Source organism: Semicossyphus pulcher, unplaced genomic scaffold (assembly GCF_022749685.1).
Source record: "Semicossyphus pulcher isolate SPU_LCO1_2020_fin unplaced genomic scaffold, fSemPul1.0.p SCAF_3, whole genome shotgun sequence".
NCBI lineage: Eukaryota > Metazoa > Chordata > Actinopteri > Labriformes > Labridae > Semicossyphus > Semicossyphus pulcher.
In genome coordinates this window covers 24309975-24375367 of record NW_027211704.1, presented here as the reverse complement: position 1 = coordinate 24375367, position 65393 = coordinate 24309975, and the positions used below count along the sequence as shown (strand labels likewise).

The 65393-nt window shown below is 42.5% G+C and overlaps 6 protein-coding genes, 1 long non-coding RNA gene and 1 other non-coding gene across 11 annotated transcripts; 3 read left to right on the top strand and 5 right to left on the bottom strand.

The window, feature by feature from the left end:
* Positions 1-7479: 7479 nt before the first annotated feature.
* uqcrc1 (ubiquinol-cytochrome c reductase core protein 1) lies at positions 7480-14878 on the bottom strand. Its single transcript, XM_069678017.1, has 13 exons — positions 14790-14878; positions 13250-13390; positions 13013-13099; positions 11896-12025; positions 11498-11696; positions 11179-11258; positions 10957-11072; positions 9379-9522; positions 8658-8818; positions 8471-8556; positions 8299-8387; positions 8105-8180; positions 7480-8012 (listed from the first exon to the last, which is right to left on the bottom strand). The coding sequence occupies exons 1-13, from the start codon at positions 14850-14852 to the stop codon at positions 7948-7950; spliced, it is 1437 nt and encodes a 478-aa protein (XP_069534118.1). The 5' UTR covers positions 14853-14878; the 3' UTR covers positions 7480-7947.
* Positions 14879-15696: 818 nt separating this feature from the next.
* On the bottom strand, positions 15697-20382 carry LOC138606333 (tubulin monoglycylase TTLL3-like). Its single transcript, XM_069678799.1, has 13 exons — positions 20370-20382; positions 20210-20313; positions 19937-20105; positions 19792-19844; positions 19522-19650; positions 19311-19425; positions 19081-19179; positions 18803-18995; positions 18554-18702; positions 17741-17984; positions 16691-16950; positions 16333-16508; positions 15697-16229 (listed from the first exon to the last, which is right to left on the bottom strand). Exons 1-13 carry the CDS (start codon positions 20380-20382, stop codon positions 15768-15770), a joined length of 2166 nt encoding a protein of 721 aa, XP_069534900.1. The 3' UTR covers positions 15697-15767.
* A 76-nt stretch (positions 20383-20458) lies between these two features.
* Positions 20459-21735, bottom strand: LOC138605389 (uncharacterized). The gene is made up of 3 exons (XR_011309321.1): positions 21651-21735; positions 20908-21063; positions 20459-20545 (listed from the first exon to the last, which is right to left on the bottom strand). It is a non-coding gene; the product is annotated as an uncharacterized lncRNA (long non-coding RNA).
* A 610-nt stretch (positions 21736-22345) lies between these two features.
* hmces (5-hydroxymethylcytosine binding, ES cell specific) lies at positions 22346-26782 on the top strand. The gene is made up of 7 exons (XM_069678645.1): positions 22346-22444; positions 22557-22769; positions 25163-25306; positions 25416-25586; positions 25918-26072; positions 26161-26353; positions 26459-26782. Exons 2-7 carry the CDS (start codon positions 22581-22583, stop codon positions 26630-26632), a joined length of 1026 nt encoding a protein of 341 aa, XP_069534746.1. The 5' UTR covers positions 22346-22444; positions 22557-22580; the 3' UTR covers positions 26633-26782.
* Positions 26783-26825: 43 nt separating this feature from the next.
* On the bottom strand, positions 26826-31908 carry LOC138605951 (ras-related protein rab7). Its single transcript, XM_069678411.1, has 6 exons — positions 31566-31908; positions 29815-29877; positions 29482-29608; positions 28909-29127; positions 28568-28696; positions 26826-28442 (listed from the first exon to the last, which is right to left on the bottom strand). The coding sequence occupies exons 2-6, from the start codon at positions 29865-29867 to the stop codon at positions 28347-28349; spliced, it is 624 nt and encodes a 207-aa protein (XP_069534512.1). The 5' UTR covers positions 29868-29877; positions 31566-31908; the 3' UTR covers positions 26826-28346.
* A 4729-nt stretch (positions 31909-36637) lies between these two features.
* Positions 36638-36710, bottom strand: trnaf-gaa (transfer RNA phenylalanine (anticodon GAA)). The gene has a single exon. It is a non-coding gene; the product is annotated as a tRNA-Phe (tRNA).
* A 322-nt stretch (positions 36711-37032) lies between these two features.
* rpn1 (ribophorin I) lies at positions 37033-42622 on the top strand. The gene is made up of 10 exons (XM_069679100.1): positions 37033-37360; positions 38031-38095; positions 38504-38810; positions 38898-39107; positions 39194-39386; positions 39622-39721; positions 39812-39950; positions 41078-41197; positions 41318-41563; positions 41657-42622. Exons 1-10 carry the CDS (start codon positions 37121-37123, stop codon positions 41837-41839), a joined length of 1803 nt encoding a protein of 600 aa, XP_069535201.1. The 5' UTR covers positions 37033-37120; the 3' UTR covers positions 41840-42622.
* Positions 42623-51220: 8598 nt separating this feature from the next.
* gata2a (GATA binding protein 2a) lies at positions 51221-64096 on the top strand. 4 transcript variants are annotated; one of them, XM_069678042.1, is made up of 6 exons: positions 51221-51492; positions 55589-56000; positions 56740-57300; positions 59797-59954; positions 62111-62236; positions 62914-64096. In XM_069678042.1, exons 2-6 carry the CDS (start codon positions 55772-55774, stop codon positions 63211-63213), a joined length of 1374 nt encoding a protein of 457 aa, XP_069534143.1. In that variant the 5' UTR covers positions 51221-51492; positions 55589-55771; the 3' UTR covers positions 63214-64096. The 4 variants fall into 4 exon arrangements, with proteins under 4 accessions (XP_069534143.1, XP_069534144.1, XP_069534142.1 ...); XM_069678043.1 differs by lacking the exon at positions 51221-51492 and adding an exon at positions 55274-55357 and having other exon boundaries at positions 59809-59954; XM_069678041.1 differs by lacking the exon at positions 51221-51492 and adding an exon at positions 55274-55357.
* Positions 64097-65393: the final 1297 nt, after the last annotated feature.

The following is a 65393-nucleotide window of genomic DNA, read 5'->3' as shown; positions in this document are numbered from 1 at the left end:
TCTGTCAAAGGTTGGGGACAATATCTGACTGTGTCGCTAGGCCTGCTGCTGGAAAGTAAGAATCTTGAGAATTCCCCCGAATTTGTTCATCGTTCAGTGTTCACCACGTTATCTTACACATTGGTCTGTCAGCTAGTGCAGAAATGGAGTGTCCACACCTCCCTGTGTTATCACATCACTTTACACAACTACAGCTGCAGGTTGATGAGGTCACCTCACACAAGCAGAAAAAGTTAAAACCCATACAGTGATAAAAGCAAAGATGTGTTTTCCTTCATGGTTCATGATCAAATTTAACTGATAATGTTCCTAAAACTGTTTGAAAAGGTAAGATATCTGAATGTTTGTCTCAATGCTTAAAAGCAAAAATAACTTATAATAGGCTATTAGAAGTGGGCCCTGTGCAACATGCCATGACGTTCAGAGATAAATTGCTGCAAGTAAACTTAAGTTCATGTGAAAGGCCAGAGAGGACAGACTCTAGCCACACTTTCATTCTCTTACACAACTGACTATTTATTGCCAGAGGCTGTTTTTCTCACTGTCTGAGAGTCTGAAAGTTTAAACACAGCTGAGCATCACATCAAGCACACTTAGCAGACTGCACAACTGTGATACTGAAATGAAAATACATTGGTCCAGTCAGTGCTAAATGATGGCAAAGAATATTGTTTACCTGCAGGACAGGCTGTGCTATCATCCTCTATTAATCTTTAATGTCACAATGCTAAAATGGAAGACAAAGACTTTATGTGAAGTGGAAAAATGTGGAGAAGTCAGTATGTGGGATTTTCAGAGCAGGATTGGGGTTCTGGTGTGGTTTCTGGTTACTTTCACCATAAATAAAGAAAATACCAACATAGCGTAATGCTGACAGAGACGCACCGGTTTCTCAGGAATGTGTGCAACACATTGTTTAATATAATTTAAAACAACTTAAAACCCCATAAAAGTACAAAGTGAGACAAATGTGAACAGTTCCACAGTAAAACATACAGACTTACTTTCCCCTCTGTGTTGCTGCTGTAAAGTGCCTCCACATGGGCGCGCGCTGATTAACAACACCTGGATTAGATTAATTAACGATCAACAGTCTGCGCCATTTTAGCTCATTCCCTGCCTTTGTTTGAATGCTAGCTCACGATAATGTAAACCACAGGCTACCCTGTCAGTAACTGGATATAACGATTCATATTTTTTGACGTATTTCGCCAACTACAAGCTAAAAATACAGAGTCTGTGTGTGAAGGAGAAACAACGAGGACATCGTGTGGACAATCGACTGAACAGCTTTAGTGTGGACTGAAGCAGGTAGGATTGGAATCACGTTTCAGTGTGTCGGACAGTTGCGGACATCCTTTACTTGAGCGGAAGTAGAAATACCACAATATAAAACAGCCTTCAGGAAAAGTAAACATTTAAAATGTTACTCAATGAAAGAAAATAGGGCTCCTAGCAACAAAATGTGAGTAGGCCTATATTCTAAATTAAAGAATGTTTCCCATTATTTCAGAAAGTGATTCTGTTAGCAGGAATACATTTTTGATCAGATTTTAATTGGTAGCTTGTAACTATCCTTATCTGTTAGATACATGTAGTGGGCAATTTCCCTCTTGACATGTATGTCCCAATGTAGAGTAAATGATATAACAGATTATTCAGACAAATTAATATGATTGGACAGGAGGCATTTCATGAGTTCTGATACAGAGTACAACAGCACTGGGGCTTTTAACTAAACTTGGCACAAAAAGTAAGGACATTTGTGCTTGGTAGATTATTTCTTTGTTCTAACAATGCTTCTTGGCAATAAATCTCACACCGTTGGAAAGCCTGTTTATTTCCCTTTTTAAATGATGCCACATTTGTGAGGAACATGAATTTGTGGGATGAGCAGCAGAGCTCAGTATGTGGGTTGCGCCCATGAGAAATTTGCCAAATCTTCTCTGCCAATGCCAAACAGCTTATTCTGCCATTGACTCTTGTTTCTTCAAACTTCAATCATCCAATCCCCCAAACACCAAACAAGACATATTGGCAATTTAACAATTCATCCATTTAACGAACAGGAGCCTAAGTAGCGTGTGGAAGAACCATACACAGCCACAACAGCCTGGCAGCTCCTCATCATGCTGGTCACCATCCTGGTCACACACTGCTGTGGGATGGTATCCCATTCTTCAACCAGTATTTGTCGCAAGTCAGCCAACGTGGTTGTGTTGGTCACTCTGGCATGAACAGCACACCCAAGCTGATCCCACAAGTGTCAGGACTGCTGACAGGCCATTCCATCCTTTCCACTCCACTCCCGAGCGTTGTCATCTTGGAGGATAGAGTTCGGTCCCAGACTGTGGAGATATGGGATTGCCACTGGTTGCAGAATCTCATCTCGATATCTCTCTGCATTGAGATTGCCTCCAATGATGACAAGCCTTGTTTTTCCAGTGAGGGAGATGCCGCCCCACACCATCACACTGCCTCCACCAAAAGATGTTACTCTATCAGGGCAGCAATCAGCATTGCGTTCTCTGCGTCTTCTCCACACTTTGACCCTATGATCCAACTGCTGTAGGCAGAATCTGGACTCATCGCTGAACATAACGTTCCTCCACATGTTCAGGTTCCAGCGCACGTGTTGCCGACACCAGCACAAACGGGCCTGACGGTGAAGGGCAGTCATGGCAGGCCTCCTGGCAGCCCTATGAGACCGGAGATTGGCAGCGTGCAGTCTGTTCTGGATTGTCTGGGCTGGGCTGCCAATCAGGCACCTGATTGGCAGCACCTGGGGTACAAGAAGCTCAGAACAAGAGTCAATGGCAGAATAAGCTATTTGGCATTGGCAAAGAAGATTTGACAAATTTTTCATGGGCGCAACCCACATACTCAGCTCTGCTGCTCATCCCACAAATGCATGTTCCTTACAAATTTGGCTACATTTAAAAGGGAAATAAACAGGCTTTCCAACAGTATGAGGTTTATTGCCAAGAAGCATTGTTAGAACTAAGAAATAATCTACCAAACACAAATTTCCTTACTTTTTGTGTTAAGTTTATATTTATCACTCTGCTTCAAGTGTTCTGTCAATGGACTCTTCACTGGTTGCATGATGAATGGAAACAGATAAATGTTTCTAATACATTACAATTACAAATAGGACTAAGGATAAAATAAGGATGAAATAAAGAAAAAAAAAAATCTGTTGTGGCTTATACTTTTAACTCCTACATGCTTCCTAGAACTGTTGTATTAAAGCAATATCAGCACACTGTAATTTTATCACAGAGTCACAGCCGTGCTGATATTCAGTACAACAGCACTTCCTGTGGTGTAAAACTACTTAAATAAAATGGAAGTATTCAAGTAATTAATACCTCAGAGTTTTGCTTATGCAACAACTTTGAGGTATAAAACTTGACAGTGGCATTGGGAACAGCTTAGGTCCAAATCTGTTTTCTGTACTTTTAGCAAATGTAGCAGAAACATACTTGTCAAGGCTAATCTGTGAAGCAAATTTAAACTCAAACTCAGGAGGCTAAATAACCCCACTCATTACATAAAACAGAGTGGCCTCCAGTTAAATGTTTGTGATATCTGCCTCATGAAGATGATGAGTGGAGTCTTATTTAAACAAATACAGTCATCCCTCTTCCCTCCTCTACACTTCCACAGACTCTGTTGTTACAATATTCTCATGGCAATATAAATATCTATGTGCAACTTATGACTGAATAATTGCTTTAAAATCTATATTTGGAAGTATAGGAGTGTTTTTGTAAAGCCCAGTAGTGATTTCATAACTGTTTTATTCCTTTCAGTGTTGCTACATCACATTAAGACATGTGCAAGAAATACTTCCAGGTCACGTCCAATGTAAAAAAAGAACAAACTCAAATGTAATTCAGATGAGCAGTTTATTTCACTCTGTTGCTTCACATTTCATGCTCACTGCAGGAGCACAGATGAATCATCCACAGATATGAGACTAATGAAGAGCTGATAATGCATCAGACTCAAAATAGCTGCAACTTGTTTGCCAAATTTATCAAGTATTAGTGAACAAAGGTCTATAGAAAGGGCCTGTTCTTCTCTCAGAGGTCAATATCCTGCCCACGTCTTTGTCCCGTTATCACACATCAAGCTGTGCTGTGGGTGACGCATGCTTATGTGGCTCAGACCCATTCATTTGTGCTTTATGGGTTGCTGATGCTTGTAATTATACTGAGCGTGCCTGATATCAGTGCTGAATGAAATGAATTAGACTTGAGAAAAAAAAAAAGATAACCATATTGGATTTAATTGCACAACCTTTTCTTTGAACACATGCAAACACAAGAAAGAGATTTCAGAACCTGATCACGGTTTCTGAGCCATGGGTGATTATTTTTGGAGACAACAGACCAGCTTCATAATACGTTGTTTTGCTTTGTTTGCATTGTCTTTATGATTTACATCCTTCTTTGTAGTTACTCTACTTAAAGAGTCGGTCCATGGACTGAGAACGAGGTAATTAAGTATAAAAGTTAAGCAGATCTAAGCTCTAAAGGACAGATACTGACTGCAATGACTGTTTTCACCTGTACTAACATTGTTTCTAACCAGGTGTCAGTCTCACAATGTAAGAAGTCGACTCCTCTGTGAGTTGAGATTTTGTCCATTGAGCCCCTGACCGCTCCCAGGCCCCCTCATCTTATTTCCTTTTGCCTATTCGTGCCATAAGTTCTGCATTGGCGGCTGCCTTGGTCCTCATGTCCTGGTTCTTGGCCAGGTCTATGAGGACACTGAGGATGCTCGTGGGAACATCGAGGGACAGGGCAAAGCGGGACCCCTGCTGGGCTCTCTTTGGCACCTGGGACGGTGGGCGCGGTGCTCGTACTCGCCGGAGCATGGCGTATCGCTCAGAGCGGAGCAATGAGTTCAACACACCACTGCGGTCTAGGATGTCGACAGCCAGCACATCCCTCTGTGTATCTTCATCAAGTTTGGCAAGAGCAGGAGCGCTCCTCACACACCAAGGCAGCAGCAGAGCCAGACAGAAACACACACGCACACTTCTCATGGTCAGGACTGTCTGTGGGGAGAGAAAGAAAAACTAATCAGACAGTGGCTCAAAATTACACAACAGTGACGCTGCAAGGATTCTCTCTGTGAAGGCATGCATCAGGAATCTCTGCAATATTGAGACTTAAAAAATCCATCTGAACTTTGTCTTACTGATTACTGATTTCATATGAAAATCCCACATCACTTATAAAGGGATGCTAGTGATGAAAAAAATTATGCTTTAAAGAAGGGTTTCTGCAGAGTATAATATTTCATTAGTCTCACAAAAGCACAGACAAAGATAAAGCATCTATCCACTACAGAGGAGATTATTATAGTTTCTAAAAAACAAAGGAAATGTATCATTCAATAACATAAAAATATGCCCATTGCCAAAAATGTAAAAGCATATTTGTGTATTTTTAGAGTCTTAAAGAAGACAGAGAAAACAATTTGTAAATAGGCAAAAGCTTGTTTGAAAAAAGAGAGAAAAGCATGAACATGTTTCCTGCAGAGAATAATGCATTTTGTCTATTGTCTAAAAATCCAGCAGTTCGTCCAACTTTCTTATTAAATGTCCAAATCCCAGTAACTACTTACTTGGTGTCACCACTGTGAGGAGTTGGTAGCTTGAAAAAAGGCTCTTCTTCTTCCTCTACAGCAGGAAGGTCTACAAGTGCACAACAGGGTCTCTTTGCTTCAGTCCTCAGATATCCTGTGATAGTGTGTCCTCTGTCTCCCTGCTTCTTCTTCTTCTTCTTCTCTAGCTCGTAAAGGATCGACCTGTGTGGCACGCAGTGGGATGTTCAACTGGACTCCTGGCTGCTCGTCCACGTTGGTCTTCGGCATGACGCGGCCCCTACCCCTCTGTGTTTTATCTTTTACGTCTCAACACCCCATCACCCTCCCCTCATTTCATCTCATTTCCTCTACACTCATTGCAGTCTTTCTTTTTCTAAAAATAACACGATGGTAATCACAATAGTTTGTCTTTAATGACTTGGATGGCTGCTCCAGCCTGCAATAAAAGAACAAGCATCTCCAGACAAAAGTTGAGTACAAACATACTGCAAAAAGGAAAACTAGATGATTCGGTGCTTCTTATCACTGGAGAATCTTGATAGGTTTGACTGAAGATCCAATTATCTGTATCAGTTCTTTTAACTTATGTTGTCCGCTTTGTACGTCAAATTTTGTGTCATAACATTCATCATTGATATGTGCATGTGTCTTTCTATGGTGTCTTAAAATGTTTTCCAAAATACTGGATAGAGCATTGTTGGCACTTAGAGGAACATAATGTATGAGTACACAAATCTTTCTATTTACAGAACACAGAGGAGCAGCGGTGGGGTGCTGGGAGGTTAGACAGAGGAGGAGAAAGCCCTCTGGAGAACAAGAGGAAGAGACTGTCAGGTCCAGGAAGGAGGATGAATAAGACAAAGCCTACCTCGTATCCTGACTCACTCCCAGGCCAGCCCATCAAGAGACTTATCCTCATCTGACTAATGATAGATGAATATTACAATTACTGCTTTAGTACAATAGTTGGCCCCCCAGGGGCCCTCTGGATTAAGAGTTACCCTAAAAATAAACAAACCCGGGTCACACAAAGGTCCAGCAGATCATACAGATATCTTGTCTTAGGTCATAATCGAGTGTGAATGTTATTGTCACTGATGCAGCGTGACGCAGGACTGCACATGCCTCTCAGATGATGTCATTGCTATGATTCAAGACGCAGCATAATGTTTATGTCAGAGCAGGTTGTGTTATTTTTCCAGCAGCCTTATGACGTAGGTCTTGGATATGATAAACCAAATACACGAGGGAGCATCTCATCACAATTATTTTGATTGTTCTGCACAGTGAAGTTGGAAATATAATATTAATTGTAAAGATGTAAACAAAATAATTATATCATAGCAATTGGTAGTAAGTAGAGTTTAAAGAAGGACAATAGGAAAGGCTGAAGAGACAATCACTTGGTAATATGGGAGTAGGTTACCCACAATTTTTTTGACAACTCCAACCACAAATCACTGATTAACCTGATGTATAAGACAGTTGTATAAGTTGTAGTGATACAGCTGAATCAATGTCATCTCTGGTCCTTCTTTCCATGAAACTGAAGACTAGAAAAGGTTATTAGATTCATGGCTTTCAGACCAGGCAATTACATGAAAGTCAGGGTCATAAAAATATGCCATGTCATATGATTCAGGGGCCAACAGAGACAGCACTTCTTCATAGCTTTCTAAAATTGCTTGACTTATTGTGCATCACAATACAAAGGAAGTCAACATAAGCAGGAGGATTTCCATTGTGCTTACATACATCATTACATTGTTTATTAAAAAAACTACAACTCTGTAAATGGTGAGTTAAACATTTTTAATATAAAAAGTGTTGTGTAAATGAGACCACACTGAGCCAATGTTTTACAGTACTTTTATTTTGTCGGAATGAGAGCTTCTGTTATGTACAATAGAGGACAGAAACAAATGTTACAGAAATTATAAATATACTCTTGCTCCAAACTTGTTGTATTTAGGACTGGACTGATGTGTCCTGTAGGTAATTTATAATTCAAGTCTGCCATCTCTCCTCCCGGAGTCAGTACCAGGTAGAGGACCTGTGTAGTACAATCAGAGTGTAACGGATCTGTAATTGCAATACTCATTATGTGCACTGGCTGCCTCTCTCATGGCTAACTAAGAGTGATCAGTGGGCAGGATAAGAGAGTGAGGCAGGGAGAAGAGAGAGGATGGAGGCTGTCTGTGCAGTCCAGCTGAGGTGTGGATGATCATCAGTGGTTTACTCTCGTAGTGATTACGGGAGGAAAGCGGGGTGAGGTTGCGAGGAAGATGAAGAGCAAACTTGGGACACGCGGAGCAAAACATTATCTTAAAACCTCAGCCAGTACATGGCACTGCGCATTCTGTTGTAGTCAGGTAGCTGCTCACAAGGGCCTGTTGGAGAGAGGCAGAGGACAGAGGATTATAAACTTAATTAGCGATGGCCTGACCTTGCAGCAAACAGACTAAAACCACAATGAACTCACCGACAGCTGCCACGGCAGGACACTTATCATAAATGTATTTGGAGCAGACGTCACGCACCATCCTGGGGGTCACAGCCTGGAAGGAGAAAAGTAGAGTTGTAAGAAGTCTTATCTAGGACACAGGCTAGAAGATTAAACATTTTAGTTGACTTTGAAAACAGTCCAGGGCAGAACTGTGGTGAGTGAAAACTCACATCGATGCGAGCGTCCCACTCTGCCAGAGGAATACGGCGCCCGTAGTTCAGGATGTGTCTGCCGATGTCATCACAAATTGGGGTTGTTCCTAAAAGACAAACAGGAATGTTGACCTGGGATTTAGAGGAGTTTGTGTGTTTTGTGTAATTGCATAAGGGGTACTTTATGTACCATTGAGCTGTCCAACCAGGCTGGCCTTCAGGGCGTTCTTGCCTCTGGCTACATCACTCTCTGTCACTGTGGTACACAGGTTCATCCTGGGTGAAGCAGAACGTGGAGAAAATAAGAACTAAATTCTTAACACAACATTATACAGTTTGGGTGTTTTGTGTGCGTCTGTCCAAGAGTCAGTACTGACCAGGCGTTCTGGGACCAGTGCATCATGTCCTCGATGTAGTGCTTATCAGCCACAAAGTGAATGCCCAGCAGGCCGGTGTCGCTGTAGGAGGAGTGGAAGGCCTGGAAGCTGTGACACAGTTTCTCCTCCACTGCCAGGCGAGCCAGACGGCTGCTCAGATGCTACAGAGAAGGGAGGATGTGGACATTGATTAACTAATGTTCATAAAGTGATATTACAATCACACCAGTGTCTGGTGTGATAGGTTTAAATATTTGCAGTGTTAATTTGACTTCATCAGAGTACACAATAGTTGCACAGCAGTACACTATTATAGTAGAACAGCAGAGTTAGCTAAAAAGGTTTCCTCTCTTCGCTCTTTTCCATTAGACGTATTTACTTGTTTAATTGTAAGTTAATTAAACCATTTAGGTTAATCAAGTTAAACAAATGTGATGGTCTATCCACAGATAGATTAAACGCTTCTTTGTAATTGAGCTGTTGTTCCTCCCGACATGGTCTTGAGGCAGAGGTGAAACCCCTGACCCAGGTTTTTAGAGAGGATTATAGTCTACCCCTTAATAATGGCCACCAAAGACATAAAAAACCTCAAGTGGGCAAAGCTGAAAGGGGACATAAGATAAGACAATATGATGAAGTCATTTCAGGAGGTATTAGTTACTGCTGCCACTTTCATCACTGTTGACTTTCCTTAACTGCATAAACAAAACATATTTCCAACCTTTCCACCACCATAGGTGAGGTCAAAGCTGCCAATGATGGAGTTGGCCACCATGAGTGGCACGATGTCTGGGCTGGCAGCGCCGGCCCCCTCAACAGCGATGGCAACGTGTGCCAGAGGCAAAGCATCATCACGCATACGGATCTGACGGGGGACAGGAAAGAACCAGATTAAAAAAAACTGTCGAGTATTATAGTGAAAAAAATCTATATCTTTGCCCAGAAGCACATCTAAGGGATCAAACTCGTCACAAATAAAGGTTAACCAACTTTAAAGTCGTCTTTTACAGTGGAATGACTCTATTATACACTGCTCAAAAAAAATAAAGGAAACACTTAAACAACACATCCTAGATCTCGATGAATGAAATATTCCAGTTGAAAATCTTTATTCATTACATAGTGGAATGCGATGAGAACAAAATAACATAAGAATGATCAATGGAAATCAAAATCATAACCCATGGAGGTCTGGACTCAGAATCAGACTCAAAATAAAAGTGGAAAAATCAGATCACAGGCTGATCCAACTACTGTGGAAATTCCTCAAGACAATTCAAAATAAGGCTCAGTAGTGTTGTGTGGCCTCCACGTGCCTGCATGCACTCCCTACAACGTCTGGGCATGCTCCTGATGAGACGACGGATGTTCTCCTGAGGGATCTCCTCCCAGACCTGGATCAAGGCATCAGTCAACTCCTGGACAGTCTGTGGTGCGACGTGGCGTCGGTAGATGGAACGAGACATGATGTCCCAGAGGTGCTCGATTGGATTCAGGTCTGGGGAACGGGCAGGCCAGTCCATAGCATCAATGCCCTCGTCATGCAGGAACTGCTTACACACTCCAGCCACATGAGGCCAAGCATTGTCATGCATCAGAAGGATACCACACTCATGGAGTCTGACAGTTTGAGCAGAAACATGCACATTAGTGGCCTGCTGGAGGTCATTTTGTAAGGCTCTGGCAGTGCTCCTCCTGTTCCTCCTTGCTCAAAGGAGCAGATAGCGGTCCTGCTGCTGGGTTGTTGCCCTCCTACGGCCCCTTCCACGTCTCCTGGTGTACTGGCCTGTCTCCTGGTATCTCCTCCATGCTCTTGACACTGTGCTGGGAGACACAGCAAACCTTCTTGCCACAGCGCGCATTGATGTGCCATCCTGGATGAGTTGCACTACCTGAGCAACTTCTGTGGGTTGCAGACACCGCCTCATGCTACCTCTAGTGGTGAGGGCACTGGCAAAATGCAAAAGTGACCCCAAAAATCAGCCAGAAAGGATGAGGACAGGGAAATGGTCTGTGGCCACCACCTGCAGAACCATTCCTTCTTAAGGGTTGTCTTGCTAACTGCCTCTCATGTCCACTTGTTGTATGTTCCATTTGCACAGCAGGTGAAATTGATTCACAATCAGTGTTGCTTCCTAACTGGACAGGTTGATATCCCAGAAGTGTGATTGTCTTGGAGTTACATTGTAATGTTTATGTTCCCTTTATTTTTTTGAGCAGTGTAGATACAAGATACAACATGTGGTGATTACAGTTTACGAAATTACAATTTTAAAAATACTCTAACAAAACATCTTACCTCACTGCCTGTGAACCTGCAGGGTGACAGCACAGGGACGGCATCTCCCTCATACTCAAACGACACTCCACTGAAGTGAGTTTTGGCCAACCCAACCAGCTCATCATGGCTCACACCTGAGAAGGAAATACGACAGATCAACGCCAAGTCCCTCTAGGAAAAGAAGAAAGTAACAAGCTACCGGCGTGCCTCCTCACAGTATGTCAAGAGCAGAGGACTCACCTCCAGCAGCAGCCAGCACCATGCGAGGGGCTTTAAAGTGGCTGTTGACATAATCCACTAGGTCCTGGCGGGTCAGGGTCCTGGGACAATAGAAAACTATTATTGCTGGAAACTTACACAATAGTGTTGTACTGATCATTTTTAGTGCTTAAGTTACAAAAGGCTTATGAAGAGTGTTGTGTGATTGATGTCTTACTACTTCTGAATGATTATCATCATTACAACACTGCCCTCTTTTGACAATAGTGAGCCTTGGATGAACATAATTCCAAAACTGTGACTAATAGTTTAATGTGTGTGAGCGAGCAGGTCCTCTTGCCTGGCATTGTTTGAGGGTCCCAGCACACTTTGTCCCAGAGGAGTGCCCTGGAAGGCCGTGGCATGCAGCAGGTCCAGACAAACATCCTGCAGGTTACTCTCGACTTCCTCTAGCTCACGCAGTACAACGCCTCTCTGCTGCTCAATTTCGGCCTCGCTCAGAGAGCAGCTCTGCACCACCTCAGACAGCAGCTCCACGGCTGAGAAAACATGGAGGAAACATTGTTCACAACTAAGAGGTGATATGCTCACACTTAGAGATACAGTGAAAAAATAAGCTGCTGAACATTAGATTACAAGAATTGTGATTTTATTTTTATTTAAAAATGTCAAATCAGGTCATTTTAAAAACGAGGGGATAATCAACTTATTTCACTGCTTGAACGCAGGTAACCGCACCTTTGGGCAGGTCTTTGGCCAGGGTCTTCATGTAGTATGCGGTGTGTTCCCTGGAGGTGTAGGCACTCAGGTGAGCTCCCATAGACTCCACCTGCTGCTCCAGCGCTGTCTGAGGGTGCTTCTTGGTTCCCTAGGGGAAGAGCAGAAAGGTTAATGGAAGGAAAAGTGTAATGGCAAAGTTAGGATAACAGGTATATATAAATGCAAGCTTAAGTGCTTCCAGCATTAACAGGTATAAAGTTTAGTTCTTTTGTGCTCTAGAAGCACTCTGGGGCAGTTTGTTTCATTTGCTTTTTGTTCTTTGCGTCATGATCAGGCATGTAGGTGCACATGCACATCGTTCGGTGACGCAATAGGGTGACGTCCAAATGGACAATGTTACAGTGTCCCTAGAAAAACATTGCCATGGATAATATCGTAGATTGGGGTTTGTGTGAGTCTGAAAATGAACAAAAATCCCACAAATACAAATTGGTCATTACTGTCAGTAAGATCAGCTTAATTGCTTTTAACCAGACGGTGGGACGTTGTCTTACAACCTTCTCTCAATTGGAATTGTATACCTGAATATAAGCATTTGTCTTTTAACAACACAGATGACAACGGATGACATTGAAATGAGTCACAGGTAAAACATAAGACACTGTAATTTACACTGATACAGGAGTGGAGCTGAACTGGATAAAAAACAGGAACAGTCGGGCTTGTTTAAGGGAAAGGTTGTACATAATGAAGGACATCATGATGTAACTATGGCAGAAAGCTCCTTGATCAATGACTGCCCTTAGCAATGGGTATTGGCAAGGCAGTGAGCCTAACCATATTGCCAATGGTGTCACTGTGTCACTTTTCAACTGATTGACATGTGTCCTATCAAAGGCAGGAATAACAAGCTTTCTATTAAGTAAACCTGGATGTTTACAGTGCAGCTTTAAAATTAACTTTATAAATGGAAAGAAGATGCATACAATACGTTTGTTAGACCTTAAGGATACACAGTGTGTTGTAGTGCTTGACACTGCATCTGAACATAACTATTATTTTCATTTACCTTTCATTTACCGTTCATTTAACTTAACAGGGTACTCAACAGGTCATGAGGTCTACTTATTCATACCTTAAAAGCCATGTGCTCCAAGAAGAAGCCTGCTCCGTTGTTCCTCTCATTCTCATAGCGACTGCCAGCACTGATCCACAGTCCAACCTATGATAGGAAACGCACATGTGTAGAATGAGCAAAATGTTATTCTAACACCCTAATGTATCATATCATTTAATGACAGTGAAATGGGATTATGGGCTATAACAACTTCCTACATTGTTGTAAATAGACCCCTTTTTACTGCCGTCTTACAGTGCATGTGGCATGTCCAGTCTCCTCAGAGGCGACCCTTAAACCATTGTCCAGGGCAGTGAGGCGAGTTTCTGGGGCTCCCAAAAGACTCTGGGCATAGCTGACTGAGGCCTGTCCACGCCTCAGAGACAGCAGGATGGGCTAGAGACACCAAGAAACAGGAAGACTTATTTTAAAATCTTGTACATATAAGAACCACTTTCATATATTCTCATATTGAATTGAATATTGTGAGAGCTTAAGAGATGTTAATAAGAAATATTTTGCACATTACTAATAACTTTCATTGTGAATGTTCTTTTTAGTAACTATAACTTATGGGCTGGTACAACTGTGTATCAGTACTTTTACTATTTGCAAAGGATGCTATGATTCAAGTCCATGTTTCTGTTATCAAACTATAGATGCATGTGCAAAGAACTGCAGACCCTGGATCAAAGAACTGTGCTTTCTATTTTTTTATCATCAAGACCAAAGGAAAGTATTCAAGGTGAACTAAATGCAAGAACTGGGTATCAGGGGGCAATGCAAGGGAGTCTGTCTGTATGAGTGGGTCAGACTGAACTGCATACGTGTTTTCAGACAAGCAGTACAAGAGTAGAAATGTTTGGCATGGGACGACACTTCAACTTAAGGCTGGCATGTGATATTGACACCAAAGCCACCTTCTACTATTCGCCGATGGAGTGGCTAAAAATAGAAGACTTTATAAGTAAATACGAGTTATTTTCACGTGTCAAAAGATGTCAAATTTTCTATTTGTTTAATATATATTATCTTATTGCGCTTTAATGTAATGGGTTTGCATTCTGGATATATTCTTATTTAATTCCCAGATGATGTTTAACATATCGCCTATGACATTGGGAGGTATACATACATGTGTGCAATTATTCGGCATTTTCTCTGTTTCTAAATATGGAAACTCATTAGCCAAAGCTAATGTTAAAGTAAACGTTGCTCAAGCCTGTGTAATCTAACATCGGCGTCACTGACAATGCAGTTCCCACGTTATTTAACAACATGGGGTTCACGCACGCATACAAAAATCTAACATTTTGACGGTCATAAGAGGAGAACTGACACTGTCAAAATCTGTGTTTCCAAAGTCACAATGCTAACTAAGCTAGCCAGGAAGCTTAGCTGCGGTGTGAGGGTAAGTGAGGACAAGTGACAAACACTACAGCCGCTGACCTTGTGAATGTCCAAAGACGACTGAAACGACGAAAAGCTAATCTGAATAACACGTATACAAGGTGAACGTCACACATGATACAGTTTTTACAGAGGTAATGCCTCATTTGACAGTTGACCTTGCATTCCCTGCTGGCTAACTAATGCTAACCGGTTAGCTAAGCCCTTTCCGTTTCTCTACTGTGGACAGATAAGCTAACGTTAGGTAGTTAGCCTGCTAATTTAGCAAGCAACCAAACCTCTTAGAATATTTTCAGCGTTGTGCTCAAACAAGAACAGTAACTAATACTATACGTGTTTTAGGTAAAACATATTATCTTACACAATGCTTTCAATATATACTCACACTGCGGGTTTTAGCGAGGGTTCGACCCACGGTGCTCCCGACTCGGCACACGGACGCCGCCATTTCTAAGTACTGTTACAGAACAGCTCGGCTGTTTTCGTGTAACGTTTCTTCTTCGCCGTCATTTGAAAATGTCACTGTGTATTCAACTGAGAATTATCGCCACCAAGTGTTCAGTTCAGGTTAAGGGTGTGGATAAGAGTCTGTTTACACTGTTCAAGTTTTAAGTTAAAGGAACATTTTAATAACAAATCAGAGAAAAATCACGGTTTTTCTAACTTGATGGAATACTTCATTGTTATTTTCTGAATGTAAATACTTTGCTTTTACTTGCAATTCCTACATTTATAAACTACCCTCCCAATTTCTCCCTGTGCATTACACTCCCTACAAACCACGTTGACTTCTCCACTGACTATCACATAAACAGGTTTGGTTTTACTCATGTCTGTTTATGTCTATTTCCTCTCTTCTTGTATCGCCAGAGTATTATTTATTATTTGGCGTTTTCACTGTTTTGAATTTGACCTATATAGTATGTCTTGCTACATTTCTGTTTCTAAATTGAGATTATTCAATCCCCTCATTTCCAAAAAAGGCCAAAAAACCTGATATTAACTTGTTGATTGAGCCTATGGTCTATGAAAAAATACGTATTTCGGCCTAAATACTGAAAGCTGCTTTCTATTAAGCTATTATCAAATCTTACTATTTAAATGCAGTTAGTAAACACAGTCCCGATACAAATTGTTGACAATTTGTTCTGTGGATTATCCAAAATTTCAGTCCAGATCCATTGTTTTACATCAAATAATCCATCAGTCTGAAAATGTGTAAAAGAAAGCAGTGTGTTAAAAACAAGACAAGGGAATGCATTGATTATGATTTTATTATGAGGTAGGTAAAAATCAAAGTGAAAGTTCAAATTGAAGGAGCATGTGAGTGATTCTGTTAACAAGCCTTCTTTTGAAAGTGCTTTCAGTAACTAAAGCTGCTGCTGGCTGCTTGTCTGGGCTGTTTAAGAGCTGTAATCTTGTGAGGCAAAGAAGGACTTTGGTGCTGCTCTATAGAGTTTGGTTTTACTTTCTCCGAGCAGGCTTTGGATAACTCTGGTCTCCTCTTCAACTGAAAAACAGAGTGAGCCTGAGCACAAATGGGCAGGTGAAGCGTTTCAACAGGGACAGGCACAGTTGGCTGTGTAAAGAGAGGAGGTGGCAGAAGAACCCGACTGCTGCTGGTTTTGAGCTCTGCACCCTTCAGTGACTTCCTAGGCAGAGGCTTTACTTTGTCTTCTGCGGGTTCCTTCTCTTTGACAGGGCCCCGGTGTTTAGGTGCTGAATGGTTGAAAGACCTCAGTGGAGGAAGTGAGCAGGGGCATTTGATCTTGAAGCCTTCAACAAGTAAGTTGACTCCTACATACTGCGGCACTTCTACAGCTGCCTAGAGAAGAAAAGTGAGATCTAAAGCAGTGTACATTGTCTTCATAACCTGGGACACTTAGATTGACACTGTAACATAAAGAGTAGGGGGAACTCTTCCTCACCTGCCTATATATGAGCTGAAAGTCTCCAGTGTTTGCAGTGCGGTCTGCTCTCCGGTCCAGGACAACTCTCAGTGTGTCTTCTTGCACAGCAGTACAAAGTCGGGCTGTCACAGGGGTGGAGGGGGCCATGGTGGGACTGACATTGATTTCTATCAGCCATGGATGGAGGTCACGACCTGAGAAACAAAACATAAAATGTATTAAAGACACTTTATATTAAAAATAATGCTGCTATTTAACCAATATAATTTTACATATCCAGTTAAAGCAGGTTTAAAATACAAGTTTAAGCATGTTAAAACCAACAGTATAACACACACTGTAGTATAGCACGTCATTTACTGTGATCTCATCCTACCCAACATGAAGTCAGCACCATAAAGCTCAAATGTGTTTTTGCGTGAGTCCATCAAATCCTGTGTTGTTTGTAAAGCGTGGATCACAGCCTTCTTCATCCCTGGAACTACCACAGCCTGCCACTGGGCTTCCTGGCCCTGGCTGGAAAGAAAGGTCCTGAACTGGTCGTCCGACCACATGTTGTCTGCTGGGATGCCTCGATGCCGTTGCTCGGAGGGCCTCAGGTGCTTCTGGATGGAGTTGTTGCACAGGTGAACAGAGCTGAAAGGAAAGAAAAGACAAGACTGGTTAGTTAGAGTAACATGATGAGAGAAATGACACAGGCCTGTCTACATCGACCCTGAAGTTTCTCCTCAAACTAGTTCTAAACAACTTCTCTTTGTCTTTGGTCATATTTACTTCATTAAAAGGTATTAAAACACTAAAAATCTGATTAGGTATTTCAAAATAAGACACGGAAGTTATGAAGCATGCATCGTTTCGAAAATTCTACCATGTTACAAAAACTGAACTGAGCAGGTCAAGTGCTTTTAGAGTAGATGAAGTGTTGCAGCTTCACAGAGTTAGAGGCCCTCATATGCATATACAGTAAGTAAGCAGGTGTTTAAGTGAAAGTTTGCAGTCTTTGAGATTTAAATGTTGCTCATGGCACGGACAGCAAATGCACGGAGATTTGAATATACCCAGAGGATAAAAGATATTTTCATGCATCAACATGTAATCAGATCTCCCGCCAAAAAAGACACAGATTAAAATACCCTATGAGGCCGTTATATTGCTATAGATCTTCCTCCCACTTCCCCTCTTCAAATGAGTGTTCATCTGGTTTCACATCTGCTTTCACATACCTATATGAGTATCTCAAGGTGATACAATGTGTGTGAACAATCATATTCTTTTGAACAGCTCATGACTCAAAGCACAAGTAGCCTTCTGCTTAGGCGACACAACCCCTCAGCCTAACTGTGAACTTGCCCCAAGAGAAAAAGAATGATAAAAAAGATCAGAGCCATAAGATCAGCCTAGTATAAGATGAGTATCACCGTCTTACCTGTCAAGTTTATCTAGTGAATAAGGCTGTGTAGAAAAGCGCAAGTAGCACTTTTTATAAAACCATATGGTCAATGGGTTCCAGTCTGTGACCAGGAACCACTGCCGGACGTCAAATTTGGTGCCATGGACTAGAAAGGGGCGCTCCAGGTACTTCTGCACCACCCACTTGCTTTCCCTGATCAGGGTTGGATCACCATCTACCAGCTTGAGGATCTGATCCAAACGTTTGGAGCATTTGATGCCTAGAAGGAAGGTGTAACACATAAGCCAGGGCTTTTAGATCTTATGGACTGTCTCACATACCCCTTTCCCACCAAAATTAGCGTGTTGACGCTGGATCTGCTGATAAATGCAGATTGTCTCTTTTCCCAATGCCAGTGGAGTATACTCCTTTCGGTCTCTTTTCCGCTGCGTCAGGTTTGCAGTGTCTCTAACTGTGGCAGAAACCTGTCGCCTTATTTCTTCTTCACCGAGGAAGAAGCTCTCTCACCTCGCTGTCTTGCCAGTGTTGCTGCATCTTGCACGAAACAAAGAACAAATTGTATTTTTTTTTTTTTTACACAACAGTGGCCGGAACTACAATGCGCATCACAGCATCGTGCAAGAAAGGGGGCGAGATTAGCGCGTCGACCCAGGTTTTATGTTCCCATCATTGCCGATCGGAGCTGAGGCGATAATTACCCAGGTCTACTGCAGAGTCATTTGACGCAGGTCTGAATGCCAATTGTAATCTTTCCCACTAAGCAAAAAAGCCGGGTGTAAGCAGGTTTTTTGACCAGTGGGAAAGTAGCTATAGAGTCTGAATTCTCACCTCTGCCCCTTGACTTGGCCCCCGGTTTGATGATCCAGATGTTGTGTATACCCTCTATGTCAAGCTGTGGACTGACCTCCGCCAGCCTCTGCAGCATGGCTTTGCAACTGGTCACATACTGATCACTGATCTCGACCTCTGCTCTGCCACTGAGCAAAGGAACAGACAGAGGGAGGGAATGTTGTAAAACACGGATGGGCCTTTTGATTTCGTCTGTTTCCTGTTATCTCTATCACACACTTTACTCACTGAACAACCAGGTAGTAACTGTCAATGAACTCTTCCCACTCCTCCTTTGAAAGTGTTTGTGGCGCCTCCAGGCTTTTGTCTATGTCACTGTGATCCAGACTCTCCAGGAACTCCTGGCATACTTTGACTGCAATGTCAATCATTTGGGAAAGGGAGACTGGTATAGACCGCCTTCTGCTTCGTTTCCTCTGATCTGATAGTAAAGTTAAAAAAAAAGTCAATCTTCTCTTTATTAAGTTACCTGAGTAAGTGCACAGTCACTTGAGAGATGGTCATACCCTGAACAGCCCGAAAGTTGCGGCTCCTTGCCTCTCCACCCTGCTCCCTCTCCACAACGTACTTCAGCAGACTGGTGCAGGCGGTCCTCCTGTAGTCCTCTACACAAAGGACAAAGACAGAGGCAGAAGGGTGAGAAACTAAAGCTTCTGCGAAAGTCAAATAACGCTGGAAATACGTGAGAAAGAGATAAGTAAAATCTAACATGATGGACCATAAAGTCAGATCTGACCGATGAAAGCATGCTTCTCATCCTGTGCTGCCAGTCTGTAACAGCGGGGGAAGAAGGTATCTGGGTCAGCTGAATCAAACCAGTGCAGGTTCCTCAGGTTCACACACAACCCCACCTGACAAGCAGAAGACAAATATGATGGTGGGCTGAACACGGGACCACTGAAGGAGCATCGTATGCAGAAAGAAATAGTAGCAGAATATAAATGTACCTTGGTGCTGAAGCTGCCGGCCTTCGCAAAGTGATTTGTTATCTGTTCTTTTTGCAAGCTGTTGTTGTTGATGGCGTCTCTACGGTTTGTCCAACAGAAATAAACCATTTCATTCCGCACCAGGCGAGACTGAATGAGACAGGGGGAAGGACGAGAGCTGAATCTGTGGCATTTTGATATTAAGAACCTGAAGTTTTGAGCATGGTTGCCACGGTCAGCACCGTATCAAATTACCCTTGTGTAAACTTAAAAGCTTAAATTTTTTTTTACCATGAGATCATAAAGTCCACCTGGATCCTCTTCTTCAACATCTTCTGAGTTTTCTGAGGAGAAGGAACAATAGTTAGCCGTGGAGAGATATAAACATATTGAAGAAGAAAGTTCTATGGCACAGTTACATTTGCAAGCCACTCACCATCATCGTCGCTGTCACCAGCGTCATTAGAGCTGGCTCGGCCCTCAGCGTTGTGACGCTGGTGAACATGGGGCCTTTGGCAAAGCATGCGCTGTTCCACCCAGCCTCTGGCTCTCATTGCCGCCCTGATGACAGGGTAAGGACCCTGAACAGAGAATACCTTATGCATCTGGGAGAAATAAAAGAGGTAAATAACAACGTAAGTTGAGACAGGATCAGAAATGAACCTGCAACATACATACATTTTGCATAAATCTAGTGATTTTAACTCACTTTAACAGCTTCGTCTGCACGGGCTTTGGCTGTCCTCAGCCTCTCTGGGTTAAGAACAGGTAGGCTGCCAAAACTGCAATGAACTTTGCCCTCAGGAGATTTAGCTGACAAATACACACATCAAAAACACATCTGACTAGGAAATGATATTGTTAGTTGCCTGTAAAACTCATATTGTTTGTGCAAGGAGTACTATGTTAAAAAGTGATCTATCGAGCATGTGGGTTGTAAACTTGCAGGTATACCTACTTGTCTGTGGGCTTTTGGCTTTATCTTGGTTCCACTGCTTGATAAAAGTTTTGACTTTCTGGTCCTTGGAGGAGCCTCTTGTTTCCCCTGCAGCAGCAGTAAAATATGTTTAAAAATTATTTAGCAAATATAAATGGACAGCACAGATATGTATACACATTTAGTAAACCATGCTGATGACAAGACCACAGAAAATTTAACTAAAGCTTAGGGCTTGAAATCTCCAGCTGGTGGCTGGTTATAAAACTTTAATACATGGCTTCCAGGTTCAGACATACCGCCACCTGTTCTGAACGTGACCTCATGATTAATTCAACATTCATGATCTATAAGTCGACTCTATGAACTCACAGACTTTTGTGAAGTCATAGTCAGCAATAACTGTTTTCTTGTGTCATTAGGATGTTCAGATAGGCACAGCGTTTTGCTTGTAACTTTCTGTCTCTTACCATTGTCTGTGTAGTGTTTACCAATGGCATGGCGTCCCTCCCAGTCGATCTGAACAGACTGTATGGTTATGGTGGCCTCCATAGTAAAATCAGCTCTCATTCTTCAGAGAAACCTTTTCCTCTGCTCTGCGTCATGGTTTGGTCGGACACTAACTTCTGCAGAGGACACAGAGTTGTAGTCATGGGTCAGCAATCATACAGTGTAAAGGTTACACAAAAATGTGTTGATGATTTATACAATGATTAAAGCTTTGTAGAAAACTGCAAGGGTCGTGAATCTCTGGCTAGTGTTCTGAAGGATAAGCCTCTCCCCAAGTGCAGTGGACTATAAAGTGGGTCACATTGCTGTGCAGGAGACAGCTTGGCTACACCTGTCAGGTTTGTACCTAACACCCCAGGAAGGGTGTGATACTCAGGCTGATTTCCGTCAGTTACCTGTTAAACAGAAGCCAAAAACTGGACACATATCATGTCGTCATACAACAGAAATTCTCATTAAAATCCTCTTCTAATGAGATCAAATTAATGTAAGCAAAGCACACAAAATATTTATATTTACCCTCTTTGCTATAAAGCCACCACATGCAACAAGTGTTTATCACAAACCGCAGTCTTGTCCTTGCCATATTCCTTTTAAAACATACTGGAAGTTACCAAACCACCGCTACCAAGATACAGTTACAGTAAACCTTTCCCATTTAAGTAAAGCTGCCACATCATTGTTCAGCGTTGGTACCTCTTACCTGCTGAGGTCCTCAGGTGTATCAACACAGGTGCCGGTTGTATTTCACCGGAGGAACTTACTCTCTCACTCCCGGCTCTCGACCTGTTTATTGTTACCATGGCGACAACTGAATAGCTCCTGATGCTAATAACAAGTGAGTGTTTTAAATATACCTGAACGCGAAGGTTGAGATAAATTAAAATTATTTATCACCATGGTGTTGGTTTAAAAAAAATTCAACAGACTGATTCATGTTAATTTCTACTATACGTCTCAGTGAAAACATAAGGCTCCCTATTAGGGTTCATCCCAACGTTATATGATGGAATAAGAATTTACTCATATTCCGCATAGGATGTTTAAAAATATATATAAAAAATCTTTTGACTGCTAAATTAATATCCTGCAATGGTCTACTAAAATATTTTATAATGCACGACATAGCACATTATGCTATGACTTTTTCGTTTGCGTTTAACAAATCTAAAAGCCTACTTTTTAACGTAACTTTTGAATATTTCTTCATGCTTCTATTTTGAAATTTTTTTCGCTATTCTGTCGCCATCTTGGCTATGGGAGGGACTGGCGGTGTGTCCCGCTCAACTGTGCTGTGATTGGCGGCGTGTGTACATCAACGTGTTACGTAGGCGCTAGCTCCTCAGCCTGTGCCCAGGCAAATCCCCTGCACTACACTCATCTGACCGTATACTTCAACATCAAACTCAAACGTAGTTGTGCACAGACTCGTAGCATAACAGTTAGAGCAGACAGGTGCAACTTCACGATACAGATATATTAATACACTCGAAAAAGGTAAGTCGGGCAATTTTTTAAACGAACCAGAGAATATTAAATATTTTGTTTAGCTTGCTAACCTGTCTACTTTGACATACTTAGCTAAACTTGTGTTTAACTTTCTCCTCAGTCGCCTTTAGACTTCCGTTTCATCATGTGTGGAAGAACTGCGTGCACTCTTGCCCCTGACGAGGTGAGCCGAGCCTGCTCTTACAGGAACCGAGGAGGGCGGCGGAGACAGCCCCGCTGGAGAGATGGAGATGCGGACAAATACCGACCCTCTTACAACAAGAGCCCCCAGTCTATGAGTCCCGTTCTGCTGTCCCAGAGGCATTTTGATGAGGTAAGAAGGACACATGGATATTTTCGTACCTGAGTGAGGTTTATAACTGTTTCAAGTGAAGGACGCCAAATAAATTTAAAGTAAATGCTAGGTCATCGTTGGTAGGATAGTTTGATCACCCAACCGTGAAAAAGAGTGCCTATTTTGTTAATTTACGTTCTGTTATCTTAAATATGAACACAATACCGCATCGCCACAATTACTGCGGTCAAGCCAGCCGTGGTTCGCGTTTCCTTGGTCAAATCAGCCGCGCCTTTTTTTCCAGTGCGCAAATGCACTAACATTTAAGGTAATCGTAATGAAACCGCTCTGAAGAGCTGCTGGTAGTGAATTTGGGGCAGACTGTGGTCTCACAATCAGACCCATGAAACCTACGATACTTTTACAGTAATTATTCCCAGTAATAAACTGAAGGTATCACGAAGGTATCCTTCCGGATTTCAAAGTAAAAGACGACGTGAGAAAAACCCCCAAAAAACATTATTTTCCATAAGTAGTCCAAGATTCATATACTGCTGAACTTAGTATTCCCTAGAGTACTTGCATGCATAATATGGAGTACTTTTACTGAGTACTTTTCGAGTAATCCTGTGTCAAAATCCTTAACAGAGAACAAGAATTAGGATATTTCGCCTAACTTTGATGTGGAATAAAAACCTTATTTTCCATAAGTAGTCCAAGATTCATATACTGCTGAACTAAGTACTTCCTAGAGTACTTGCATGAAAAATATGGAATACTTTTACTGAGTACTTTTTGAGTAATACTGTGTCAAAATCCTTAACAGAGAGTCAATATAAGGATTCTTCACCCAACTTTGATGTGGAATAAAAACCTTATTTTCCATAAGTAGTCCAAGATTCATACACTTCTGAACTTATTACTTCCTAGAGTACTTGCATGAATAATATGGAGTACTTTTACTGCGTACTTTTCGAGTAATCCTGTGTCAAAATCCTTAACAGAGAGTAAGTATAAGGATACTTCACCCAACTTTGATGTGGAATAAAAAACGTATTTTCCATAAGTAGTCAAAGATACATATACTGCTGAACTTAGTACTTCCTAGAGTACTTGCCTGAATAATATGGAGTACTTTTACTGAGTACTTTTCGAGTAATAGTTTGACATCTTTTACAGAAAGCAAGAATAAGGATGCTTCACCCAAATTTGATGTGGAATAAAAACCTTATTTTCCATAAGTAGTCCAAGATTCATATACTGCTGAACTTAGTATTCCCTAGAGTACTTGCATGCATAATATGGAGTACTTTTACTGAGTACTTTTCGAGTAATCCTGTGTCTACATTCTTAACAGAGAGCAAGAATAAGGATGCTACACCCAACTTTGATGTGGAATAAAAACCTTATTTTCCATAAGTAGTCCAAGATACATATACTGCTGAACTAAGTACTTCCTAGAGTACTTGCAGGTTTTTATTCCACATCAAAGTTGGGTGTAGTATCCTTATTCTTGCTCTCTGTTAAGGATTTTGACACAGGATTACTCGAAAAGTACTCAGTAAAAGTACTCCACATTATGCATGCAAGTAGTCTAGGAAGTACTAAGTTCAGCAGTATATGTATCGTGGACTACTTATGGAAAATACGTTTTTTATTCCACATCAAAGTTGGGTGAAGTATCCTTATATTGACTCTGTGTTAAGGATTTTGGCACAGGATTACTCGAAAAGTACTCAGTAAAAGTACTTCATAGTTGTTATACAAGTAGTCTAGGAAGTACTAAGTTCAGCAGTATATGAATCTTGGACTACTTATGGAAAATAAGGTTTTTATTCCACATCAAAGTTGGGTGAAGTATCCTTATTCTTGTTCTCTGTTAAGGATTTTGACTAAGTATTTCTCGAAAAGTACACAGTAAAAGTACTCCATATTATGCATGCAAGTTCTCTAGAGAGTACTTAGTTCAGCAGTATATGTATCTTGGACTACTTATGGAAAATACGTTTTTTATTCCACATCAAAGTTGGGTGAAGTATCCTTATTCTTGCTCTCTGTTAAGGATTTTGACACAGGATTACTCGAAAAGTACTCAGTAAAAGTACTTCATATTATGCATGCAAATAGTCTAGGAAGTACTAAATTCAGTAGTATATGTATCGTAAACGTTAGATCATTTGCGCACTGGAAAAAAAGGTGCGGCTGATTTGACCAAGGAAACGCAAACAACGGCTGGCTTGACCGCAGTCCACAATTTAGGTAGAAGCTAGAAGTGCTATCAACAGTTATATGTCACAATCTCAACAATATTACCATTATAAGCCTAAAACATTAACTGTATATGTACTACAATGCTATGGCAGTGGATGGTATTTTTTTCAGTTTAGGTGCTATTGTTATTATGTTTATGTTTAATTATTGTATGTCTTTAGGAAGCTCCTGTGGATGAGTGTGTGTTGGCCTCGATGCGTTGGGGTCTTGTACCTGCCTGGTTCAAGGAGGATGACCCAAACAAGATGCAATACAGCACCAACAACTGCCGCAGTGAGAACATATTGCAGAAGAAAACTTACAAGGTGCATAAAGTTTGAGGCACTGCTAAGCTGTGTTATATTTCCAGTATTTTACATCTCGGCACTGGGCGCAGAATAACAGCAGTTTATTATCTCTGTCTTCTCCCCATAGGACCCCATGATAAAAGGACAGCGCTGCGTCGTCCTGGCTGATGGTTTTTATGAATGGAAGAAGCAGGAAAAAGCCAAGCAGCCTTTCTTCATATACTTCCCTCAGACTCGGGGACACAGCCAGGGGGATACCAAGGATCAGGATGGCCCAACAACCTCAGCTAGCTATGAGGTTTGTATTGGGTTTTCAAAAGTAACATAAGCATCATGAGCATGTGCTTTCATCTAGAACAGAAGTAGAGAGAATGCAGCTGTGAGGAAAATTACCACAGTTGAGAATATCACTTGTGGGAGAGGAGCCAGCGCAGAAATGTGCATGCGTTCATACTGGTGTTTCCTTGGCATTCAAAATGTCAGGTGGAATTCAAACTTCCTTTAGTTTTGATAGTTAGCGCCAGGCTTAGGAGTGTAAAAAATTACAACCATATCAACAAAATCTGTTACATTTTTCATAAAATGTACCTTTTTATTTTTACTTGCGCTTTGTGCGACATGTTGTCCAGGAAAAAGATAAACCAGGTAAGTGGACTGGATGGAAGCTGCTGACTATGGCTGGCATCTTTGACTGCTGGACACCTCCAGGTGGTGGAGAACCCCTTTACTCATACAGTGTGATCACCGTGAAAGCTTCTCAAAACCTGGAGAGCATCCATCATAGGTATGAATAGTTAACATAGGAACAGGAAACTTGCTTTATTTAAATTAGTGTTGGTATGAAATGCTTAATTACTGTGGTTGTGTTTTAGGATGCCAGCGATCCTGGAGGGAGAGGAAGAAGTGAGAAGATGGCTTGATTTTGGGGACGTGAAATCTCTGGATGCCTTGAAACTGCTCCAGTCTAAAAACATGTTGACCTTTCATCCCGTCTCTTCAATCGTCAACAACTCACGCAACAACTCTCCAGAGTGTCTCCAGCCTGTGGATCCTAACGGCAAAAAGGTATGAGATTTAATGTTGTCTTTTAATCGCTGTGGTTTGAAAATGTAGTCAGTTATTTGGCAAATGGAGAGTTTTAAGCTGACAAATCTGACCCTTGACCCCTAGGAGCCCAAGCCCACAGCCAGCAGTAAGAAGATGGCGAGCTGGCTGAAGAGTGGCACAGCTTCAAAGAGGAAGGAGCCCGACATGTGTGTGCGTAAAGAAGAGAAAAGAAGCAAGTCTACAGGGGGGCTTCAGCAGTGGCTTCATGGAACCAATAAGAAACCAAGAACCACATGAAGATCCTGAGTGGGACTGATGACTGTGCAGTGCTTCAAATCCAGTTGGGCCTTATTTACTAATTTGACATGTATGAGAAGAAACTTGTGTCTATTTTTAAGTAAGAACCATTTCAGATGTAAATGCTACACAGATACTATTTCATTTTAAAATGCTATCAATAAAAGTAATAAAAAAAACACACGGTGCTTTATTCAAGATTTTTATTACCCTTATTACTTGAAACGCAAAGACATTTTGAAACAATGTAGATGCTATGCATTTATCATATTAATATTATAATAATGATGAATGCCAATACTTCCCCCCACATTTTTTTTTCTTTTTTCAAAGTTACAGTATGTTTGCTATCTTGTAATCTATAATGCATTTCAAAGTTTAACATAATATGAACAGACAGTTAAAGATCTGATCGGTTAAAAGAAATGTCAAGCACTTAAATTGTTTGCCAACAAGAACAACTGGCATAGTAAGATATGGAGATTTACAACAGAACATTTTGCCTTCCCCACACAATGATTGAGAGGTTTGCAAATATACAAAGTCTTGCAATAGTTGACAGTAAAAAGAAATGTACTAGCTAACAGTACGCAGTTATGAATGATATTTATACTTGAGAAAAGAAACCTCTCCTCTCCAGGAATATCAGGTAGAATGACATGCCGTCTTGATTTGGTTCCTTCTCATGTCAAATATCGTACCAAGAATAGCTGATTACAAGAGGAACCTTGGTATCCCCAAAGGAGGAACAGCACTAACATGAGGGAGCTGAGTCTGGATTCTAGCAATGCCCTCGACCTGAGCTACAACTGCATTTATTGTGGCTCTAAAATGAGATGTCCGAACAAGTCTATAGTTACTGTGGATGACAGCAAAGTGCTTCAAAAAATGATCATTACACATTGGTCGATGGACTTTTCATGGATCCGGATTTTCTATTTTGTGCCAATCAACAAGAATCAGATGGCAGCTTATTAATGCGTTCCACACATGCACCTTCACTTAATCTGATCCTTCACTACTTCAGTTCTGACTTCCTTTTCAGGTATCAGAGTTGTTGTTTTTTTTAAGGTTGCATGAGTTAAAGTGAAACCAGGGGGTTTTATGAGTGAAACAAATTTAAGCCACAACACAAATGAGTAAAATGGGCGGAGCAGTGTTTCCTCTATTCATGCAGCAGTGGTGGGCTGTGACAGTAAGAAAACATCCACCACTGCAAAAGAAACTTTGATTAAAAAAAGAAAACAAAATAACATTGTTTTAACTTTACTCATCAACACATACATGTAAAGAGATAATGCATCGATTTACCACTTAAAGTATCCAAGTAAAAGCAGTTAGAACCAAAACTGGGTGTGAAAGCAGCAATACACATGGAACCGAAAATGAGATTAGCCCAAACCACCACCGCCATGAATCATTACGAGGGAAACACTGGGAAGTAATGAGCATCATACAAGTAAATTCCATAATGTTTCCGTAAGGTGTTCTTTGGGCTAGGAGACTCATCTTTTATAGAAAATGTGTGTGTTGTAGACATAAGGAGGTGAGTGCAGCATGTCTGTGTGTGTAGTAGTATACTCTATGAGTGGGATGCTGCATGTATGTCGGGAATTCGGGATTAACACAGTGGGCCATGGGTAAAGGGGATATATAGACAAGGCAAGACAGGGTAGTGAGGGAAGTGACAACCCCCCGAAGATCTTCATAGTCCTCAGCAGCTGCAGGTCTCCGCTGACGGCTTGGCTCGCTCGTTCCTGTCCAGCTTTATCGGCTCAGGGAACTCGTTGTACAACTCCACCTCGGTCTCCTGAAATCAGGCAATTCAGTTGAGTTTAGTCACAGAAACTATGTAGAAAAAAGGATATTTCACAGCACTGCACTGCAGAGACTGGTTTAAACTTCCAGGTAGGATTTCTTGCCGGTCTCTGTTACCTGTTTAAGAGCATTGCGTGCAATAGTCTGGAAGGCCTGCTCGACGTTGATTGCCTCCTTGGCGCTGGTTTCGAAATATGGGATGTTGTTCTTGCTCTGACACCAAGCCTGTGCACGCTTGGTTGTTACCTGAAACACAAAAGAACTGATGTTATACTTAGAAACACTCAAGACAAGAATGTGACAGCTCAATCCAAACTATTTTTAACATTACTGTACAGACTCATCTGAGTTTGAAGGCATTCAAATTTGCCTACCACGACTGTACATTTCCTCTAAAATTACAAATACTGCACGTAAAAATGCCCCAGGCAAACAGAACTGTGATTATCTGGACTCACCTGTCTGTTCTCCAAGTCGATCTTGTTGCCCAGCACCACAAAGGGGAAGTTCTCCGGGTCTCGAGGACTGGCCTGGATCAAGAACTCGTCCCTCCAGCTGTCTAGAGTCTTGAAGGTGTTGGGTGCTGTCACATCGAACACCAGGACGCAGCAATCCGCTCCACGGTAGAACGCCACGCCTAAGGACTGGAACCTCTCCTGACCTGCTGTGTCCCAAATCTGAGATACAGAACAGCGGGAAAAGCATGAATGAAAGACCACATCCTGTGATTACAGGCACAAATAATGGGCTTACAGTAAATAAAGAGATTAAGGTCATTCCTGGACTGGAGTGTTTACATGGTTAACATTAACCAGATCTCTGATTGTTTATCACGTGGATGTACAACAATTTGGGATAATGATATTGATCATAAAATGTTAAAATAGTTTAAAAAAAAGTCTGCTTTGCAGTCCATAGTAAGTGGGGTTGATAAGAATTAGCATTTCTTTTTCATTGTTATGTTCGTTTTTTTATTTAATTCACTGATGGTTGTGCGACAGTGTGGTGGGTGAGTGGGATCTCGTCAGTACCTGCATTGTGACAAGTCTGTCATCCACCATGACTTCTTTCGTCAGGAAATCAGCGCCTATTGTGGCTTTGTACTGGTTACTGAACTTCTTATTCACATACTGGTTCATCAATGAGGTCTTGCCAACTCTAAGAAAAACAAAATAAACATATAACCAGAAAGTGTCACTTGGATGAACTGATGGCTAAAGTACAAAAAAAGGGTCCTTTCTTGCTGTGAAAGAGTGAGCGTGTTATTGTCGGACCCAACTCAATACCCTAATTAAGTGTTAACTTTACAGTAAACCCTTTGGCATTACTCTCCTTTAGCTTTGATAAATCTACACATCACTCACCCAGAGTCTCCCAAGATGATGACTTTGAGTAGTACTTTCTTCCTTGATGTCATTGTGCCACAGCTGTGAAGACAAAAACAGATACATTTCAAGGGAGAAGTAAAAAGAAGCAGCCTAGAACTGCTCAGCCATGGCCTTATGATGACCCTTTTAATATGGGCCGACTGGTTTCACTGAAAGATGTTAAAGTCTGAGTGCTTCTTAAAATACACGCCAAAGAAATTGGCTACTTCTAGGAATAAAAACAAAAGCAATATATCCTTGACATAAGTTTCTTTCACTTCACAAACAAATGAAAATACGAAAAAGATAGGGATATTCTGAATCGGGTTATAACATGAGGTCTACAAAACAATTGCCTACTCATTTGTCAAATTTTGTTGCCGTGCTAGGTTGTTTGGTTGGATGTTTCTGTTGTTAAGCGCTGATTTTGTGATATTAATGCTGCTGATGCATTACTCGATGGGAAACAATGTTTTCATTCCCAGCTGTACAAAAATAGAACAAAAATTAAACACACAAAGTTACTCAAAAATATACTCAATGCAACCATGAAGCATGTTAAGCATCAGGTGCTGCACTTTAATTATTATCTCTACAAAGTCTTCAGAGTTTAGTAAAACTCAAAATCAACAGCTTCAACATATTTTTCTGTTAAATTGGGGAAAATAGCTTCACTCATTATAAGCATTCACTATCTTCAGCAGCATCACCTTATTTATCTCCCTAACTTTTTCTATCATGTTTTCACAGAACTTCCCACAGAAACGTGTCTTATCAAATTTTTTACATTTCCGAAATAACACAAACATTTTTAGTAATGACTGATCTGTATCATGAAATTTTTTAGTACTAAAATCATCAAATCCAACACACTCATTTTTGAGTCTGCTCAGTCATCACCAAGCATTTCTGACCTTGGCTCACTGTGCTTTGTAATAATAAACCACCTCATACAGTTGCACTGACCGAAGTCCACACAGTGTTACCGATGAGCTTTAAATCATAATTCCATCCAGGTTAGACCTTGGATAAAGCTTTGTTGAAAAAAGATTAGTCATGGGGTTTATTCATACATCGTTTTATGGCTACAGCCAGTTAAGTGAAAGAAACCCGCTGCTTGAATCCATATCAGTGCTTTTAAGAAGCAAAACTAGCAGAGAGCTATCGGTGCGCCTCTCATAATCTGCACCCCATGACACTGTGTCAGGGACTGATCACATGGTGTTAAAACACAGGACTAACGGAACCATGACTTGGCAAGCATGATTAGCACAGCAAATGCTTTAGTTGGATTCAATAAACAAACCGGCGTAGTACATAATTATAATCAACCTGTCGAACGATTTGGTTTAAAACATTTCAACTTCATAAACTGAAGCAGAGAGTCCTGTTTCTGTGTTTCACCTGACGACCATAAAGACATCAAACTTGCAAAGGGTTAGCTAGGTTGAACAAGCATCACATTTAAAGATCAAATTTAATATATAACTAGGTAAACGAAGGCGAGGAAACATAGATTGGGTCACATTATGTTCATTAAATATTGAATCTTTAAGAAATAACTAAAGCTGGGCGATTTGGAAGCCGTGTCCATCGTTTATCTCCATGTATCTGACACTTCTTAATTTAAGCTAACGTTTAGTCAGCTGAGCAAGGTTTATTAAAAATGGTAAAAGTAAGTTCATGACAGCCATATCGTTAACTTATATCGTAAGTAAAACCAGTAACTAGAGGCACGACAAACCAACCTGGGCGATGATCCAGTGGGAAAAAAATATCAAAAGTGGACTTTTCCTCTGCCTCTGTTGGAAGCGTTAGCTAACGCGCAGGCTAGCTAACAGGCTAACAGGCTAACAGCCCCTATAAATGTCTGCCGTAAGAAAACAACACGTTAAGAGCGTCGACAGCTAAATAATCTCCAATAGCTAGCTTCGCAGCTAACTCTGCTAATCAAAATAAACACTGCCACTGCAGATATATTTCTCCCTTCGTGGAATACAAGCGATTTGGTACAATGGTCTGTTTCGCCCTGATCCCGTTGACGCTTGCTTTTCCTGTCAAGCTAACGTGCTAGCTGCTAGCCGAGCGGTGTTCACTTCCTCCAAAACAAGCTGTGTCGGTGACGGCTGACGTCACACGCTAGACACGCCCTGTTCCAAAAGACCTGAGAAGTCACAACAACACAAATTTCATAATCATAATATTGATCTGATAACATCTAAGTCGCACATTGTGCGTGGGAAATCAACACCATTCACTCCATATTCCATACAGTTCAAATTAAGTCCAAATGACAGCTCACTGAAATGGTATGGAATTATTAATAATACTGCTATACCTTGAAATAAAAAGCTAAAAAAAAACATGTTATATCTAACGACATATAGATGATAATAACATATCATTTGTTGCGTTTTTCTTTCTTTCTTTCTTTCTTTCTGTCTTTCGTTCTTTCTTTCTTTTTCTTTTTATTGGTGTGGAGAGGAACAGAAAAGCCAGTCCACAATACCTTTAAAATTAGCTTACCATGCATTTTAATAGTCTGGATAACAATTGTGACTGTTTATCGTTGAGGATACACAACAACAAAATCCTCTTCAAAATAATCTCATCCACAGTCCTGTTGCATGTCATATGTGACTTTTCTTTGAGAATTAAATGTTAAGCCAGAATCAGCCTGCAAGGGAGCTTAGGGCACAAATGTGACTTTAAAGCCTTTCACCATTAGAGCTCTAATCAGTGCCTCATTGCTATCCATAACTTGAAACTTTTCCAGTCACTGATGATGATGTCAGTCATTTTGCTCTCTGCCCATGTTGCCAACCAAGAGGTCCTGACTAGCCAGAGCTCTTTGCTCTTTGACTGGCTGTTAATTTATATTCAATGTTTTCTGCTGTGGTATTTTCTTAGGCCATAGGCCTTAGGCCAACTACCTGCTGCCTTGACACTCTGCCAGCTAACTTTTTTCAAGAGGTTTTCCCCTGCCTAGCACCTGATGTTCTACACATTATTAACACTTCTCTTCAGTCAGGCCTTTTTCCAGGAGACCTGAAGACTGCCGTCATTAAACCACTCCTAAAAAAGTCCAACCTGGATGCCTCAGTAATAAATGACTATTGACCAATATCAAACTTACCCTTTCTAGGAAAGATAATTGAAAAGGTTGTTTTTCAGCAACTTTACACTTTCTTCACAGCACTGAGACTGCACTTATTAAAGTCTTAAATTACATACACCTTAACAGTGATGCATCAAAGTTCACAGTTTTAGTTTTACCTGATCTCAGTGCTGCTTTTGGCCCAGTCGACCACAGCATACTGCTCGATAGACTGGGAAGGTGGGTGGGACTCTCCGGTACTGTGCTGAGTTGGTTCAAATCACACTTGCATGACAGGGACTATTTTGTGTCCTTTGATAATTATGAATCTGAGCATAGAAAAATAATATGCGATGTGCCACAAGGATCCATCCTTTGGCCCCTTCTTTTTAATATCTACATGCTGCCACTTGCTCAGATTTTGGAATAACATAACATCTCCTACCATGCTTATGCGGATGATACACAGCTGTATGTCAGTGTCATCGCAAGACTACAGTCCCTTACACTCACTGAATAAGCGTATTGAAGGAATCAATGAGTGGATGTGTCAGAATTTCCATACAGCTAAATAAAGAAGAGTCTGAAATAATTGTCTTCGGCCCTAAAGAAGAAAGGTTCAAAGTCAGTGCTTACCTTGACTCCAGGACACTAAAACCTACAAATCAAGCTAGAAATCTTGGTGTTACTATGGACTCAGACTTAAATTTTAACAGCCACATAAAGACAGTCACAAAATAAGCCTATTACCATCTTAAAAACATATATCAAGAATCAAAGGATTTCAGTGTAAACAGGACGCAGAGACACTTGTTCATGCTTTTATTTTTAGCAGGCTAGATTACTGTAACTAAAAAATCGATCAGACAGCTGCAGCTCATCCAGAATGCTGCTGCCAGAGTCCTCACCAGCACCAAGAAAGGAGAACACTTTAAGCCAGTCCTCAGATCCCGACGCTGGCTTCCTGTGAGTCAAAGGATATTTTAAAATCCTATTCCTGGTATATAAAGTATTAAACGGTCTTGGGCCAAGTTACCTATCAGACATGCTAGTATGCTTCAAGGCATCCAGGCCCCTCAGGTCCTCTGGGACAGGTTTACTCATTGTTCCCAGAACCAGAACCAAGCAGAATGAGGCAGAGCCATCACCCAGTGGGGGAGTTTCCGAGGCAGCTAAGGTCTGCACCCGACACAGATGGAGCAAACTGTGTGCCTTGTGCCTTGGGAAGACATTCTGGGGTAGATTCGCATATAGAATCCATTTAATCTAAGGCAAGACCAGTCTGTGAATCTGTGTCCGTCAGGAAAATGAGACTCTAGTGAGCGACTTCAGAGCTGTGTAATTTTTGGTATGCATGCTGAGCAGATTACCCATCAGTAATCGTTCAATACCATTTAGAATACCTTAACACCTAAAATGAAACAAAGTTGAACGAGATAAGACAGAGATGAGACAATTGTCTGTAAATCAATTACTCTTACAAAGACTCTCAATGCTGTTAAAGTGGTTATAATGTGAATAGGCTATATTTTGTTTTTTGTACTGCTGCCCTCAAGAACTTCTTATATACTGTACTGTGCAAAAGTTTTAGGCAGGTGTGAAAAAAGGCTGTATACTAAGAATGCTTTCAAAAATGGAAGTGTTAACAGTTTATTTTCATCAATTAACAAAATGCAGTGAATGAACAGAAGAGAAAAAAAATCAAATCAATATTTGGTATGACCACCCTTTGCATTCAAAACAGCATCAATTCTTCTAGGTTCACCACACAGTTTTTGACTCGGCTGGTAGGTTGTTCCAAACATCTTGGAACAACCTAATCACAGATCTTCTGTGTATGTAGGCTTCCTCAAATCCTCCTGTCTCTTCATGTAATCCCAGACAGACTCCATAACATTGAGATCAGGGCTCTGCGGTGGCCATACCATCACTTCCAGGACTACGCTGAAGATAGTTCTTAATGACATTGGCTGTATGTTTGGGGTCATTGTCCTGCTGCAGAAAACATTTGGGACCAATTATACACCTTCCTGATGGTATTGCATGATGCATAAGTATCTGCCTGTATTTCTCAGCATTGAGGACACCATTAATCCTGACCAAATCTCCAACTCCATTTGCAGAAATGCAGCCCCAAACTTGCAAGGAACCTCCACCATGCTTCACTGTTGCCTGCAGACACTCATTATTGTACCGCTCTCCAGCCCTTCGGTGAACAAACTGCCTTAAGCTACAGCCAAAGATTTCAAATTTTGACTCATCAGTCCAGAGCACCTGTAGCCATTTTTCTGCACCCCAGTTCCTATGTTTTCGTGCATAGTTGAGTCGCTTGGGCTTGTTTCCATGTCGGAGGTATGGCTTTTTGGCTGCAACTCTTCCATGACGACCACTTCTGGCCAGACTTCTCCAGACAGTAGATGGTGCCAGTTCTGAGCTGATGGCACTGCTGGACATCTTCTGATTTCAAAGGGAAATAAGCTTGATGTGTTTTTCATCTGCTGCACTAAGTTTCCTTGGCCGGCCACTGAATCTACGATCCTCAATGTTGCCCGTTTTTTTGTGCTTCTTCAAAAGAGCTAGAACAGCACATCTTGAAAGCCCAGTCTGCTTTGAAATCTGTCTGGGAGAGACCTTTCTGATGCAATATAACTACCTTGGGTCTTGTTGCTGTGCTCAGTCTTGCCATGGTGTCTGACCTGTGACATGAAACTGTCTTCCACAACCTCACCATGGTAGCAGAGTTTGGCTGTTCCTCATCCAGTTTTAAGCCTCCTACACAGCTGTTTCTGTTTCACTTAATGACTGTGTTCCAACCTACATATGAAATTGATGATCATTAGCACCTGTCTGGTATACACCTGACTATAATCCCTACAAAATCCCTGACTTTGTGCAAGTGTACCTATAAGAATTGATGCTGGTTTGAAAGCAAAGGGTAGTAACACCAAATATTGATTTGATTTAGATTTTTCTAGATTTGTTCGCTCACTTATCATTTTGTAAATTGATAAAAATAAATAATTATCATTTATATTTTTGAAAGCATTCTTAGTTTACACATTTTTTTCACACCTGCCTAAAACTTAACTTGATTATTTAAATCCAATTGATTTTTGTTTTTTGTATCTATTTTTGCTAATTGTCACATTTCTTTTAATGTTCTTAATGCTCTGTTTTTGATTGTGTAAACACAATATGAATTTACATCCCCAGTTACATGTAAGCAATGTCGCATTTTCCCCCATGATACTCTGTCATTAACTAATTATTCAGTCATGTCCTTGACTCAATTTGTCTATTTCCACTGTATAGTATTGTTAAGATTGTTTTTAGAGAGTCATCTTACATCTTGAGTCATTAAATGACTAGTTGGCTGCAAATAATATGCAAATTCTTTAAACTGAAACTAACAATTTGTACCCAATGTTTCAGTGTAATATGCCAATGCCCCAGCAGTCAATATGCAGTTGATCAATGTTTAATCCTTATTGCAGGTCGAATCCTTGCTGGCAAGCCTTTAAAACCTGATTTACAATATGCTAGATATTGATTAATCATTAGCTTTACCTTTCAAACATTTGCAACTACGTTTCTTCCATAGTGCACTGACTTTTTAGTAAGATTGGAGCAATCTAATCTTCTACTGACGACAAACCCCACTTTAATACAGCATATGCGACAGATATAAGGTGCGTAACACCAGGATTAAAAGCCACGCTGTACTGCCGAAACCCGGGATCGAACCAGGGACCTTTAGATCTTCAGTCTAACGCTCTCCCAACTGAGCTATTTCGGCTTCACATCATACAACGTATGACATTTGTTATTTATTAACTTGTTCTAAAATCATGTAGCCTTGTTTAATTATTGCTGGTAAATACGGTCTCATCAACAGGATCACCACTACAGACGCTTTGTTGTCAGACAGTTCAACAGTTCGACAGTTGCATACGCAAACATTCAAATAGTTATCTTATAGTATAAAAAAACCCACTCTTGATTAAAGTTAATTTGTGTGCCAGACTTTACCACCTCTTCCGACGCACAGCGCGTTGTAAAGAGCGCGCCATGACGTCATCACGCTGGACTGAATGAAGCGTCATCCTTTCTGATGTAGAGCGGCACGGCGGCCTTTCTTTGCTGCTCTACATTTCCCCCAATCTCTCCGCTCTTATCCCGGTATTGCAGCTCTCCATTTATTTAACGATGTCTCGAAGCTCGCCACTTCTCGCCGCTTGCCTGTTACTTGTGGCTGGTCTGAGCTCGAAGGTTCTAGCGGACGGTTTGGTGAACGAGGACGTAAAACGGACCGTGGACTTGAGCACTCATCTGGCCAAGATCACCGCGGAGATCGTGCTGTCTAACCAGGGACACTCTGCCGTCCACAGCTTCTTGTTAGCAGTAGAGGCTGACCTGGTCCCGCACCTGGCATACATCGGAGCTTCGGTGAGACAAATATGGGTGAATGAAACAGAGCCGACGCCACTGCCCTGTAACCGGCTAGCTAGCTTTAGCCTGTTAGCAACTTCACAGAAGGGTACACGTATTTTTGCTGCACCAAATCTTGCTGCTTGCAAATGTTGACTTTTCTGTTATTTTGACATTGCACAGGTTTATAGCACATCCTTACACATGCGGTTACAGCGTTTGTGTTTATTGAATGAATGAAACTGATAGTAGCTTGGCTAGTGTGATGCGATTCATAGAGGTCCTGCTGGCAGGGAGCTCTGCAAGCTCGGGAGTCAAACAGCCTCAGTTAGCTATTTTAAGGTGTGTAGTGAAAAGTACAAGGTATAGCCATCAGGTCATTTGTTGTGAGCAGAAATATACCCACCAGCTACACCTAGATAAGATGAATTTATTTTGAATTACCAAGGATGTGGGTTACTAGTGTTAACTTCCGCAGCGCTGCACGCTCTGTCAGTGGCTGAATGACACGTATGCGCTGGACAGCTCACTTCCGTGTGTGACTGCGCAGGCCTGCCCATTCAATGCATGCAACTGTAACAAAGCACTGAGTTTAAACGTAACATTAAACTGCTTATGGTTGCTTTAACACAATGATATCCGTTGCATTATAAACCTCGCTTATCCTGTGTTTTGTTGTGTTCCACAGGTGAAGGGTGATGAAGAGGAGGATGGCACACTTGAGCTTCATCAGACAACAATTCAGGGCCAGAGGTAGGAGATCACACTCTTACACTGTCATTTAACTACACTGTCAAACCTGTAAACTAATGTAGACATACTGGAAATTTTGTGACGTTATCCACAGCTCATGTGCCACCAATCAAAAACCCCAAATACAAGTTTTCCTTTCTGATTGAAATCTGTCTGTGACTTTTAATTCAAAAACAAAAACTATTTAGATGACATAAAATACTTAAATATTTAAAAATACGTTAATACATGTTTAGGTCATTTTGGCAGCAATGTACAACTTAAAGTAATAAAACCTCTCCCCCTTTAGAGAGTTTAAGATTGCATATCTTCACATCTGAGAAGCTGATATTTTACAGCAGCATTAACACTGTACAAATGTATTTTACCTCTGCTCATCTCTGACATTTCTCACCTGTTCCCATATAGTGGGCAGTTTTACAAAGTCCAGCTGCCCTTCAGCCTGGCAGCAGGTGCTCAGCTGAAAACTAAGGTGGAGATGACCTACAGCCACGTCCTGAAGCCGTTCCCCTCACATGTCACCCAGGCTGAGCGCCAGCTGGTAGTCTTTCAAGGGAACCACTACTTGTACACCCCATACCCCACCCGCAGCCAGACCACACGTGTGCGCCTGGCCTCCAAGACTGTGGAGAGCTACACAAAGCTGGGCAACCCGAGCAAGAACGATGAGATCATCGAGTACGGACCCTTCCGGGACGTGGCTCCATTCAGTGAGGTAAAACTTGGACCAGATCTGAAGCGCTTCAAATGAAGCTGCATGAAAGTTGCGTAAACATTCTGTGTTGTTGTTCTCTTCTTCTAGGATGCATTGAGGATCCATTATGAAAACAACACACCCTTCCTCACCATCAGCAGCATCATTCGGACCATTGAGGTCTCTCACTGGGGAAACATCGCAGTAGAAGAGACCATCGATTTGAGGCACACAGGAGCCATCCTGAAGGGGCCTTTTTCACGCTACGACTATCAACGTCAGTCAGACAGCGGCATCTCATCTGTCAAATCCTTTAAGGTGCAGTATTCAATACAATCCACTGTTGTCTTACTTGTCCTTGATGATGAAGATGATGATGACTCTGATTGCTTTTTCCTCCACAGACTATCCTTCCTGCCTCTGCCCAGGATGTCTACTACAGAGATGAGATTGGCAACATCTCCACCTCACATCTGCAGGTTCTGGATGATTCAGTGGAGGTGGAGGTCCGGCCTCGCTTCCCTTTGTTCGGAGGCTGGAAGACCCACTACATTATTGGCTATAATCTGCCCAGCTATGAGTACCTCTACACCCTGGGTGAGCTGAGTAATCTTAACTAAGAAGTCTGTGATTCTTCCACATGTTCTGAGGGGTAACTCTAAACCAAAAGGAAGTACAGGCAGGCATTGAGTAAAAAACCAGTGTCTCGCTCAAGTGCAAACTTTGTAAGGAAGATTTTTTCCAGTTATAAGGCTTCCTGTTTTAACCAGATCTTTCCTAACCACTGAATCCCTGGGTGGTTTTCTTTTTGTTGTATCATTGTATCTTCTAGGTGACCAGTATGCCCTGAAGATGAGACTAGTTGACCATGTGTATGATGACCAGGTCATCGACTCCCTAACTGTGAGAATTATCCTGCCAGAGGGTGCCAGGTCAGTGTTTGCAAGATAATCTTACATCAGTTCAGTTTGATCAGTGATCTGATGCTAATTTGTCACATTTTTCTCATCATGTCTTAACAGAAACATCCACGTAGATACACCTTATAAAATTGATCGCATGCCTAACCAGCTGCACTACACATATCTGGATACCTTTGGCCGACCAGTGCTGGTCGCCACCAAGAACAACCTGGTGGAGCATCACATTCAGGATGTTGTGGTAAGATGAACAGTGGAAAAGGATGTGATGTTGGTCATGCTTTATACTATACATCCATGCATTGTTTACCAGCGGGTTTGCAGAGGATCACTATTTACTAACATAACATGTAGATGCTACAGTGTTGTTAACCACATATATAGGTTAGTTTGAGCCAGATAACATTTTATAGCTCTGTCAAATGTTTAAAATAACTATTTAACTAAAAGTGTTAAGGTAAATGTTAATGGTTATTGTGCTCCAGAGCAATTAAAAGTGGAATGTAAAAGTTCCACCAAAGATGTTTAAAGATAATCTCAAATATTTCGGTGCCATTCTCTTTGGCGACACCTTCTGGAGATAAATGGTAATGCGGGAGTGCACTTCCTACATATCCAGACGTCCACGGTTGGCTCCCTTTGTAACAGTTGTAACTCTTGATTTTCCTCTCTGGTGGTCGCTTTCCTTGTATCTGTAGTCATCGATCTTTTCTTTGTTTGTTCAGCCGTAGTAGTTTACTGTTTACTCGCAACTCTTGCAGAGAGTGGAAAAGCAGCTACTTAGCTCCACCTACCCTCTCTGGCAGACCAACCACTGCTGAGTGATGGAAAATGCGTCACTAACTGGGCGCCGCTTGAGATTTATTCTTCCACGAATGTTGCCACAGACGCCCAGTCCGTTATACTGCAAATGCAAAGGCTTTCATCAGTGTGCCATAGGCTCCACTGTGTTACCTCATTCAGCGATAGATAGTTAGTTAACAGACATTTATTTAAATAAAAATCTTCAAGGTTGAGTTGAGTTGTTTGTGGTAGCAGAAGTATGAGCTTTGGGAAATGGCCATCCTCAGAAAAAAACAAACTGTTTAGTAAGTTTTCTGGAAAAGTTTGCCGAGTAAAAATAACAACAGAACCTTTTAGAGTCTTTGTTACATTTAAGAAGGTTTTGAGGTTCCGTGAAAAATTGGTGAAGTGGCTCTTAGCAGTACTCAAGTCAAAACCAGCACAGGTTTTGTATTTTTACTCAATAAATGACTTGATTCAGCCATTATCAGAGTAGTTATTTAATAATAACTGTTGACAGACTAATGAATAATAAGTACTGTGATGGAGAAGCAAACTAAAATCTTAATCCTTTGTGATTCCCAGGTTCATTATAACTTTAATAAGATCCTGATGCTGCAGGAGCCTCTCTTGGTCGTAGGAGCCTTCTACATCCTTTTCTTCACGGTCATCATCTATGTCCGCCTGGACTTTGCAATCACCAAGGTATGACAACTTGTTTATGTAAACAGAGCCTGTTTTCTGTCGTCCCTCTGCTCCCCTCTATTGGCAGAAGTCTTTATTCAGTCTCAATGCTAAAATGTTTTTTACATCTTTCATGTGCAGGACCCTGCGGCTGAGGTGCGTATGAAGGTGGCCTCTATCACAGAGCAGGTGCTGACCCTGGTCAACAAGCGTCTGGGTCTGTACCGACACATGGATGAGGTGGTCAACCGCTACAAGCAGTCCCGCGACACGGGGGCGCTAAACAGCGGCCGGAAGACTCTGGAGGCCGACCATCGCACTCTGACCAACGAGATCAGCTCGCTGCAGGCTCGCCTCAAAGCTGAGGGCTCTGACCTGGCTGATAAGGTGAGTTGTGTGTTAAAGAGTACAAATTGAATTGTAATGAGTAAAATACAAGGAAAGTTCAGTGATGTGAACTCCCCTCTCCTCTGCTCTCAGGTCGGGGAGGTGCAGAAGCTGGACGGCCAGGTGAAGGAGCTGGTGTGTCGCTCCTGCCAGGAGGCGGAGAGGCTGGTGGCGGGGAAGGTGAAGAAGGAGGCTTACATCGAGAGCGAGAAGACTCTGACCAGCAAGAGACAGGAGCTCGTGAGCCGCATCGACAGTCTGCTGGACGCCCTCTAAACTACACCTGGCACACAATCACACACACATACATACAACATACAACTGGCTATTTGTATGTAAAAGAATAAAATGAAATGTGAGTCATGCTTACACACTTTTTTTTTTACCATCCTTGAACCCAGACATGGACTATTACCATCTGATCGTAATTTCAGTGATGGGTTGATCCAAACACTTGTGCCTTCGTGCCTTGTGATAAACTCGCGTCACTGCGTGCTCAGCTCTACAGCAGCTCTGTCACAGCTTCTGGCTTTTTCTGTTTGTTGAGCAGCACTGGTCACACCTTGCTCAGACTTGACACTTCATTTCATGTTCAAATCTGGACTTTGTATTTCTTCTTCAATTTCAGTTTGTACGGTTATGGGATTTTTTTTTTAATAATAGCAGAGGGGCCCAGGTGTTTCAGTCTCGTGTCTTTACTCACATGCTGTTTTCTACGATTCAATCACCTCCAGTTCTAAAGTATGAAAGTGAAATCTGATCTCTTTTGCACTTACTTTTTTCTACTCGCCCCTTAATGAAGTTCATATTTGAACAAATTTGAAGCTCTGATTCTGTGTCATCCCAAATGATCTTTGTTGATGCTCATCAGTCATATTTTCTACATTTTGTATGATTTTCTTTTGTTTGTTTTGTAAGTATTCTTTTTTTGACCATGAGATTAGTGAATACATGATGAGATTAGGTTGTATGCGAGGAAAGACATGGGACACAGTTGTTTGTAAGATGGGCAATGATATGGAAAGCTGTCAAATTTAAAATAAAGTTTTGAGAAACTCATCATGTAGCATGTTTTTTTTTCTGATAACAGCCGGTGTATCAGGGAGGATGACTGAGTTAGTTTATTTCTATTTTGACTGCAGAAGTAGTACCCTTATTGATCACTAGAGGGCGCACTTGTGTCAAGAAACACCACTTGGCTTACACTTAAACAAAACTGCACTACATTAAGACACTGCCAATGCCAGTGAACACTCTAATCGCTTACAAATAAATAATATGTCATCCTCACACTCATTTGAGCTGCGACTGGTGCCACTTTTAAAACTGGCATTTCAGAGGGAATTTCCAGCACATTGTTTCATTCCTTTTTTTAAAATAACCCCGCCCTCCTCGCCTCAGTCAGCAGAGCAGCCGCCATGCCTCCATCACAGTCCGAGCCCAGGACAAACATAAGGGTCAGTCTGAGGTCACCGCTTTCCCTCTGAGGTCACCAGGGGTCCTGGCAGGTCATTTCCTGCTCCATAATAACAGGCCCCGCTCCTCTCACAATGATAATGTTAACATATTGTATGTGCCATACAATAATCATTCTGAAAATCCACAGCAGTGGGAAAGCAAAGACAATGTCTTTTAGCACTGATGCTCGGTGCTGCTGAGAGGCCACACAATGGCAGTTTTGTTTGTGTTTGTACTTGAGTTTGAGATTTGGAGCAGTGAGAGTTCGGAGAGCCGCACAGTCTCATTCTCACAGCGGAGCACAACGGGCCGACTGCTGCTGCTCGCACACGTCCACCTCGACACCAGCGACTCAGTCCAACACACCGCTGAGCTCACGTCTGCTTTCCAGCCAGTAATGATGCTATCAGGTCACTGACAGTCTGAGGCTGGTGTGATTGAAGGATTCGAAAATTATACCACCACAGGTTGAATGATTTTACCAGGATTTTAGTTCCAGGACCCAAAATGATCAAGCGAACAATAAAAACAAAATAATTAAATTCTACTACAGCAGTCGTAATGCATTTTATAAGTAAAATCTATAAATAAAACCCTCTCAACCTCATATTAAGTCTGGAGTGGATTCTGGACAGCACCAGTAGAGAGCTGAGCATGCAGCTTCTGAGATGTGTTGGAATAACTGGATGGTGCAGTATATCAGTCATGAACACCAGTATGTAATAATTTCATTTCAAACCTTTATTCATTCTCGAAAGGACATTGAGGTTTCCGTCATTTCCAAAGCCGTTGAGATTACAGACACATTAAAACAGCAAAAAGAACAAATACATATAATCAATCACAGAAACAATAGATCAATAAATATCAATTCAAACGGTTACAATTTGACACACAGTGGCTAAAAATAAAAGTTTTAAACTTTGCAAGAGAGGGAAGAACTTTAATCTTAAGAGAGTGCTGAAGGGCATCAGTGGAAAATGCAGTGAAGTTCAGTGCAAGCTGGAGGGACTTTAAGAACTAGCCAAGGAGTAGAACGAGTCATGTAGGTTCTGAAATTCCAATCTCAATCTGAAGCAGTCAGTAAAATTCAGAAAGGTTAGGAGAAGATAATAAAGCTGGCATTTAGTGATGGTATTGTATGTTTTCTTTAATTCACACTTCTGCATCTACCAGGAGCATTGTCCGTGCTTTATTATGTATTTATTATCATGCTTCAAAAGGGATCGTTTAGTTCTTGTATTAACCACTACTGGAAATATTAAACCATTATACTGAAAAGTTTAATTACTTACGTACTACTAATATCGAAATAATAATACTGCCTTACAAAGGTAGACATAAGTAACCACATGTTATAAAGACTGCGGTCTAGACCTCCTCTTTATGTCTAGAGCCATGAAATGATTTTTGGTGCAAACATTTTTTTTTTGACAGAAACAGTAAAGTTGCAGAAACAATTGTTTTGAAGTTGTAAGGGGTGGCAAAGTTGTAAAACTGCACTTTAAAACCTTTTTAGTCAGATTCTAATCATGTAATAAAGCTTGGAAAGCATTTAAATATTGTGCAGCGCATGTTTGGACAATCTAAAAGGCTTAATCAAAACTTACATCTCAATTACAGGTCAATTAGCTTTAGTTTTGACTAGCTGGAGTGCAGACACTGCAGTCACCTTTGTTTCTAGATTGTTGGAATCCATCTCTTACGGCATTTTTATGATCAAACATATTCTAAGAAGTCTGATTCTGGCCTCAGTTTTATGTTGTTGTTATTGTAGTAAACAATGTGCTCTCTGATTGGCTCTTCATTTTCAGAGAGCAGAGCTTACTCTGAATTACCATGTGATCATCATCTGTAAGTGGAGTAAGTCACTTGATAAGTGCGTCTATTCTTCACTTTCGGAGAAGAACTTTGAAATCCTTTGCGCTGTTCTTCAGTATAAAGGTTAGATAAACAGTGGCTCAGATTATTTGGAAGAAACGTGGCCTTTAACCACAATAAGTCACATTTTTCAGCCCACAAGGCCTCTTTCATATTCTTCACTGAATACTATACCTTTGGGCTTCTATTCTCATAACTCAATCTGCTGATGCATTTTGACTGTTATACCTTTAACAGGGCTTTGTCTTGTGTGGTATTGGTGTATTGGCCTTTCAGTCTGTCAGTTCCAGCCCTGTGCTCTGGCCCAGGATGTTATTACCGGTCGCAGAAGAACTGCGGTTTATCTGTTGGTGTAACGCAAGCAGAATACTGTTTAAACCGGAATTCATGTGCAGCACTGTATCCTGATGTGGCAAACCGTGTGTGTGAGTGTGTGTTTGAGGGAGATGAGGGGGTTTGTACAGCGTGTTGGACTGGTTGGGCCATGTGGTTGAGCTGTCATGGTCCCCCCCTCAGGCATGAAGTTGATTATTATCTTCCTTTCCTGGGGTAAAGTAATGATGCAGAGTGTGTTCTGTCTTTATCTTCCACTAAAATAATGAATATGCAAAAAGAAAAGCGTGAAGCCCAACTCAGTTGAAGGGGTAATCCACAAGCCCCGGGTCTTGAGACGTTGCGGTGATTGATTACATTGAGGGCTCACCTGCAGTACTCTTCCTCTTAATCTTTCTCGCTCTAAAATACACACACACGTACACACACACACACACACACACACACACAAAGAGAGAGAGACAGAAGTCACCAGTCAGGGAACAATATCCTGCTCAGAAGACCCTTCACAGCACACTCTCATAAATCACCGAGACAGAGCCACCACCCTCACTGTCAGTGTGTTATTATGCACTCACACACACACACACACACACACACACACACACACACACACACACACATTCAGGTCCACGTTCCTTACGACATACATTCATTCAATTCTGTCAATACTGCAGCCCAGAAATAAAAGGATGTCATCAACAAGAAGAAATATGACTCCAATCTAAAGTCAAACTCTGCTCTCAAACTCAGCTCACCTGCGTTGATTCCCTCTGGCCCTGCTTTAAACACACACCCTCACAACAGCCGCACTGTGTCCCGCTGTGCCCTCTGCACCGGCCATTCCTCAGTGACAGGGTGACGGGACGAGAGGCTCTGAAGGGCGAGGTGAGGAGGTGGATGAAAGCCCCCTGTCTAAGGTCCCGGGGCCCTGCGTCCTGTGCAGGTGGCAGGTGTGATCAGGCCGGGTGCAGACGCGTGAGGGCGAGGAAGCGGAGGACAAAGAGGGCGTCTGTGGCCCCTCGTTGCAGCTGCGGGAGGCGGGGAGGACAAGACTGACAGATAAGACGGTCAGACAGACGGAAAGACGGAGGACGGGAAGGACAGATGGAGATGGGACTTCAAACAGAGGATTGGGCCCTGGGTGCGGAGAGACGCATTCTTGTCTGCCACGCAGGAGGGAGAGCAAGAAAGATGGATGGCACAAAAAAGGCAAGCATCAAAGTTCATGGTTGACTTCTCTCATGCAGATGTTTACATCACGCACTTTTTTACTCAAAGCCTCAGTGCTGGGCTGATATCTGTGTGCATATTGATGTCAGCCTCCCTCTCTGTATGGATTTGTATCAATGAGACAGTAATCCTCTTCCCTTGCTGCCCTTGTGTGCAACTGTCCACAGCTCCCACTAAGACCCGCTGATCTCTGCCACATGGCGCTCCATCAAAGCGCTGATGGTCATGCCTCTCAGGGCAAGTTTTGCCAAAATCGCGTCCGCGTGGCTCGTATACGTCCCTCAGTGCAGAGGATCAGCAGCAGATGAAGGTCTGACGCTACTTTAGACTTTGTATCATCTTGGATCACATGAAGACAAGTGAAACAAAGCTGCTCTCTGTTTAAAGCACTCTTGTCTGAGTGTGCGCGCACACATACACACACACACACACACACACACACACACACACACACACACACACACACACACAGACACACACACACACACACACAGACACACACACATTTCCTACTTTCTCTATCAGACCTGATGAGAGTGACAGGGGCACTTCCCATTGGCTGTGAGAGTGGCCCTCTCCTTCCCAGGGCAGCCAATTTCCCCTACTCCAGAGCTGATAGGAAACTTTGATTGTCCACTGAGCTCAGGAGAGACAAAGAGATTTTTCCTCTTGCAATCCACATATCGCTCCATCACATCTCCACCTACAATCTCCCTCCCCACTTGCTCTCTCCTCCTCTCCTCCACCATCTCTTCCTCTTGCATTTTCTCGCCTTATTTCCATGATCATGTACTCGCTTTCTGTTGTGGGCTGCTGAATGTGAGTCCATTAAGCTGGCACCGGCTGCTTTGATGGGCAGGAAGTTTCACTTTATGCGGTGACATCTGCATCCTGTGACACAACCCTGTCCTGCATACATGATCTACTGTCTTGGCTTACTACTGTCCTCTAATAGCGTTCCTATAAATTAACCCTTTGAGCACAGGCTGCTGCTAAAAGCATTAGCAGAGTGGTAAGTACTCATGTTGGGTGTGAAGTGAACTGAGAAAGAAGGGAGCATACAGACTGAGCAAGGCGTCTAAACATGTGGCGAGAGCCAACAGGAAACATCACCCTCTCTCTCTCCACCCGACTCTGGCCCTCCCTGAGAACACACTTCCTGTCAGAGGTCCTCTAACTTCCTGTCCAGCCACCGGGAATCCCAGCTGGAACATTCCAGCTGTGCCGCAGTCTCACTCCCTCTCCGGGTTAATGATTATTACAATTTCTTACTTGCGCAGTCCCTCAAATCTTTCATGCAAACATATGAAACATACACATACACACAGATGACTGCCCCTGTAGGGCTACTGCCTCCTCTGGTCGCCAGGGGTCGCTACATAACAGCACAATTCCTCCTGCGTAAGCTCACTGCGTCTCCCCTGCAGTGTGAGACTCTGCATCAGTGCTGGGGATTCAGGGCTCTTCTGCCTCCTCCCGAGGCTCTCATTTATATTACTGGTGTTTGTAGCGCAGGAGAAGGCGCAGGGCCATTAGTTTAATGGCATCAGATGAAATGGCACATGCATGTTTATAAGTGTGCCTCCGCGCGGGGGCATATGGGGTGGAAAAGACGCAGGTTTGGTGACTTTGTGTTTGACCTTTTCAGAGAGAGAGCTAATCCCGAGCTATAATAGACTCCGGGACCGATATGGAAAACTGCTGCACCGTTATCTCGGTTGTCTAGGAGACCATCAGAGCACCGGGGCCGGTGGAGATGCCACGGTATTAAAAGGGAGAGTGTGTGTGCGTGGGTGTGGGTGCTTGTGTGCGCATTGAAATATGTTTATTTTTTTGTCAAAAGTGTCACCTATAAATACTGCATTATGGACGAACAATCATTTTTTCTGGCATGTTTTCCCGCAACATTTTTTTATGTTGAAAATATATATTTTATTTTGAAGGCATAGTCGCGTGAGTAAAGTGGGTGTGGGGGGTTTACTCGGCTCGTTATTCGTTAAATTAAACTGCACTCGCCAGACATCAGTTAAAAAATAGGTTGGTCTTGTATGTCCCACATTAAAGTAATAATAGACTGTTAACAAAATGCCACGGCAGTTGATTTAAACGATAACACAGGCCTAAGTGAGGCCCGCGTGCTCTGGATAGAGGAGGCCTTCACTGACAGGACAAAAATCTGAGAAAACTAACGGTGCGTGTTGAGCGTCTGAGCCGGTTGTGAAAGTGAAGATAATGCTCTCACGTTTCGATGCGTTTCTCTTTCACAAGTGCAATTAAAGCTGGAAATTGAGTTTCTCGCGTTAACTGCATTTTATTCTGTTACCAACACATTAAAAAAAATCCTTATTTAATAAGTTATCTAAGTTGGCAAATGAGTGACACTGTTTTTATATTTTGTAACGGCAACCTTTATTTTTCGCACATTTAAGGGGCGATTAAAGGTGCTTTAGATGGGAGAAGAAAATAACAAAGATAACATTTAAAAACGACAATAAAAGTTGACTTTCATAAAGGTGGTCCAGCCTAAATTTAAAAAAGGCTACATCCTGGAGCAGTAATGGGACTAATCAGACAGATAAGCATCCTGTGACAGTGATGTATGTCTAATATAGCTTGTATTGATATGTAAAGTGTGTGTACCAACAGTCTGGCCAATAAACTCCCTCTAATGGTAAATACAGCTTATATTGGCAGTGGCTCTGCGTCGCGTAAAACGTGTAAATATTTCTCATTCCCCTCGCCTATCTGTCTCTATCAACCTGCGGGATGCCCCCGCCCCCCCTCCACAAATGATGCATTAGATGCATTGAATGTATTTGTTGTGCAAGTTTGAAAAGGCGGCGATAATCTGGGAGTGAGAGATAAGGAACACCAATTTATTCAGCAGCACTTTGGACCCCGCTTCCAGCCTCGGTCGGTGCTGACACCCCCAGCAGTTTGCTGATAACGATTAGGCCATTTATTATCTTCACACAGAACAAAGATTGCGCGGTGCCGATGAAATATTACCCCCGGTAATAATCAGAGGGAGAAGGGCCCCGGCATCTAATGCAGTGTGCATACAATATCATCCACACACACACACAAAATCACACACGTACACAAAATCACACACATACGGAGTCTCGTGCAGAACATGCATAAAATTGATTAACAAAACAAGTTCAAGTAGACACAAATATAACATACTATGCTGCAGTTTGATTTAGGTGTATTGATAGAGATAATTTAGTTAGAATAACAGACTCCCTTTGTGGTTGTCATTTTTGTCTTTGTCTGGATTGTTTCATGACAGTGCCTAAAATAAAAAATGTTGATGTGACGTTTAGGAAAAAACATGATTTATTATTTGATCACGGTTGATGGATCACAAACACACTCTTGTCGTCATTTCTAAACTAATTCTCTTTAACTACTGATTTTAAATCAAGATTAAAAACTTGACTGTGTTTGCATATCCTAATTAGACGTATAGACCAGTGTACGTGATGTCAAAGTAACTTCACATGCATGCACCAAATAATCAAAGTCAAAGTTTACGCTGCTTTCTAAAGAATACATATATATACAGGCTAAACTTTAAAATAGATTTTTTTCATCTCTAAAGACGCTTCTAAGGATTCATTAGTCAAAATAGCTCCAAGCACTTAAAGGTTACGCCTGTTCTTTATTATGGGCAAACTTTTATTCCCGTGGCCGCCCATAGGTGCTAAATATCGACATTTCGAGCTTAACATCTTTGCTCTGCTGATTTTAAACATTGAAACAAATGTTATTAATTCAGTCCGACTTCACATTTCTTTCTTTCTTATCCTTTCTTTCTCTTCTTTTTGTGAGCGTGTTCACTCTGGGGAGCACGAGCCCCGAGTTGCAGAGGTCCTCGCGCCCCTTGCACCTGCCTGGCTTCAGCGCCGCGCACGAGCCCGGGTCGCGTGCAGGAGATTTCAGGGGCTTTGCATGTTTTACAAAGTTGTTGTTAGTGTGTGGGATATAAAGCACAAAAAGGAGAGAGGGAGGGAAGATGGGGGGGTCTTATTTTTCTTTTTTAACGCAGTTAACACGGCGGGGCGGGGGAGGAGCGGGGGGTCATGAAGTAAAATCTGTGGAAGTTAATTAGGAGCGGAGCTGTCAGTTTTACGCAAAAAATTACTTTAAAAAACCTGAAAAAACGGAGAGTAACATTTTTTATAACATGTAGCCTTTTTATTTACTTACACAACAAGGACTGGAAACATCACTGGCATGTCAATGTCACTCAGTTTGCTTTCTGTTGGATACAAGCTGCAAAAGTTGCTCGTTTCTAACTCACAATGATTGTATCATGTTACACCCGGGACAAGTGGGGACCCGGGACATTTATTGGCCCTAGAAGACCCCAAGGAGTCCTCAATTATATGCAATTATTTTCTATTATTTCTACTGGCTAAAGAAGGGATAAACAACAGAAATAATGCCCCGCATGTCACCACAGCTTGTACTCAAAACATTATTCTGCTTTAATGAAAAACCTAAAAATCTGTCTCAGTGCTTTTGCAGTCGGGTGTTGACCAGGGCTCCCTAAAAATGCTGGCACCCCGTGTGATGGGCAAAGTATCGATCACCTCTTACGGAGCAGGTTCTGCTGCTGCCACTTTCTGCCCATTTAACGGGACCCGGAAACAGGCTGCAGGCTGACGCGCCGTTACGTCTCTGTGCTGCTGCAGCCTCTCACACGGCCGCTCAAGTTTTTGCTCATTTTCAGGGAGCTTTGGATACAGAGAGAGAGAGAGGGAGAGGAGAGAGACACTGAGCGCAGACACACACACACACACACAGCTCTCTGTCGGGTGGTGAAACAGTCAGCAGCTGTTCATCGTTTTACCTGGACAGCATCTTTAACAAGCAGGACATCTTTCTCCATCGCTCGGTTGTTTTTGCGGTGTTATTGTGGAGAGGAGCGCAGTGACGCGGTGAATCCGATGGAGCCACTTTCTCTGGTGTGAGTCAGACAGCGCAGCCACTCCGCTCATACAACACTGGAGCAGGTCAGTGAACTACTGATATTTATAAGCATTTTTAAATCTTCTTTGGGAAATGTTTTTGCCATTTGGAAATTATTATAATACTTACTACCCAAAGCTACACATAGGGGCCTAACCAAATCTTCTAATCGATCGTTACATTATTTTGTCAAACACACACAGATTACTGCCGCTATTATTTTTTCGACTAAAATGTGTTTTTAATCTTTTATTTTTTGTTAATATTTGCAGCTTATTTATACTCATGCAGCTTTAGTGTGTTCGCGTTTGAGCTGCGTTAACCTGCACAACATCTATCAGCAGAAGGTTTTAAACGTGTATCAGCAGTCTTATCCATTATACAGATATAGTAGATATCTATAAGGTAGTTTAAACTATAATTTTTTTCCTAAATGAGCTTAAATTATGAGTCTAAAATTAACCTTCAAATTAAAAGCCCCACATTATTTCGCGGTCACTTTATCAATAAGCTTATCAATTTTATTGTGGCCCACTTTATGAAGCCATGAGCGAGGTGTTCTACTCCTGAGGAGAAAAAAAAAATCCCTGGAACACATAATGGATTATATCATCAGCATTATATTAGATATGACAAAAGTAGCCCATTCAATTGTCACGCTTTCAAATGCGTAAAGGAGCTGAGCAGAAATGTTCAATCAGCAGACACAGCATCACATCAGTACAATGGAGGAGCAGAGTGTGCACAGGCATGCAGCTCTCTCTCCCTCTCTCTCTCTCTCTCTCTTACCTGTGCGGGAGGCTTTGTGTGCTGTTTGTGTGTGATTCAAACAAGGTGAAATTAAGCTCTGTAGTGAGAGAGTGTGTGAGCATCATATTGATCTGTTGGTGGATGCAGTGAGAGTATAAGAAAGACTACAGAAGGATGAATGAGTGGATGGATGAATGAGCACATTTAACAAAGATGTTTCAGCCTCGCTGTCACTTTGATGTTTCATCTGTTTGTATATAAATTACTGGTTTGAGTGTAAAACCTGATTCAAAGTTTGGCTCTTAACTTGTGAATCATGTGCTCCATTATCCTGTTTTAATGATGGACACATTGTGTGTAACATCCTGTTCTATTATATAAAATGTTCTTGTTATCAGCTCAAACTGCCTAAATGGGAGCGAGTGGTGCAGCATCCAGGCCCCTCTCCCAGCAGCGAGATGGTCTTGTGTCTGGGTGCTTGTGACTATTAAAGCCCCCCGGTGCCCCGGCTCGATCTAATTAGCCATGAGTAAAGGGGACAATAATGCTTCAGCTGGTTTGTGTCATTCTCTTCTCTCTGGCTCTGCTTATCTTCACAAGCCCCACTGTGGCTCTTCACACACACACACACACACACACACACACACACACACACACATCCAAACACAGAGTCAGCCGCACACACACACACACATTCATAGAGTCACACACCTCCACTCTGGATAATGATGGATGACCGTGCCCAATGGGAACAAACAGGTAGATAAAGCCAATCCCATTTAATAACAGCATGGATCGGAATGATAATCTTGTTGTTCATTAGCCGCCGCGGCTGCACAGTTGTACAGTTTTTGCACACAGTTCTCACCCAGCACAGGAGGTGCTGTGAGAGAGATTCTGTTCTCCGGTCAAGGATAGCATCCCTGGCTGAAACAATACTGCTGTGTCCTTGAGAAAAGACAGACCCCCACCCTCTCCACTAACCCTCCGTCACCCTCTCCCATCTTTTGTTCCAGCACAGATACAAATGGGATTAATGAAGGTATAAATTACAGAGGAGCTAAATCCTGCTGAGTAATCCATTTGGCAAACATGCAAACAACAATGGGCATGCTGCAGCAGCTACAGCCTGAGCCTGACCCGCTCTCACATACCCTGATGGAGAGCTCAGCCAGAGAACATGCAGCACAGGGACACAGGCTGACCGCCGCAGGCTGTAGTGACATGTTAAAGTAAAGGGAGAAAAAAAAGTCCTTTCACTACTAGCATCGATAAAGGGAGCATCACTGTCCATCCATTCATGCTGGAACAGAGGGAGTCCTTGTTGCTTCAGGTTCAAGCATGTGTGACAGCAATTATTCTGCAGCATAAAACAGCTCCTCTCTGTCACACATATAAATATTGGATTACTGATGATTGATCCTTTGTGCGTCATAATACAATATATATAAAAGGACATTCATGCTCTCACTCTACCTGCAAACTGTGCGGCTGCTTTTCACTGGAATGTCAGACATTCAGGTAGCCGGCCCTCCGCTGCCCCACATGCACTAATTTGTTGATTTTAGGAGTTGACAAGCTCAAAGGGCTGAGCTCATCAACTCACTGCCCCTGGCAACCTGCCAGTGATTTAATGACTGATGACTGACACACACACACACACACACACACACACACACACACACACACACACACACACACACACACACAAAGATTTACACAGCAGGTCTAACATCAGATCATCAGAGCACGATCGGCGCCCTAATGACCTGTATCGTGCACACCGTGTCATCACAGTTATGAGGGGGGAGTTGTCCAGGTATCTGATGCTTCACGTGACACACCTCGCCAGCTCCAAACCCTCCAGTGATTCTGTGACGTCAGGTCCAGGCGTCAGCGAGGCGGCCAGTCTAGGCTCCGAGACCCTCCAATTATTCCCTGTCAGTCACACACACACACACACACACACACACACACAAACACACACACACACACACACACACACGTAGGCCTGTATCTTTATGGGCACGGCAATGAGCGCACGGACTAAACATTTTACGCACGCACTGCAGCTAACTGCGCAATTATAGAATAGAATACGTAAACGTGATTCACCATAACCTTCCTTAATTCATATACGCAGAGACATGCTTGCACATATCATGACAGTAACAGTAAATAACAATACATTATAATTATAATAAATAAACACGCGCCTCTGTTAAAGGCTTTGATATCTGTTTTGATTTGTATTGTGCGTTTTGAGTGAGGGCGTAAATAAGCACTTTGATGATCGACTGGGATTGAGGGCCCTCGCGCCCATCCCTGGTGCCACCAAGTGAGAAAGAGGCGCCATTAGTATGCAAACTGTGTTTGATAGCTCTGTCCCCGAGACAAAACCTCTGTTTTCACAAGAGGAATGCCCTCTACTAATTAAAGACAATTAGGCGCTCCCAACAATGGGGCCAATTTCGGGGCCATAAATCGACTCCTCCTCTGTTGGTTTTAGAGGTGCTGAAGACGCTGTTTATTTACATAACAGCAGTCTGCGAAAAGCAACACTTACAATTATAGTCAGTGATGTGACGCTAAATCAACAACTTTAGCTGATAAAAGAAAACACACTTTGCATGTAGGTGCGAGGTTTTAAATACGTCTTGGATCATTTTCCTCTGAAGATGTATTCACACAGGTGAAGGGGACTTACGCTAGATTACTCATACAACGCAATATAATTGTAATAGTAAGCCTCGTATTGTACAGTCTGAATTCCCCTCATGTGAGATGTCTGTCTTTAGGCTTTTAACTGCCGCTAAAAAAAGCAGATTATCACGGGCCGATTGCTCATTCAGTGTGAGCCTCATACGAGAGAAAGACCCCCGAGAAATTACGCTGCTGATTGATAAGTCTTTTAGTTTTTCGGTGCTGGAAAATGGAAATTGAAAGACGGAGAGCAGGGATGCGGGGAGCCAATTGTGGCAGGGCTGGCTGTGATTGGCTCAGAGCGAGGCCCCGCCCCGCGTGGCTTGATATGGGAATTTACTGGCGCCAGCCGCATCAGTCTGCGCCACATCTCATTAATGAGGCTGAGCACTGCATGGATCAGGAGGTTTACACATCAGAGCTGTGTCTGCCGTCAGCTGATCGAAATTGCAACAGGTATCAGAGAAAACATTGTGTTTTATTTCTTTGTGCGGAGGCGGAATGCTTTACTCCGATACTGAGGCAGCTGTGCTAAATATGTTACTTTGTTTTCGGTCTTTAATCAAAGGACTCTCATGTGTGCAAAGTTTATATCACGTGTCAACTGTGATTAGATAAAAACATAAATGATGCCGCGTCTTTGAAGGAGAAATAGTGAATTAACATGTTGTTTTCTTCTCTTTGCAGGTTTAATAACTGAGCAGAAAGGAGGAGACCGGGCTATTTAAGGATTCTATTTCTGAAGTAAATAAACACAGTCGAGACTTTCACAGCTAAGGAACTAAAGGAGGATTTATCTTCCACCTGGAGGTAAACACAGCCCGAAAGTAGCCCCGCATACAGACGCCTTCAGAGGACAAGGAGCTCGGCATGGAGGTCGCAGCGGCCGATCAGTCTCGGTGGATGGCGCACCATCACGCAGTGCTGAACGGCCAGCACCCGGACTCTCACCATCACAGTCTGAGCCACAACTACATGGAGCCAATGGCGCCTTTACTGCCCCAGGACGAGGTTGACATGTTTCTGAACCACTTGGACTCTCAAGGGAACCCCTACTACACAAACTCCCGGGCCAGGGTCACGTACAGCCAAGCACACGGTGAGATGCGCTCAATACTCTGACAGATTATTATAAGAATGTGACGAGGGAAACACGTTTGAAAAATGTTATTAATAATGTTTCCATATAATTCATTATTTACAAAACAACGCTTGTATTATAATATCTTAATATTAAATACAGCTGTGTGTTAATTAATAAGTACAGCAACAATAACAATTCATGCAGAGTGCATTCATTTGTTTGAAAAGTCCGTCATGACTTTTCTGGGCCACTTCACCAACATAAAAGGAATTCGTAGCAAATGACAGCGAGGGGAAAGGGAAGTATGTCATTTAACCCCTCTGTGTTGGGGCAGGGGTTTCTGCAGGGAGAGAGAGAGAGAGGCACTTCCCGGATATAAAATAAAAACCGCAAATTTACTAATAACAATCTTTAGACCGAGAGCTGCAGTCGATGAAAAGATACTGTCCTGGCGAGCGGATACTTTGGCTTGTTTTCTGGTCTATGGGCGCTTTTAATCTGTTTTAACTAGGACAGCTGTTTGAGGATACCTTACGGGGATTCTTTTTGGATAATTAACCAGTTGTGAGAAAAAATCTTTTACTCACAGATTACTTTTAGTAGCCTATTGTATAATCTGGAACTAAATGTCGGACTCGAGTAATTCGGAGTATTTAACAGGCAAGATGAATGTTTCTTTGTTTTGTGTGTAATGTGTCCGTGCAAAGAGGCATTCAAATAAAAAGTGTATTCAACTTATTATTCTGGATTTCAGCTCGCCTCACTGGGAACCAGGTTTGCCGACCACACCTCATCCACAGCCCCGGTATTCCCTGGCTGGACCCGGGGAAAGCAGCCCTGTCCGCAGCCCACCACCATAACGCATGGGCGGTAAGCCACTTCAGCAAACCCGGCCTGCACACCACCAGCTCCGGCTACCCCTGCAGCAGCAGCACCGGTACGGCTTCGGTGGCGTCGCTCACTCCGGCGTCTCACCCCAGCCCGCACCTCTACAGTTTCCCCCCGACGCCTCCGAAGGACGTGTCCCCGGACCCCGGCCCTACCTCCCCCACCTCCACCAGGATGGACGAGAAGGAGTCGATCAAGTACCAGGTTCAGCTGGCGGACGGCATGAAAATGGAGAGCTGCAGTCCGCTCCGCAGCGGCCTGGCCTCCATGAACAGCCAGGCCACGCATCACCCCATCCCGACGTACCCGGCCTACTCGCTGCCCCCGCACGAGTACAGCGGCAGCCTCTTCCACCCCGGCAGCCTGCTCGGCGGGTCCTCCTCCAGCTTCACCCCCAAGTGCAAAAGCAAAGCCAGGTCGAGCTCAGGTGAGTCTCACGTGGGTTCATATAGTCAGACTGCAGACCAAACTGATATCAATGAAATGGTTATTTATAGCCTAATTCAGTCGAAAGTTTACGGAATGTAATGTAAACTCTTTTTAAACATGCAGCCTAACAATATCTTTATAGCCTGAATTTGTAACATTTCCTTTAGAAAAAAAATGAAATGTTTGTGTGTGTTTTTTTTATATATCTTTTTAATTCTCACCTCCCTCCTACTCCCTCGGCAACTAATCGAATTATGAATGTTGGTGCACTCTTTAAAAGCACAGTGGATCACTGACAAAAACAATTAACATTTTCATTACGGACACTTCTCTCCTCTCAAAACATGTCCAAACTCGCTTTATCTCTTACCCATCACCCTCTTAACTTAAACGTGTTCACCTCAGTGAGGAATCAACCTGAGCTGAAACTCCTCAGACCGATCGGGGTCAACTATGAGCTAAATGTCCAGCTAGGACCATTATGCGCATGATCAAACGTTTCAGCGGGGAACTGAAGAGAAAGAAAGTAGGATTAGACCTTTTTTTGTTGATTTGCCGAAAATAAACATGATGTTTAAAGTTTGACCAGAGAAACACTGTAACACATTTTTTAATCGACTTTATCGAATTTGTATCGACGAAGTTGGGTATATTACAGATTATCAAATGTCTTCTTCTTCGTGCCACGAGCTTGTTTTTTTTTAGAATGTGGCCTTTATTTCACTTAAAAATGAAAGAGTCACGACGCCCTGGCTCCTGCCATATCCTGTATACCTCCAAGTGAACAAATCACGACCTCCCCCCTCCCACAGCTCTCCCCAGTACTAACAAAGCCCAGGCGACAGAGCCCTGCTGTTTGTGTTTTTAAGCATGGCCTTGGCCCAGTGCTCTAACATGAAGTGCAGGCAACCCAGTCCACAATGGACATGCTGCTGGTGTGTGGATGAAATAACAATTTCATAAAACTGGAGGGGTCAGTGCATCAGGGCAAAGTTTGGAGAGCGGTTGAGTAATTCTGATTAATTATAATTCTAAAAGCTGGAGAAAAAGTTTGTGATAAAATCCAGTCTATTATTTGAATTAATTGAGAAGCACCTGATGCAATACTCTGCGTATGTTGGGACATGTTTATTTAGGCTGTATGTCTGACATTAATGTGCAGACATTTGAAAAATGACTAAGTCTGGTAATGGGTTTGTAATTTCCCTACATTGTTTCCTATGAATTAAAAGGACTAAAAAATGACAGTGACAGACGCGTAGACTGCTGAGCCGCTCTTAAATGTAGTTGTGTAATTACCAGCATTGTCCTCCACTGTCCACATGCTCTTTAATACATCTGGTGAACACACACTGGCTGATAATCTGAGTGAATGCGAGCTGTGAGCAGAGAAATGTTATACTGTGACATTTAAAAAGAATCTGGCCCGACCGTGTCTGAATCAGCAACACAAACATATCAGCTACAGCATTAAAAAGCCTCTTATCTACCAAAGCCTGTGTTCAGTGCCAGTAATGGTGATTGACTGTTGTACAAAATGCCACAATGACATTTCAGCTGTCAGCACATATACCTTACAGTGGTGTGGCTTCCTGTTGAACTAGCCTCAAAAGGACCCTACCTTTTCACATGAAGCTTCCCATTTTATTCTTATTTCAACACTGCACGTTGCGTAAGGCATAATACACACAAGTCATCTCTGGTGAATATCTAAGGTGGTAATGAGGCCGCTTTAATGTGGTATTTGGACTTGCGAAACACTTAAGGGGAAGAGAAGGGAGGTGCAAAAAAGCGAGATGCATTTCAAAAGGCGCATAGTTCTTTGCTCAGGTCAGATTCCTTTGTAGGGCGAGGGTGGGACTGTGGGTGTCGCTGGCATTATAACAGGAATAATGAGATGATGCTCTGGGGAGAGAGGGATACTTGAATTAAATGAATCGGTCGGTTTAGCAACAGGCTGTTTGAAGTCAGTCAAACCTGAATGGAGAGCAGAGCAGGTTTTTCATACAGAAGAGCACAAACCTCATCTGAAGAATGGTGCATTTAACAACATTTCTATGTTATTAATCGCAGCCAACTGGCATGCAAGCTTTTCATCAAAGGCTGCAACATTTAATACCACCACCACACACTTTTGTTTCCTCTCATGGGTGCCCACACTGATGAATAATGCAGTCCTAATTTGATGGTGTGTCTCATTCTTCTTGTTGGACACCTCTGGACATGTTCTGGCCGTCTCTGGCCTCCAAACCGTGGATCAGTTTACACGGAGGTGTCTGTGTCCGTCACAGCCGTGCACGCTCTGTAAAGCCCGCACATTGATATAGATATTGTCTCCATCATGAGACAGATTTCATCTTTATATTACAGGGCCATCTTAGGTCGCCCCGGAACTCTATAGTTCCCCTGATGGCCTGAACAGCTGCTATGCATTGCTTCTGCCGGAGTGTGAATTTTTTAATTATATAAATTTTCTTCTCGTCTCCTCCTCTTGAACTCTATGCAGAGGGCCGTGAATGCGTAAACTGTGGTGCCACCTCCACCCCCCTGTGGCGACGGGATGGTACCGGCCACTACCTGTGCAACGCCTGCGGACTGTACCACAAGATGAACGGCCAAAACCGACCACTTATCAAGCCCAAACGCAGACTGGTGAGTCCCAACCTCTCGCTCTATCGCTTCACTCTGAGAGAAGGTACCCAAATATGAGCACAAAGCAGATGCCGGCAGCACAATTCCAGGAAAGTTATATTTTCCCTATGATCTTCCTGGAATTGTTTGTCCCTCTCACCCCCCGATGATCCGCCTTCATGGGCTGTTACAATACTGCTACTATTGCCATTGTTCCTGCTATCATTATTGCTGGTACTTCTGATACTGTTACTGATACCAATGCCCATGCTGCTTTAGTTAACACCATGCTTGAGTAAATGAAAAACAGCGTGGACACGTAACCTTCTTGTGTTGGATGCATCAGTGCTGCAGGGCTGCACAGCCTCCTCTGACATTAACCCTGATGAGGCTGGAAACATTTGTGTGCGCCATCATTTATTAATTTTACAACCATAGAACTATTCATAAACATTTATTTTAGCCCACTATCTATCTATCTATCTAAATGTTTTTATAGCCTATAATTTAATCTCTTTAGGGCTTGAATTCTGTATCCTTTATTGTTGTGCAGAAATGTTTTATTTTTATCTTTTATTTCGTTGTTTGCAGATGAAGCATGCTACTTAATAAAAAGCTTGTTAGTGATAGAAATAAATAAAGAGCAATACAGTCTAATAATCATCACTATAATAAGCCTCTAAGAATAATTAGACTTATGGCTAAATTATTATACGTTAATTATGGACTAACATTAAATTAAATTAAAGAATACATTTAGTGCTGATGCAAACTTTTAACTTTAATAAATAAAAAACATTCACCGTTGGGGAGGCTGTATAGTCTGGGTCTACTAATGTGCATTATTAAAATTAGCTGCTATTTTGACTTGCAATTAAATGGACCGCTAAAGATATTTTGTAGGGCTTTCTTGATAAAAAACACCAAATCCTTTTTTATTATATTTCTGATGATATTTTTCGCGTTTCTCCTTGACCAAGTCCACGTCGCTCCTTCTCGAGAAAAGTCCATTAGATTTTCCACTGGCTCGGCCCGCGTGCCTGTAGCTTTTGCATTTTCAGCTCAAGTGTTTTTCAGAGTTGTGTTCAAAGGGGCATCCAGTTGTTTCCTATCCGGATATCTGCCCGGCCCAGATAAGGAAGTCAGGCTCCCGGCTGTTTCCGCCTTCAGCCCGCGCGCTGCATTCTCTGTGGCCGGCCTGACATATACTGTAAAGAGATTATCACAACACTGGAGGAGCCGCTTATGTGTGAAGAGACGGAGAGCGCGAGGGGCGGGCATTGGAAAATAAATGGATTTATGTTCTCGTCTTGTTTGTCATTCTCGGTGGCCAGTGGTCCGGGCTTAACGCGCAGCTCTTTCATTTTAAAACACAGATTTAATTCATCCGTTATTTCGTATAAAATAACCGGAGTTACTGTTGCTTTTCAGGTAAATAGTAAAGACGACACCTGACATTAATTAAAAGAAAAACCTGGATGCTCTCTGTAATACATAGAGCCGCAGGTCTCCTGCATGTAAAGCTAATGTTTCTTATTATGTGTGAAGAATTGATCCGCAATGGACGCAGGAGCACGTTGACAGGCAGGGCACCGGGTCTTACACCACTTTGTAGCTCAGTTTCCCCGGATCAGGAGAAATATAGAGTTTACACAAGGGTCGTATTATGGCCTGTTAATACCAGCAGTATTAATTTTAATTAATTCAATAAGTATTTATCGGCAGGGGTGTACATAATCAGGCATTTTCTAGAACAATGTCCCCATATCTTTATGCACAAATGAGTAAATCTGATCATAGCGGTCTGCATACATGCAATTGATCCAGTAGAAGAGTAAAGTCATTTTTCCAGTCTAATTGTTTCATCTTTTGACGCTTTTCTGCACGTGATCCAGCGGTCAAAGCAGAAATCTCACGAACAGTCACGTGTCGCCGTTTAATTTAAGGGTAACTTTCTGTGTCTTGTTGATTTTATGCTGAGGCAGATGTTTCAAAGTCAGTGCATGAAATGTCATTGCTGTGGTTTATATGAAACTGTGGTATGATTACTCTTCTAAAGGTGTTTAAGTACGGTGATATTTAGCCTAGCATGTTTTTGTGCAGCTCGGTGTCCGCACTGAACTCACCGACATGTGAATGGCTCATTATTCATGATGTGTTTTCTCTGCTTCCTTCAGTCCGCTGCGAGACGTGCAGGCACCTGCTGTGCAAACTGCCAGACCACCACCACCACCCTGTGGAGGCGCAACGGGAACGGAGACCCGGTGTGTAACGCCTGCGGCCTTTACTTTAAACTTCACAATGTAAGTAGCTTGAAAAAAAAAACCCGCTGCACTCAAGTGCGGTTGTTTTGGGAAGAGGGGGGTGAGGGGGGGGCACTGGTCGTTAACTGGTCAAGTGGGCGGACAGCTCGTATCGATTTAGGAGCAGAGAAACTGTGAGAGTGTGAAGCAAAGCCTGCTCGCCCTGTGGAGCAGAACCCACCGGTCGTCTTTTTTTCTTCTTTTTATTAATCCATCGTTGTTTCAATGGGGGGCGTTACTCCCAGGAGAGGCTGCAGGGTGGGACTGTCATTCAGTGTAAAGGCGTCGGTTACACTGATGAGGATTTGTCTGAGGCTGCTCCTTTCAGCTCCAGCCAGCCCTCATCCCCATGTATTCATATTGACACTCAGTTCTGTTTGGTTTTAAATGAGACAAAGGCTAAAAAACGCCCCTGACTCACATTATAATGGAGCTATATATGCAAAACAGCTGCTCATTATTTATAGCACTTCTATCACAGTGGTGTAACTCCTAATACTGAGCTTCCATAAAAGAGATGCATGTAAGTCCTTATTGGCCACCAGTGGGTGACATATGACTGGTGACATTTGAAGTTATGGGCTGGTAAACAAGCAGCAGCTAACAGAAAAAACTATTCATACTGTCAGTGAAACTTTTGTCTGGCTTGCCCTGAGCTAATGTGCTGCTCTCCACAGGTCAACAGACCCCTGACCATGAAGAAAGAAGGCATCCAGACACGCAACCGCAAGATGTCGAGCAAGTCCAAGAGGAACAAACGAGCAGGGGACGGCTTCGATGAGCTATCCAAGTGCATGCAGGACAAGGCCTCTCCCTTCGGCGGAGCCCCTGGCCTCACCAGTCACATGGCCCACATGGGTCACCTGCCCCCCTTCAGCCACTCCGGACACATGTTGCCTACTCCCACGCCCATTCACCCTTCATTTGGTCACCCCCACCACTCCAATCGCTCGCCGGTCTGGGCCGAGCCTCACTGAGGTCCTTCCAGACCCACAACATCGCCATTAACACTAAATGGCCTCCGCTTCCCGTCAAAAGCTGAGCGGACTTGTTGCGTCATGTACAGTGGTTGGAGGGGAGAGACTTTCAGTTGGACTTAATGACTGAAGGTCGCGTCGTGCCTGACCTCACTGATGGGACGCTGCAGAGCAGGACTTCAGCGGACTCTGTGAAGAGCTAATGTGACGAGGGGTTTGTTAGTCCCTGGGTGACTGAGGCATGCAGGAATGGAGTGAATGGAGACGCTTGTCATTCTTTTTGCTTATTTTTACTAAGTCACTTTGGTACCCGCCTCTCCTTGACCCTGTAACAGGAGACTCAAGAGAGGTCTTAAAAAGAAACGCTGTTTTCACCTCACGACCATCTCATTATATATTGAGATACGTGCACCCTGCCCATCTCCTGGCCGTCGGACACACCTGATGTGGACAGGCGGACACACTCTTCAGTGCTGGAAGTCTGAAGACTGGCTCACAGCTACATCCCTACACCTCTGTTACAAACCTCTGTACCCACAAAGCAGTGCTCTCCTCACATGCTGGATTGTACGCCACCACAGCGCTCACCTGTTTTTAATAATGGACTTTTATGGAAAAAAGACACAGTGAATAGAGTGTTTATAAATGCTTAATTGCTATTATTATTGTTATATTTGATGTTATAATTATTGCTACGATAATTTATTTTCACTCTTTAAGCTTTTGTCAAAGACACATGGAAACTGTTATGATTTGAATTTCATGGTTATTACGTAAAGAAAAACACTGACCTATCTTAGATGAAAAGTCCCTGAGCTGTACGTTTTTATCATTTTTCCATCTCACAAAAGTAAAGGAAATAAAGTTTAATACTAAAGTAAAATCTGTCACCGCCTCTTAAGTCAGTCTGTCTCTTATTATCGCTCTTACATTTCTCACACAAACATAACCCATTAGACTAAGCTTTCCTTTTAATGAAGAGTGCTGGATTATTAAAATCATAAGTGATATCAGATGCATCAAGGGAAGCTCTGTGATCCCTTAAGCGTAGTAATGCTTTGGTCAGGCTCCTCCTCTATCTGTGATGGTGCGTTGTTAAGAGAAGGCCTCTTTGTGGAGCTGAGGCCCCAGGCTGGACCACTGTACCCAGACAGCAGTCTCCAGTGAAGGGAGAGGAGTCACACACAGTCCTACATGTGCACATGCTTGCTCACAAACACTTGGGGAAAAAACAAACACAAACGCTTATATCCTCCTCACCCTTATTTTACCAAACAACACCAACAGCCTCTTCTTTTAAATTGTCTTAAAGTGAATTTATTTTTTTAAAATTTTCATGTCATGAGTGTAGCTAATCCAGAGAGTTTCTCGCTGTTTACGTGTGTCAGACTGGCCCTCTCTTTTGGCTGTGGTGATTGGAGTGAGAGGAAGGACAGCGGGTCTTTAGTGGGAGAGAGAGGAGGAAGGAAAGGCAATCAGGCGACCTGAGCAAACACGTGGGGGTCTGCTCAGACCCTTCACACACAGATGTGCACGCAGCTGAGGCTGCCAGGAAACAGGCGTCGACTCTGTTGCTCCCTCATCTCGTCCTCTTTTTCTCTCTCTTTGTTTTGTTTATCTTTTTTCACTCTCACTCTTTTCTCTTTCTCTCTATGTCGGTCATTCTGTCTCTCCCCTCCCATTTGAACGATTACAGTAAAGAAACAAAGTGGGCTGAAGAAACTTTGAACAGAGCCAGCCGCTAATGAGTCTGCTCGATTAGGGCCAATTTGAGGTCATCATCACTGAGTTCAGCAAACCCTCACACACCCACAGCACAAACCATCCGATTAAACAGTCTCGGCTAAAAGTGGACCACTACCCCTCCCTGAACCCTCCACCCTGCTAACATCTGCTGGACTGCTGTGGAGGTTAGTCTGCTGGGGTTTCCCAGAGGCTCGATCACTACAATTTTGAAACAATATTTATCCAGGAATTTCGGTAGGTGCTGTGTTGTTACCCAGTGTAGATGCTGCTCTGTGTTGTCAGCTTACGCTACATCACAGCAGCCACAACAGCAGACTGGAAAGCTGCATCTGAGTGTCTGTTTTCAGAGCGGGGGTGGGATCCCCCTGATCCACTTGCTGAACACCAGTGAAAATGTAACGCTCGACTGCCAATAAGCAGTCCAGACATCTGTG

What these genes read in the sequence shown, in the direction of transcription:
- uqcrc1 (XM_069678017.1), bottom strand. Translation starts at nt 14,852, where the DNA reads ATGGCGGCGTCCGTGTGCCGAGTCGGGAGCACCGTGGGTCGAACCCTC. An exon ending in GGTGCTGGCTGCTGCTGGAG is followed by an intron (nt 11,073 to 11,178) that starts GTGAGTCCTCTG and finishes TTTCCTTCTCAG; the next exon opens with GTGTGAGCCATGATGAGCTG. An exon ending in CACTGGTCCCAGAACGCCTG is followed by an intron (nt 8,557 to 8,657) that starts GTCAGTACTGAC and finishes TGCTTCACCCAG; the next exon opens with GATGAACCTGTGTACCACAG.
- LOC138606333 (XM_069678799.1), bottom strand. An exon ending in CAACTTTCGGGCTGTTCAGG is followed by an intron (nt 18,996 to 19,080) that starts GTATGACCATCT and finishes CTTTACTATCAG; the next exon opens with ATCAGAGGAAACGAAGCAGA. An exon ending in GGCCAAGTCAAGGGGCAGAG is followed by an intron (nt 17,985 to 18,553) that starts GTGAGAATTCAG and finishes CCTTCCTTCTAG; the next exon opens with GCATCAAATGCTCCAAACGT.
- hmces (XM_069678645.1), top strand. Translation starts at nt 22,581, where the DNA reads ATGTGTGGAAGAACTGCGTGCACTCTTGCCCCTGACGAGGTGAGCCGA. An exon ending in CAACCTCAGCTAGCTATGAG is followed by an intron (nt 25,587 to 25,917) that starts GTTTGTATTGGG and finishes CATGTTGTCCAG; the next exon opens with GAAAAAGATAAACCAGGTAA. An exon ending in TGGATCCTAACGGCAAAAAG is followed by an intron (nt 26,354 to 26,458) that starts GTATGAGATTTA and finishes CTTGACCCCTAG; the next exon opens with GAGCCCAAGCCCACAGCCAG.
- LOC138605951 (XM_069678411.1), bottom strand. Translation starts at nt 29,867, where the DNA reads ATGACATCAAGGAAGAAAGTACTACTCAAAGTCATCATCTTGGGAGAC. An exon ending in ATCATCTTGGGAGACTCTGG is followed by an intron (nt 29,609 to 29,814) that starts GTGAGTGATGTG and finishes TGTTTTTCTTAG; the next exon opens with AGTTGGCAAGACCTCATTGA. An exon ending in ACAGACTTGTCACAATGCAG is followed by an intron (nt 29,128 to 29,481) that starts GTACTGACGAGA and finishes TCTGTATCTCAG; the next exon opens with ATTTGGGACACAGCAGGTCA.
- rpn1 (XM_069679100.1), top strand. Translation starts at nt 37,121, where the DNA reads ATGTCTCGAAGCTCGCCACTTCTCGCCGCTTGCCTGTTACTTGTGGCT. An exon ending in ACGTGGCTCCATTCAGTGAG is followed by an intron (nt 38,811 to 38,897) that starts GTAAAACTTGGA and finishes CTCTTCTTCTAG; the next exon opens with GATGCATTGAGGATCCATTA. An exon ending in TGGACTTTGCAATCACCAAG is followed by an intron (nt 41,198 to 41,317) that starts GTATGACAACTT and finishes TTTCATGTGCAG; the next exon opens with GACCCTGCGGCTGAGGTGCG.
- gata2a (XM_069678042.1), top strand. Translation starts at nt 55,772, where the DNA reads ATGGAGGTCGCAGCGGCCGATCAGTCTCGGTGGATGGCGCACCATCAC. An exon ending in CACGTACAGCCAAGCACACG is followed by an intron (nt 56,001 to 56,739) that starts GTGAGATGCGCT and finishes TCTGGATTTCAG; the next exon opens with CTCGCCTCACTGGGAACCAG. An exon ending in TTTACTTTAAACTTCACAAT is followed by an intron (nt 62,237 to 62,913) that starts GTAAGTAGCTTG and finishes TGCTCTCCACAG; the next exon opens with GTCAACAGACCCCTGACCAT.